General features: G+C 63.4%; 3 protein-coding genes across 8 annotated transcripts; 2 read left to right on the plus strand and 1 right to left on the minus strand.

The window, feature by feature from the left end:
- The first annotated feature begins 337 nt into the window (after positions 1-337).
- BRD3OS (BRD3 opposite strand) lies at positions 338-3,602 on the plus strand. Of its 4 annotated transcripts, none has more exons than XM_080671179.1 (4): positions 338-464; positions 876-949; positions 1,229-1,336; positions 1,502-3,602. In XM_080671179.1, exon 4 carries the CDS (start codon positions 2,107-2,109, stop codon positions 2,359-2,361), a length of 255 nt encoding a protein of 84 aa, XP_080527305.1. In that variant the 5' UTR covers positions 338-464; positions 876-949; positions 1,229-1,336; positions 1,502-2,106; the 3' UTR covers positions 2,362-3,602. The 4 variants fall into 4 exon arrangements, with proteins under 4 accessions (XP_080527305.1, XP_080527306.1, XP_080527303.1 ...); XM_080671180.1 differs by lacking the exon at positions 1,229-1,336 and having other exon boundaries at positions 1,502-1,781; positions 1,874-3,602; XM_080671177.1 differs by lacking the exon at positions 1,229-1,336.
- Positions 3,603-7,063: 3,461 nt separating this feature from the next.
- On the minus strand, positions 7,064-30,926 carry BRD3 (bromodomain containing 3). Of its 2 annotated transcripts, none has more exons than XM_080669818.1 (12): positions 30,809-30,926; positions 21,733-22,051; positions 20,823-20,960; positions 19,672-19,819; positions 18,765-18,979; positions 16,537-16,908; positions 15,975-16,103; positions 15,324-15,515; positions 14,113-14,342; positions 9,780-10,072; positions 9,455-9,580; positions 7,064-8,026 (listed from the first exon to the last, which is right to left on the minus strand). In XM_080669818.1, the coding sequence occupies exons 2-12, from the start codon at positions 21,943-21,945 to the stop codon at positions 7,911-7,913; spliced, it is 2,172 nt and encodes a 723-aa protein (XP_080525944.1). In that variant the 5' UTR covers positions 21,946-22,051; positions 30,809-30,926; the 3' UTR covers positions 7,064-7,910. The 2 variants fall into 2 exon arrangements, with proteins under 2 accessions (XP_080525944.1, XP_080525945.1); XM_080669819.1 differs by having other exon boundaries at positions 19,672-19,765; positions 30,809-30,903.
- Positions 30,927-41,619: 10,693 nt separating this feature from the next.
- On the plus strand, positions 41,620-57,423 carry WDR5 (WD repeat domain 5). 2 transcript variants are annotated; one of them, XM_080669821.1, is made up of 14 exons: positions 41,620-41,890; positions 45,146-45,339; positions 45,922-46,030; positions 46,360-46,433; positions 47,258-47,347; positions 47,515-47,604; positions 47,739-47,822; positions 49,172-49,227; positions 50,886-50,932; positions 53,140-53,215; positions 53,790-53,823; positions 54,134-54,208; positions 54,729-54,816; positions 55,735-57,423. In XM_080669821.1, the coding sequence occupies exons 2-14, from the start codon at positions 45,259-45,261 to the stop codon at positions 55,833-55,835; spliced, it is 1,005 nt and encodes a 334-aa protein (XP_080525947.1). In that variant the 5' UTR covers positions 41,620-41,890; positions 45,146-45,258; the 3' UTR covers positions 55,836-57,423. The 2 variants fall into 2 exon arrangements, with proteins under 2 accessions (XP_080525947.1, XP_080525946.1); XM_080669820.1 differs by lacking the exon at positions 41,620-41,890 and adding an exon at positions 42,354-42,464.
- Positions 57,424-66,977: the final 9,554 nt, after the last annotated feature.

Raw genomic sequence — 66,977 nt, forward strand, 5'->3', positions numbered from 1 at the left:
GGCCCGACTCCGCGCACCGCTCTCCAACCCCCTCCACTACGGCAGGCCCCGCCCACGAGGCCCGACTCCGCGCACCGCTCTCCAAGCCCCTCCTCCAGCGGCAGGCCCCACCCACGAGGCCCGACTCCGCCCACCGCTCTCCAAACCCCTCCACTACGGCAGGCCCCGCCCACAAGGCCCGACTCCGCCCACCGCTCTCCAAACCCCACCTCCAGCGGCAGGCCCCGCCCTCTCCAATCCACTCCTCCAGCAACAGGCCCCGCCCACAAAGCCCGCGCTCCCCCCCCGCCCCCGCTTCCCGGGGAGATCGATGGCTCCGGCTCATCGCGCGGGCCTACCCGTCCTCGGCGCTCGGCTCGGCATGCCTGCGGCGCTGCTATGGAGACGCGGCCCTGCGGCCAACTGGCGCCGCCTGGGTCTGCGCCTCGCCCCGGCCCGGGCGTCGCGGAGGCCCCACGGCGCGGGTGACAGAGCGAGCGCGGGCGGGCAGCGGGGGAAGGGGACCCAGGATGCGGGGAAGGCGATGGGGACGTGCCATGAGGGGATCCGGGGCGCAGGCAGGGCGAGGGGGACCCAGGATGCTGGGGATGGGGATGTGCCATTGGGATCTGGTGCGCAGGCTGGACGAGGGGGGCCCAGGATGTTGGGGAGAGGATGGGGACGTGCCATGGGGGATCTGCGGCGCAGGCAGGGGAGAGAGAGGGGACGCAGCAGCAGCCCACGTGAGCAGGGCCTAGCGATGGCGGGGAGGGGGCACGAGCCTTCCAGAAGGAGACATGAACTTGCATGGCTGGGAAGGCATCTGAGGGGCTGGGGCGCGGGGAGGGGGGCCGCTTCCCTGTCTGGTTTACCGCTGACATCAGGTTTCTTTCCAGGGCCTCCGATGCCTGGAGCAGAAAGAAGGCGCTGGTGCTGGTGAGGACCAGGCGGCCCTCAGCCTGCAGCCTAGGTAACCGCCCTCCCGGGTCGGGCTGGCCTGGGAGCAGGCCCCGGGGGTTCTGTGCCTTTTGAGGTTCTTAAGACTTGCTTCAGCCCTAACCGGTGTGGCTCAGTGGATAGAGCGTCGGCCTACGGACTGAAGGGTCCCAGGTTCGATTCCGGTCAAGGGCATGTACCTTGGTTGCGGGCACATCCCCAGTAGGGGGTGTGCAGGAGGCAGCTGATGGATGTTTCTCTCTCATCGATGTTTCTGGCTCTCTGTCCCTCTCCCTTCCTCTCTGTGAAAAAGCAATAAAATATATTTTGGAAAAAAAAAAAGAAGGAAAAGACTTGCTTCACTGATCCAGACACTCACGCTCCAGTAAGCCGTTTGCCAGGACACCCCCACCCTTAGCTGGTAAGAGGATGAGGATGAGGCTCCCAGTCTAGGTCTTCCCAGGGCGACGGAAACGGGGAACCATGTGGGCAGCTGCGTTTCACACCGACGACCCCGGGTTCAGATTCTGGGTCACAAACCCTGCCACTGCCCCCCCACACCTAACAGTGTGCTCATTTCCTGCAGGACCACCTGGGGGGAGCGCTGCAGACGAGCCTGACGAGGAGCACCGAGCAGACGCTGGCTCCACACCCGGCGGCGCCCCAGATCACCCCGCTGCGCGGAGCCGCCCCAGGCTCCCGTGGGGGCAGGCGGCCATGGGCGCTGCCACGGACTTCTGTCGAGCCGCACAGTACCCTTGCAGTGGGCACCTCCTTTCAGGTTAAGCGGTCCCAGCCCTGGTGTCAGAATCACAGCAGACACTTGACGAATCCCTTCCCCGCCCCCCCCGCCGCCTGCCCCCCAGGTAGGTGCCTCCTCCCGGTCAACGCCACACCCAACACGGTGCACACAGCTGTCACCGGGAGCCACGGTTACCTGCCTGTCCTCTCACGGAAGGTCTTAGGTGTCTTCAGAATGCTCAGCGGCTCCTCTCCAGTGTCCCCGCAACACCACCCTCGCCAGGGTGCCGCCCCCCAACTGCCCGAACCCTCGTCTCAACCGTCAGATTAAACAAGGAACCCACCCTCAGACCCGGCAGCGGGAAAGGGTGTGCCTCGGAGCGGTCAGGGCAGCCGCGAGGACCGGCCCCAGGCCACAGCTCGGGAGCCGGCCCGGGGCGCTGGCCCGGGATGAGCGGCCGGGTCCCGCTGGCGGAGAGAGCCCTGTCCGAAGGCCACGCCCGGCGGCGGTACAGGGACACCTCCCTGCTCATCTGGCAGCAGCAGCAGCGGAAGTTGGAGTCGGTGCCGCCCGGGACCTACCTGAGCAGGAGCCGCAGCATGTGGTACTCACAGTACGGGAACGAGGCCATCTTGGTCCGAGACCGAAACAAGCTCGAGGTCTCCCGGGACACGGGCCAGTCCAGGTTTTGCTCAGTGATGTGACTGCCCTGTGCGAACCGGGGCCCGGGGGGCCCGCGGGAGCATGGCCACGTTCCCGTCAGCTGCCTGTGGGTCCCCAGGCCTCACGGGGAGACTGAGTAGTGAACGTGAGGACCCAGCTACGGTGCAAGAACCTGTGGCCCCAGGTTCCGAGCCGCTGGGCACAGTGTCGGTGCGGCTGGTCGGCTGGCCTCCAGCTGTCGGGGTGCTGTAGGCCCGGGCACCCCGCTGGGTGTGCTTTCCATATTCGAGAAACCACCCAAGAGGGCACCCTGCTTACCAACAACCTTTCCAAAAGCTTGGGAGGTTCTGTTTGCTTCCTTCTCATTTTAATTACGGTGACATTCAGTATTATGTTAGTTTCAGGTAGTAGGTTGCTTTTTTTTTTTTTAAATATATTTTATTGATTTTTTACAGAGAGGAAGGGAGAGGGACAGAGAGCCAGAAACATCGATGAGAGAGAAACATCGATCAGCTGCCTCCTGCACACCTCCCACTGGGGACGTGCCCGCAACCAAGGTACATGCCCTTGACTGGAATCGAACCCGGGACCCTTCAGTCCGCAGGCTGACGCTCTATCCACTGAGCCAAACCGGTTTCGGCAATAGGTTGCTTTTTTAAAAACATGTTTATTGATTTCAGGGAGGAAGGGAGAAGGAGAGAGAGACAGAAACATCAACGATACGAGAGAATCGTGGATCAGCTGCCTCCTGCACGTCCCCTACTGGGGATCGAGCTCACAACCCGGGCCTGTGCCCTGACCAGGAATCGAACCATGACCTCCTGGTTCGTAGGTCGAGGCTCAACCCCTGAGCCACGCCGGGCGGGCGGTCGTAGGTTACTTTTAATGTCCACTTCTGCCTGGTGAAGAATGATCTAGCAAAAGGTGAAGGAGCAGGCATCACCTGGTGGGACGTCAACCCGCAGGACCAGGATGTAACGCACAGGCCGACAGCAGCTGCCTTTTGAATCCAGTCGCCGAAATGGGCAGTACAACGCACCAGCACCGGAACACGTGGGGACTGCGGCCAGCGCGCCCCGTGAACAGTAAGAAGCCCAGAAGCACCTTCCAGTTGCCCCAGTCCGTTGCAGGCGGGGCTGGGGCGGCAGGTTCTGGCCGGACAGTATCAGCGGGGCCCGAGGCTGCCGCCCCGCCATCTGCAGCGCCCGGGTGTTGGTCCCTGGACCTCTGCCGGAGCCGATGGTTCTTTTCTAAATAAACACCCTTGAGGGCTCTCCTCTCACTCCTGTTTTTATGTTGGTTCGTGATGTGCTCCTTGGCTTTCTCTTCTTAGTGTCTAGCAGGCGTCCTCAAACTACGGCCCGCGGGCCACATGCGGCCCGCCGAGGACATGGATCCGGCCCGCCGGGGGCCGCTGCCTGTCCTGCTTAGCAGCCAACGCGTCCCGGGCCCGCAGTGCGCATAGGAATTTGTTCATAGTTTTTTTTTTTAAACTATAGTCCGGCCCTCCAACGGTCTGAGGGACAGTGAACTGGCCCCCTGTTTAAAAAGTTTGAGGACCCCTGGTCTAATGATTGCTAAACCCCCAACACAGAAACCTGGGAGGCGAAGCCACAGTAGCTGCCTCCCCGTCCCCAGAGACGCACAGACGCCATCCACAGCCACACCGTCCCGCAGTCACCTCCAGGCGGCGGCTCCCCGGGCGCCGTTTTGAATTTTCCTCCTTGCTCAGCTGCGCAGACAGTGTTTACATGGCCCGACGGGCAGCGTGGGGGAGCCCCGTGGGCGGGCAGCGTCTTGCTGTCACCGTGCACGCCGCATGCCCTGCGCCTCCCTGGGCAAGCTGGTCGGCATACATGGAAGGAACGCTGTGGGGTCACACCGCTTCCCCAGACGCTCCCGTCCAGCCCAGGCCCGGTCCCTGCGGGCGGTTCTCGGCCACATGCTGCCTGTTGCCGCCCGGCGCTGGAGGGAAGCCTGTACCTCCTGCACAGCAAGGCCCCTGCGGGCAGGGCGCTGCCCTGGCACCCCAGCGGAGGCGCAGTCCTGCTCGGGAAGAGCCCCTTCATGACGCACCGGGAGTGCCTGCGCCCACAGCCCTAAGACTGGGTGGTGCTGGGCCGGCCGCTGGCATGGAGGCAGCACCTGGGGGTCCGCTGGCCACGGCCGGGGTCTACACGGGTGGGTGTGCAGGTGACCGTGCCCTGGGGCACGCGGGCACAGCTGCCTGCCTGAGGGGCCACGCCGCCCGTCCTCGGGGAGGCGCTAAGTCTGGACAGGCGAGTGGGTGGGACCGGCCAGGGTGCCCGCCAGCACCAGCCTGGGAGTGGGATGCATGGGGCCGGGACTTGGGCCAAGAACCATTTCCGGGCTGGCCAGGTTCGGGGAGTGGTGTCAGGACACCTCCTTCATTCCCCACTGAAGGGAGCGGGGAGCCCGGCCCGTAAACCGTCTGCTCTGGCGTGTCGGGGGAGCGTCCGCCGGGCCCGCGGGACGTAGGAACCCCGATGCAGACAGAGGCGCGGGAGGAGAGAGGACCGGAAGTGGGGGAACCCGCACTCTAGGGGGCGGGCGTTCCAGAGGCCCCTGAGCGGGGTGCCTCGCCGCGGGCTGAGGGGCGGAGCTCCGGGCGCACCTTGGGGTGTTCCCACGAGAGCTCCAGGCCAGGGGCGCTCCGGGCAGTGCTCCCGCCCCGACCCCCCGCCCAGAGCGCGGAGCCGCCACACGCACAGGAAAAGGCACACGCGGCACCTCCTTTTTTATTTTTATTTTTTTTGCTTTTATTATGAAAACAAAACCAATGCCCCAGGAGGAGGGTCCATGATTACCAGAAACACCAGCGCACTTCCTACCATTTTATTCCGTGGTGTGGAGGCCAGCATTGCAGTAAACAAGCTAAAACTACTTACAATGGACTCATTTTCAGTAACTGACATTTACAGGAATATACTAGAAACGGCACTAAAAAGTTTAAGAAAAGGTACGGTAAACTCGCATGCACATCATACAGAAAAGTAACGTTTTAAATATAAAAAGGAAAACTTGGGGAAGCGTCAGCGCGAGGAGGGGGCAGCCCCGCTCTGGACGCCACGCGGGGGGCTCTTCCCCAAACGACCGTAAAAGACGTGAATTCGCAAAAGAACCCAAACAGAAAGGCAACGTATCTTACAGCGTGTGCTGAGCAAGGGGCGTCCTGCCCTTCGCCTCGAGGTCACGGTCACGAGGCCGTTTCCAAAGCCATCCCCCCCTTAAAGGCTCATGCCCCTCGCTCGCCGCCCGCAGTGCCCCCGAGCCGCCCTGCCCGGCCAGCTGCAGCCTCCCCAGCACAGAGGGACGTGACCAACACCCACGGGTGAGCGGAGGCTGCAGGAGGGCCCCAGATGCGAGAGAAACCGGCTGTGCCATCTGGACAGAAAGCCGTAGGGGCTGCAGCACCGATGGGCCACACGGCTCAGCAGGGACAGCGGCCGGGGGAGGTCCGAGAACTCGCTGTCGCGCCCAGACGGCTCCCTCCGTGCTCAACTCTGGGGCCAGGCGCTTCTCCCGCCGGCAGCTCCCACGGGTGACCCTTCGCTCCTCACGCGGGGCTGGTGCTCCACGGGAGCCCCCGGGCATCACGCCGGGCCTGTTGGCTCCGTGTGCTCACGGGCTGCGTGCACCCAGGAGACCCTGCTCGCCCAGTGGGCACTGGTTCCGTCGTCGTAGGTTACATGTGCCACCAAAGGCCTCTTTAGAAAACACTTTGAAAAACTAGAGAAACTTTAAAAATGGCAAGTTTTAAAACCCACTTATATATTTCTTATAAACAAAACTTAAAAGTTTAACAAGCTGGCTCAGAACTCACCAAGCGTCGGGGTCCCCAGCAGTAAGGAAAATGGAACTGCACCCCCGCCCCCAGCGGAGCGCGGACCCACCGCCGCGAGCTGATGTGGGCGGGACCAATGGTGCCACCTGTTAGGGCACCGCTGAGCCCCACCCGCCCAGACCAGCACCCCGGCTGCACCTCTGCACCCACACAGGCGGCGCCCCGGGGCCCCGTCTCAGACATTTCTGCTAAATGGACAAGGCTGGAGCAGGGGGCCCTGTGTAGTCTTGGGGGGGCCTCCTGGAGCCAGAGGCTCTTTGACCCCCAAGAGCGGCTGGAAGACGGCATGGGGCAGCGGGGTGCAGTGCCTCCCCAGGCGGCCTGGAGGTGAGGGGCCGCACCCGGGGCCGGGGGCCGGGGGCCGGGGCGGGAAGGCTGAGCGCGCGTTCCCGGCCGGAGCCAGGCTGCAGGGGACCCAGGCGGGCGCTGCGGGCATCCCTGCGCTCCAAGGCCGTACAGGAACCTCCGGGCAACACAAAACCAGGACATACCTTCTGTTAAACTCTGTATATTATTCTTCTCTTCTTTACAATAGAAAGTTAAAAATCAAGACTTAGATTTACTATACATTTTTCCCCTCTCAGATTACAAAGTTTATATTATATAGCTGGGGTTCCCTACACCGGTTTCTTTTAAAACAGTCCGAGAGAGACCAGAGTACAAAACAACGACACCAACGAGGGACAGGCGTGCGCAGCGGGAGCGCCTGGCGCGTCTCCGGGGCCCCACAGAGCCCCCCCCCGCCCCCCCCCCCCACCCCGGGCGGGCGCGGAGCACCGCAGGGACATAGCACCTGGAGCGCCTGGGCTCCGCAGACCAGGAGGCCTGCGTCTCTGCTGTTTTTTAATGCGTTTTTCTGTTTTTCTTTTCTATTTTTTAAAAAAATGACCAATGGTGTTAATAAATAAAGTATTCATATATACACGAGAGTGGGGCGACGGTTCTGGAGTGTGCGGCCGCGGCAGCGCTGACGAGGCGGGGACACACGCAGGGGGGACTTTCGTAGAAAATTGCTGAACCTTACAAAAAAGTCTCCTTTTTTTATCTTTTTTTTTTTTTTAAGTTGAGGTAAAAGTTTCAGTGTATGAAATCTGCACACGCAGCCACTGTGGACGCCCCCCCCCCCGGGAGTTCCTGGCATCACAAAGGTCAGAAAACCTCACGGCCCCTTCCACGCCGCCCCTGGCTGCCCCCTCCCCCCCAAAGCTCAGTCGGAGCCACAAGGACCCCCGCCTGGCCCAGCGCCACTTCCCATGCGGGCCAACCGCCCTCGGCCCCTGCAGGAGGCGGCCGCCCTCGGCCACCAGGGGCTGAAGGGACGAAGCCAACAGCTTCCGAACACAGAACCGCCCTGGAGACCGTGCTCTGGGGAGCTTCCCCGGAACAGGCGCGGGCCTGGGGAAGGGGCTCTGCAGGGCCGTTCCGGCGCCATCGTCCTCGTCCTCCTCAGGCCGCCAGGCGAGCGTCTGAAGTTGTCACCTCTGAGCGATCGGACTCGGCGGCAGAGAAAAGGCTCGCTGCGGACGTGCACCGTCTCGCAGTCCGGCACGCGCACAGGGCGACCTCTGACCTAGGAAAGCAACAGCGGAGGAGGCCGGGACACGGGATGAAAGAGAACCCTGCGCGGCGTGAACAGAATAGTATATTGACTGTGGGAGGGGGCACCGCGGAGGGCGGCGTGGGCGCGGGCGGTGGCCGCGGGCTGAGTGGCCAGGCCCGACCGCCTCACTCCGAGTCGCTGCTGTCCGAGCTGGATCCGCTAGAGCTGCTGCTGGCCGACTCCGAGGAGCTGCTGCTGCTGAGCCGGGAGGGCCCGCCGGGGGGCGCCGTGCCCGATTTCTCTGGGGGAGACGCGGCAGGTGAGAGGCTGTTCCCGAGCCCTAGGATCGCCCCGCTCCCCGCCACGCGCCCCACCACGCCTCGACCCGGTCACTTGGTAAACGTGCACACGTGTTTGTGGAAGAGGAGGGAGCATTAATGAGGCTGTGGTCTCAGGAGACGTCTCTGGGGCTCTGTCCCGGCTCCTGGCACCGAGCTCCTGAGACCCTTGAAACGCCCGGAGGGTCTGCACTAACTCTGAATGTCTTGTTATTTGTAAGATCCTTTGGGTCACCCCCGAGTTTATGCTAACGAGTGACTGGCTGGGGCCCCCCCAGATGGCCGCAGGATGGAGCTGGTCACCAGGAGGACCAAGCCATTTAGGGGGCGGGAACTTGGAGCCCCATCCCATGGGGGGTGGGGGAAGCACACGGAGCTGGGAGGGTGGCCCCCACCCCTGGCTGCCGTTCCTGAGGCACCCCATATCACAGCCCTGAGAGCCGTGCAGCACGTGACCGAACGGACGGGGCGTCTCGGGAACCCCCGGGGTGCAGCCAGCAGGTGGGAGCGCTGCGGGAGGCCAGGACCCGCACCTGGAGTGTGAGGGGGGCGGGCCTGCGGGCCGAGGCTCGCCCTACGGGTCTGCACTAACTGAGGACAGTGTCAGCCTGGACTGAACGCCTGGACGTCCAGGGGGCGGAGACTGGCCCACTGGCTGAGAAAACGCCGCCCGCCGGGCGCAGGAAGGGTGGTGAGTGAACAGAGTGTGGATGGGGGACATGTGTGCTGCTGTCACTCAGAAGTTACTCGGGAAAAATATGTAAATAAATAAATAATAAAGCAAACACCTACAGCTCAGAGGCACTAAGACCATCTCATACTCCAGAAGCGGGAAAAGGCACCCAATCTGCCCGAGGAGCTGATGGGGTGTGGGTGGGCTGGGCACCCCCACCTGTCGACACAGGAGATGCCGCCTGTCAGCCAGGGGGCCTCCACAGAGTGGGCGGGCGCTGGGCAGCGGCTCACCGCTAGGAAATCGGGGCTCACAGCTAGGAAATCGGGGCTCACAGCTAGGAAATCGGGGCTCACAGCTAGGAAACCGGGGCTCACAGCTAGGAAACCGGGGCTCACAGCTAGGAGAGCGGGGCTCACAGCTAGGAGAGCGGGGCTCACAGCTAGGAGAGCGGGGCTCACAGCTAGGAGACCGGGGCTCACAGCTAGGAAACCGGGGCTCACAGCCAGGAGATCGGGGCTCACAGCTAGGAAACCGGGGCTCACAGCTAGGAAACCGGGGCTCACAGCTAGGAAACCGGGGCTCACAGCCAGGAGATCGGGGCTCACAGCTAGGAAACCAGGCCTCGCGCCGAGGTGGAGCCACCAACTCAAGCCTGGTCTGCGGCCATACCCGCCCCCCCCCCCCCCCGCCCCGCCCCGGCCGGCAGTGCCGGTACCTTTCTTGGCGGGCTTCCTGCTGCTCAGCTGCCCGCTGACGTCCTGCAGCCGCTTCTCCAGCTCCTTCTTCTTTTCCTGCGCCAACTCCTCCTTCGACTTGGCCGCCTGCTTCTTCCCGCTGGCGGCTGTGGGAGAAGCCGAAGCTGAGCCGGTCGGCGGGGGAGGGACAGGCAGCCAAGGCACCCGCCCGCCCGCCCGCCTCTGTCCCCAGCCCAGCACAGACGGGCCAGGGGCTGAGGGCGAGGGGCTGCCGGGCGCTCCACCCCGGACTGCAGAAGGATGGGGTGGCAGGGGGGTGCCGTGAGGCCAGACCCCCCGACTTACAGAACGGCTTCCTCTGCTTCTTCTGTAAACAGGACTTGACGTAGCGCTCCAGCTCCCGCAGCGTGGTGGGCTTCAGGGTCTCGAAGTCGATCTCGATCTCGTCGGGGTTGGAGTCCCGGAGCGAGGGCTCCCGCGACTGGATGATGTGCACCACGCGGCCCAGCTTCTCCCCGGGCAGCCGGTTGATGTCCAGGCTCAGCTGGCGCTTCTCGTCGTAGCTCATGGGCAGGCCCTCCTCCTCCTCCTCCGAGTCATAGGAGGCCGACGCCTGCTTGCCGCCCTTCTTCGGCTGCCTGAGGCAGGAGGCAAAGAGCGCGTGGCGTGGAGCCCTGTCCCCGCCTCCATGGAGCCCTGTCCCCTCCCCCCTCACCTCCATGAAGCCCTATCCCCTTAGCCCCCCCATACACCTCATGGAGCCCCTGTCCCCTCCCCCCCCCGCCTCCATGGAGCCCTGTCCCCTTCTCCCCCACCATACATCTCTATGGAGCCCCTGTCCCTTTATCCCTCCCATACACCTCCATGGAGCCCCTGTCCCCTCCCCCCCACCCCGCCTCCATGGAGCCCTGTCCCCTTCTCCCCCACCACACATCTCTATGGAGCCCCTGTCCCTTTATCCCTCCCATACACCTCCATGGAGCCCCTGTCCCCTCCCCCCCGCCTCCACGGAACCCCTGTCCCTTCCCCCCTCGCCTCCATGGAACCCCTGTCCCCTTCTCCCCCACCATACACCTCTATGGAGCCCCTGTCCCTTTATCCCTCCCATACACCTCCATGGAGCCCTGTCCCCTCCCCCCTCACCTCCATGGAGCCCCTGTCCCCTTACCCCCCCCCATACACCTCCATGGAGTCCCTGTCCCCTCCCTCCTCACCTCCATGGAGCCCCTGTCCCCTTACTCCCCCCCATACACCTCATGGAGCCCCTGTCCCCTGCCCCCTCGCCTCCATGGAGCCCTGACCCCTTATACCCCCCATACACCTCCATGGAGTCCCTGTCCTCTCCCCCCTCGCCTCCATGGAGCCCTGTCCCCTTATCCCCCCCATACACCTCCATGGAGCCCCTGTCCCCTTATTCCCCACCCCCATACACCTCTATGGAGCCCCTGTCCCTTTATCCCCGCCATACACCTCCATGGAGCCCCTGTCCCCTTATCCCCCCCATACACCTCCATGAAGCCCCTGTCCCCTTATCCCCCCCATACACCTCCATGGAGCCCCTATCCCCTTATCTCCCCCATACACCTCCATGGAGCCGTCCTCTCCAGCCCAGGCTCTTACGGATGGGCATGCCCCAAGTGGTGCCCCACGCAGAGGAGCCAGGCTGGCTGCCCGAGGGCTGCAGGTGTGCCTCCAGGGACACGGGAGACCCTGCTCCTGAGGCCGGAGCAGAGGCTGGGTCCCAGGCCTCACCCAGGAAACAACTGGCCACAGCGCCCCACAGGCACCTCCAACCCAGCAGGTCAAACACTGGCCTCTGCCTGCGTCCAAATCAGCCACAGGAAGGCGGCTAAGGGGCCAAGGGCTAAGACAGAGGGGACCGACAGGGCAGGATGCACGGGGAGCCGAGACCCAGGGCACCCACAATTACATTAAACATAAGCAGTCCAAACACACCAACTGAAAGGAAAAGGCGAGCAGGTTGTATAAGAAACAAGACCTGCCCTGGCTGGTGTGGCTCAGTGGACAGAGCGTCGGCCTGCGGACGGAAGGGTCCCAGGTTCGATCGTGGTCAAGGGCACACGCCTGGGTTGCTCGATCCCCAGTGTGGGGCGTGCAGGAGGCAGCCGATCAATGATTCTCTCTCATCATGGATGTTTCTATCTCTCTCCCTCCCTCCCTTTCTCTCTAAAATCAATAAAATATATTAAAAAACAACAAGACCTGCCTACATGCCGTCTACACAAACCCCACTCTAAACGTAAAGACAGAAGTAGGTTAGAAGTAAAGAGGAGGGGGGGGGAACCGACATGCGAACAGCGATCAGAGAAAAGCTACAGCCAGTAGCCGAGTTATTCAGACAAAGGAGACTTCACCCAGAGGCACGTCCGCCGAGAAAGAGCGACGCTGCGTGATGATCACAGGGCCACCTGACCACGGGGACGCCGCCGCCCTGCAGGCGTGGGCGCCTGGCAGCCAAGCTCCCAACACGGAAGCGGAGTCCAACAGAAATGAGGGGACGTGGGAAAGCCACAGCTGGAGCTGGAGCACTCAGCTACTTCCTCTGGGCAATTAACGACACGAGTCCGTCAGCAGGAGCAGAGACAGCCCGACAACGACCCCCGAGGTCAGCCCCGCTGTGGGGGCTGCTCCGTGTTTCTTCCCGACTGCCAGCCGCCGGCAGCGGAGAATACACTTCCTCCTCCAGCGCACACGGACCTTCACCAACTCCGAGCCAGACAAGTCTTTTTTTTAAAAAAAATACATTTCATTGATTTTTTACAGAGAGGAAGGGAGAGCGAGAGAGAGCCAGAAACATCGATGAGAGAGAAACATCGATCAGCTGCCTCCTGCACACCTCCCACTGGGGATGTGCCCGCCACCAAGGTACATGCCCTTGACCGGAATCGAACCTGGGACCCCTGAGTCCGCAGGCCGACGCTCTATCCACTGAGCCAAACCGGCCAGGGCCAGACAACAAGTCTGAACAACTTCAAAAGTGTTCATCACTGACCTTAATGGAATTAAAGCAGAAAAATTCCCAAACATTTGGAAAATAAACACATTTTCTAAGAACCCATGGTCAAAGAGGAAGTCTGAAGGGAAATGAGAAAATATTTTGAACTAAATGAAATCACAACCTATCAAATTTGTGGGGTATGATTAGGGCAGCATTTAGATGAAAATGTACAGCATTAAATGCTCTGTAAGAAAAGGTCTCGCCCTGGCTGGTGTGGCTCAGTGGATAGAGCATCGGCCTGCGGACTGAAGGGTCCCAGGTTGGATTCCAGTCAAGGGCACATGACCGGGTTGCAGGCTCGATCCTCAGTGGGGGGTGTGAAGGAGGCAGCCGGTCAACAATTCCCTCTCATCATTGATGTCTCTATATCTCTCTCCTTCTCCCTTCCTCTCTGAAGTCAGTAAAATATATAATTAAAAAAAAAAAAAAAAAAGAAAGAAAAAGTCTCACCCGGCTGACGTGGTTCAGGGTTGAGTGTTGACCTATGAACCAGGAGGTCACAGTTCAATTCCTGGTCAGGGCACATGCCCAGGTTGTGGGCTCAATCCCGAGTGTGGGGCATGCAGGAGGCAGCCAATCAACGATTCTTTCTCATCACTGATATTTCTATCTCTTCCTCTCCCTTCCTCTCCAAAGCAATAAAAAAAATACACACACGTAGACATATATATACACACACACACAGACATATATACACACTAGAGGCCTGGTGCACGAAATTCGTGCATGGGGCAGGGGGTCCCTCAGCCCAGCCTGCACCCTCCCCAATCCAGGACCCCTAGGGGGATGTCTGACTGCCGGTTTAGGCCCGATCCCAAGGATCGGGCCTAAACCGGCAGTCGGACATCCTTCTCACAATCTGGGACCACTGGTTCCTAACTGCTTGCCTGCCTGCCTGCTCGCCCCTAGCCACCTCTGCCTACTGGCCTGATGCCCCTAACTGCTCCCCTGCCAGCCTGATCACCCCCTAACTGCTCCCCCCTGCCAGCCTGATCACCCCTAACCACCCCTGCCTTGGTCCCTGCCACCATGGCTTTGTTCGGAAGGACATCCGGAAGATGTCTGGTCTAATTAGCATATTACCCTTTTATTAGTATACGTGCGCACACACACACTAGAGGCCAGGTGCACTAAATTCGTGCACAGGTAGGGTTCCTAGGCTTGGCTGGTGATCAGGGCCAATCTGTGGGGTGAGTGGCAGGGTGATTGGGGGCCCACTCACCAGTCCTGTCCCCCACCACTGCCACCGGTCGCCTCCCTCTGTGGGGCGACTGGCGGGGCAATCGGGGCCCCCACTGGCACCTGCCTTGGCTGGTTTAGGGCCTGCAGGCTGGGGGCAGCTCCTGTGTTGAGCGTCTGCCCCCTGGTGGTCAGTGCGCATCATAGCGACCAGTCGTCCCGCCTATCGGCCCATTTGCATATGACACTTTTATTATACAGGATATACATACAAACGGTCATCGTGGTGCTGGTGGCGGGCGGATACGAGACAAAAACACCAATCCCCCACCCTGCGACCCGTGTAACAGCCTCGGCTCTGAGCCACCAGGACTTGCGGCCACGGGGCCACGCCGAGCCCCACACCCAACACTCCTCCCGCCACACAGCCCCCCGGGCGCGAGGCCTGGGCTCCCAGGGCCAGGGCGACGGTGGGCCCACCTGCTGGCCACGGTCGTGCTGCTGGCCTTCTTAGTGGGAAGCTTCTTCTGCTGGGCCTGCTTGGAGGGCGGGGCGGCCTTGGCCTTCTTCTCGTCCTCGGACCTGGCCTTGTGCCGCTCCTTGTCCTTGTCCTTCTTCCTCTTCTCCTTCTCCTTCTTCTCCTTCTTCCTCTTTGGCTTGTTCACGGGGGCCTGAGACAGGGCGGCCAGCTGCTCGTGCACGGCCTTCAGCTGCAAAAGAGCAGGCGCTGAGCGGGCCCCCGGGGGCACGCCTGGCCACCTCGCACGGGGGCCACGCAGGCCCAGGAGCCACGGCGTCAGAGCCACGGCTCTGCCCCCACTGCCCGTGACGGCCGGCCCATCGCCGGGCCTGCTTCCTCGGGTAACCTGCGGACAAGGCATCTGGTCACGGGTGGCGCAGAGGGCAGCAAGCCCAGCCTGGTGACGTGATCACCCAGCCTGGGGCGGGGCACAGTAAGGACTCGGTAAATGGTGGCTGACGGTTTTCTTATTCGTTTTTATTTTTAGATGAGGCAGACAAAGGCTGAAACGGCTGCATAAAGGCGGGGTTCACAGCAGGTCCGGGGGTGGAAGGATCCGGTGCCGACGCGTGCTGGCGGCGCGCTAAGTGTCCTGTGCTTCTCGCCCCGGCAGCCCCCGGGCACGAGGGGCGGCCGCGCGGCACCGGGCGGGGACCGGCAGCTCTCAGCCGTCTTCCGGGCAGTGGCATCTCTGAGGAGGCTCAGGTCAAAGTCAAAGGCCCACCCCACTCTGCTCTTCTCCCTGCCAGAACCCCAGGTATCAGGCACCTGCCGGATGCCCGACGCGGGAAAACAATTCACGTTTTTCTCAATCCATCGTCAGAACAGCTCAAGCAGTGGGGAGCAGTGGCCCCCATTTGTAAATGAGGAGAGTGAGGCAGGGGGCCCCGGGTCAGAGGCCGGGGCAGGACAGCCTCGTTCCCGAGAGCGCCTGCACCCCACGTGGCTGCTGGGCCACACCGCGTGGCTGCTGCCAGAGCCTTCCCGCCAGGCCTTTTTCGGGCAGCGCGAGGCACCTGGGCCCCCCAAGGCTCCGGAGCACTGCGGGGGGGCCCAGGCCTGCAGGCACGGCCACGGGGGCCCTCAGAGCAACGCCCCCGGTCCCCGCCCCCAGGCACGGCACTGCGGGGAAGGACGGCTGCGGCCTGCGGGGGGGCATGGGCGGGCTCACCTGCTCCTGCAGCTCCGCCAGCCGGGTGGCCCGCTCCTCCTCCGAGTCCGAGCTGGCCGAGTCCGAGGAGCTCTCCTCGCTGCTGCGGCTGCTCTCCGTGCCCTTGCTCACCACCGGGGCCGCGGGGGCCGGCAGTGCGGGCGCCTCTGCCGGCTCGTCCGGCATCTTGGCAAACCGCATCTCGAACACGTCCTGCGAGAGAGCAGGGGCTGCCTGAGTCCGGGACGCCCTGGGCCCCCACACGGTTCCCTCCCACGGGCTGTCCGCCCGTCGGCGGCTATTATCACGAGAGCACGGGCTGCACCGGCCGCCGTCACCTCAGTGACGTCACCTCCTTCGCCGCAGCCCCCACCTCGCCCCCGGCGCAGGGACCAGCCAGACCTCCGGTCGGCGAGCCTGCAGGAGCCGACACCAGCCCTCTCCCTGCCCCTCGGCCGCAACGTCCCGCGTGCTGCCCCCACCGGAGTCTGTAGCTCCCGGGAGGCCGAGGGGCCTGTTGGCACCGAGTGCCAGGAAGCAGGGGGCGGCCGGGTCAATGGACATGGCTCTGGGGCCTCCCACTGAGACACCTGGGTCTTCCCTGCGGCCCGGCCCGGAGCCGCTGCCCCCTCGCCCAGTGGACCGGCCCGACCCCCGGGAGCGCCGGGTCACCTGCAGCCTCCTGGCCATGGCCACCACCTCGTGGTCCGGCGGGTTGTACTTGTAGCAGTTGGAGAACATCAACCGGATGTCGGCCGCGAAGCCCTGTGCGTCCGGGTACTCGCGGCTGTCCATCTTCTTCTGCAACACACGACGACAATGACGGGGCGTGAGGGGGGCCGCCCGGCGTCCCAGGCTCAGCCAGACGCCCCTGCTCCCGTCTACCCCCCGCCCGAGCCCAGAGAAGCCCCCGGGCAGGAAGCCCCGCACGGGAGCTGCGGGCCAGGCTTGGGTTTCCGCTCGGACCCACTTCTGCCGGGTGAGGGCGTGGCCACTTGGGAGGGCCTCCTCGCCTAAACCGCGCCCCCCGCCCCCCAACACCCATCACAGAAACCTGCGGCGCTCCGGGACGGGGGACAGAGGAAAGGGAAGGACACAGGAAGTGGGGATCAAGGGGCTGGAGGACAGGAAGCTGCAAGCTCAGCGTTGCCAGGCAGAGCCCCTTCCCTGTGGGGGCTGCGGGCAGGCCCGGGGAGCCGCGTGCCAGCGAGGCCCGCCCCCCCCCCCCCCGCACCTTCACGGTGCTGAGGTCCATCGGGTGCTTGATGATGTCGTGGTAGTCATGCAGCTCCAGTGCCTCGGCATCCACGGGCTTGTAGAAGGGCCAGGCGTAGGCCGCGTGCTTCTTGGACAGCAGCTCCTTGAGGATGCTGTCGCAGTGCCGCAGGTGCTCCGACAGCCGCCCCTTCTTGCCCGCGTGCTGGGGCACCTCGCCGTCCTCCAGGTCCTTCCGGGGCGGCTTGATGGGCCGGCCACCACTCTCCCGCCGGGCCACCACCTTGGCCTGCTTGGGGTCCGACAGCGGCGGGGGCGACTCGCTCCGGCTGGCGGTGATGGCGGACGTCGTGGGCGTGGTGGTGTCCGCTTTCCGCTTCACGCCCTTTTTCTGTGACAGCGAAACCACCAGTGAGCGCCAGGGCGAAGCCGGCCGAGACAGCGAGTCGTGGCAGCTGCTCTGGAGCACCGACTCCCGGCCAGGCACCGAGCAAAGCCATGCCGGCTCGGCCGCGTCCGTCCTCCCAGCTGCCCCCGCAATGGGGACGGAGGCTCAGAGGGCAGCGCCACCGGCCCAAGGTCACACAGCCGGCCCAAGGTCACACAGCTGGCAGTGGTAAGGCTGGACTCGGAACCTTCCCTGAGCTGCCCTCTCCCTTTGCGCCCCAGGCCCCAGGGTCACAGCGGCTCGGCACACCCGAGCCGTGAGGGGCAGCATGCAATCCAACCGCTCCTGACCAGCACCCGGGCTGGCTGAGCCAGGGGCTCCGGGTCATGCGTGACCGAGAGGCCACCATCGGAATCCTCGCCAAGCAGGACTCAGGCTCAGGGGTGGCAGAGACAGAGGGAACGTTCCAACAAGGACCTCAAAACCGACGCCCTCTGGGGAGGGGGAGGTCTGGAGCAGGAGGGGGCAAGGCATGCGGGTGGGGGTGGGAACAGCAGGGGCTGAGGGACAGGTCTGGATGCCACCCTGAAGGCAGCGGGAGCCAGCGAGGGCCTCTCTCCCGTGGGGGGCGGGATGCTAAAACACCCCCAGAGCCGGAGTGGGTGTGTCCAGTGAGAGCCAGGGCAACGGGGCCCGCAGGTCTCTCTGGCCACAGCAGCAGCCCTGGGGCCATGCGGCCACGTGCCCAAGCTAGGGCTCGGGGTCCCCGACCCACTCAGCCGGCTCCCGCGTCTCCGCCCAGGCAGGGAGCAGCCACGAGCCACACGCCTGGGCGATGGCCTCACACAGGTCTGCTGCCTACAGCCACCAGGGTCGCTGCCCCGGACGAGCCACTGACCCCAGGCTGCCAGGGGCCCGAGCCGGCTATCCACTAACTCCTGATGGGCACCCGGGGATGCCAAGCACGTGCCGCAGGGGCCCGGGGGGCTTGTCTGGCCATGGCAAACAGGACATGCTCCAAAACCAGCCGGGCGGGCAGTGGTGGCCAGGCCGGGAGCCGTCCAGAAGTGCAGGCAGTGAAGGCCGGGGGGGACGGGGGGCCACGGAGGAGCGTGTTACCTTTGGGGAGCCATTAACCCTCTGAGCGCCTGCTTCCTCATCTGTAAGATGGGGGAACACTGCCTGCCCCCGAGGGGTGCTGCGAGGGTCAAACCGGAGAAGACGACGCGTGTCAGTGCCTGCGTGGCTGCTGGGAGCGAGCGGGGACGGCCGGCCGCCAGCCCCGACCTGGCGGAGCGCCTGCGCCGAGCCCAGAGCAGCCGGGGCCGGCCCACGTGAAAGGTCCCCAGGCGAGGGGAAAGGCGAGGCAGGAGACGAGCGAGCGGGGAGACAAAGGTGCAGGTGCTCACACTGAGGGGCACACGATGCGGGGGGAGGTGATCGACAGGGCCCGCGCCTCAGGACCCAGCGGGCCACTGCCCGCCCTCCCCACGCCGATGGCTGAAAATCCGAGTGTGCGCAGGGCGGGGCAAGATGGGCCGGGACCCTCCCACCCGGGACCCTCCCACCCTCCTCTTGCACACCTTCCCCACCTGGACCGGTGCACTGCCCAGGCCCGCGTTTCAGGGCAGAGAAGCTGGGGTTCGAGTGCAGCCTGCCCTCACCAGCCATGTGACCCGCAGCCCCTGAGCCTCGGTCGCCTCGTCTGCATCACAGGCCCGGCGAGAACCATCCAGAAGTCACATGCACCAGACGCCCAACACGCACACGGCCGGTGGCCAGGGACGGCGGCAGAGTCCCCGCCTGCCCCCACCGCCTCCCCCCAAATCCGGGAACCCTGACGAGCCCTGGACGCTCACCTTGATGACGGGAGGCGTGGGAGGGACCACGGGGATGATGGGTGTCGCCGGAGGCGGGGGGGCGGCAGCCGGGGGGACAGGGACCGACGTGACGTTTGCGGTGATAGTTGGCACAGGGGTGGCAGCAATGACGGGCGTCTGGGAGACAGTGGGGGGGACGCTCTGAAAGGGGGTCGCCGGGGAGACAGAGGACACGGCCGCCACTTGCTGTGTACCTGGGGACAGGACAGGAGGTTGGACAGGCCCGGCTCCCGGGCGGACGGGGCAAACGCAGCCCTTCCAGAAGCTTCCTGGACCATCCCCGCAGCCGGCCCGACGTCGGAGGAGCCCTGCCACCCCAGACACTGGCCCTGCATCTCGGCCGCCTCTGTGGGTGCTCCCCCAACAAGTACCAGGCCTCCTCCTCCAGCTGGGACAAGCCATGCAGCCTGGTAGGTCAGAGCCAGGCCTGCGCTTGAGAAGTGGCGTCAAGCCAGACTCGGTCAGGAGCCATCGGAGTGACCCGCCTGGAGCCACTAAACCACCCGCAGTCCCCACTGTTGGCGACCCGCCCGGCCTCTCTCGAGGGCTCGGCCACCCCGGGCAGCCTGTCCATGGGGACGCACCTCCCTGCCGGGTTCCGGGACCAGGTGAGACCCTAGGGCTCCCCAACAGGTGACTCAGCCCCTCCCGCCCCAGAGAATACAAGTGCTAAAAGGGGCAACGTCCTCGGAGGGACACAGGGACAGCTGGGGCTCCAGAAGAGGGGGCCTCGAAGCCAGGCCCGGGAGGAGCTCGGGGACAGGGCCAACGACCACTCCTCCCAGCGTGCTCGAGGGCAGACGGACGCCACCAAGGCCCGTGTCCCGGACGGGCTGCGCCTCGGCCGAGAGCCGGCCCTGGGACAGGGGCCCCCCCGCACCGTTACCTGCACTCTGGGCTCCTGCAGCCGGTTTCCGGCCTTTGCCCTTCGGAGCGGGGGGTAATAATTCAACCTCCTCCTGGGGCATCTGGGCCACCTTCTGCAGAAAAATTTTCTCTAAGGCCTGGGCCATTAGCACTATGTCATCTGTGGGCTGAAGACACGGGAGAGCCGAGGTTACACGCCGCGGAAGAAGCCGCGCGCCTGCAGGACACGCCGGCTGACTCAGAAACACCCACTTCAGAGACGTAAGACCGCGGTCGCCAACTGGGGGTCCGCGGGCCACTGGCCGGGCGGCTCAGCGGGTTAGAGCTTCGCTCCCAGGCGCCACGGTTGCGGGTTCCGCCCCAGGTCACGGCACATACAAGAACCAACCAACGGGAGCGTCTTAAATACATGGAACGACAAACCCATGTCTCTCCCTCCCTCTCTCTGAAGCCAGGAAGTAAAACGTGTAAAGAAATGTGGGGGGGGGGGGGCAGGAGAGAGGTAAAAAGAGTACACTTTAATGTAGAAACTGTTTTAAAATTTTCAGAAAACCACCCAGCCGGTGTGGCTTAGTGGTTGAGCACCGACCTATGAACCAGGAGGTCGCAGTTCAGTCCCCAGTAAGGGGGTGTGCAGGAGGCAGCCGACCAATGATTCTCTCTCATCGTTGATTTTTTTTTCCTCTCTCTCCCTCTCCCTTCCTCTCTGAAATCAATAAAAACATATTTTAAAATAAATAAAGCCCTGACCGGTGTGGCTCAGTGGATAGAGCGTCGGCCTGCGGACTGAAGGGTCCCGGGTTCGATCCCGGTCAAGGGCATGTACCTTGGTTGCGGGCACATCCCCAGTAGGAGGTGTGCAGGAGGCAGCTGATCGATGTTTCTCTCTCATCGATGTTTCTAACTCTCTATCCCTCTCCCTTCCTCTCTGTAAAAAAAAAAATAATAATAATTTAAAAAAGTAAAATAAAATAAATAAAGAGCTTGGTCTGTGTCACTTCCTTCTGGAAGGCCTCACATCCTCCCGCGGGGACGTGGCCCACAGTGCGTGGGGGTCACGTGTGGGAATCGGGGCCCGAGTGTGCAAAGCGCCCAGGCCAGCCCAGGGGTCCCCCGGCTGGTGGGCGGCTCACGGGGCATTCGGGGCTCACGCCACACGCGCCTTCTCACCTTGTTATAAATATAACAGTTTGTAAACATGGTGTTGAAGTCCTGCATACATTCGCTTGCACTCCAATAATAATTGTTCTCTAGTCTCTTCTTGATAGTCCCCATGTCCATGGGGTTTTTTATTATTTTATGGTAATCCTAGGGAAGAGAGTTCAGAGGGTCACTGACTCCACATCATTCTCCCGCAATTCCAAGTCTTTGCCACGGGGACAGGGCTGGCCAGTGCGTGGGCCCCGAGGGCAGGTGGGCGTGCGGTCCGGGCTGAGCGCTCGGCCGGCTCGGGACCTCTCGCTGACCAGGGTTCTACGTGGAGGGAGGGTCTCAGGGAGGCACGGGGCTGTCTCACTGGGGGTGGGGGCCTAGCCCCCGCCCGCATTCCAAACCTCGCTCAAGGGCCGCAGGTGGGCAGGGCTGGGCTGGGCCCGGAAACGAGCTACCAAGTGCTGATCCAGGGCGCCCCCTGAAACACAGGGTCCTCTATTTGGGTACAAGGAGAAAAGCCACCGGACGCCAGGTCAGTATTCAGCGCCAACGGGATCAGCACCTGGGCCACTCTGAGCAACGGACCTTGGTGGATCAGCGGAGAGCACGGGGGAGGGGGGGGGCGGGGGAGGTCAGAGTGCACACAGGGGGGCCCTCGCTCCTGGACCCTCCTGTCACCACGAAGCACGGTTCTCCCTGCACCGGGGGCAGTGCCCTCCCTTCCCCTGTACCCCAAGTAGCCCCTCTTCTCCTTGGCCACTATGGGCTCTGAGCTGTCCCCCCGCTGGAGGCACGGGCCATGCCTGGCTCACCAGCACCACCACCAGCACCAGCCACGTCTCGGGCACCACCTGTGCCAAGGCCGGGAGAGCAGCAGGTCCACGAGCCGGGGCAACGCGGGGGCGGGCGGGCGGCGGGGCGGACTCACGGGCAGGTTCAGCTTGATGGCGTCCACGGGCTGGTAGAAGGGCCAGGCGAACTGGTGCTTCCACAGCGTCTTGACCACCACGTTCTGCATGTACTGCAGCTGGTTGGTCTTGCGGCCAGGCTTGGCAGGGTTGGCCACCTCGGGCGGGGGCGGGTTCACGGGGCCCGGGGCCACCGGCATCCCCGCGGGGGCGGCCGTCGCCGTGGTGGACATCGTCCGGCGGCGTGCTCACTGGCCGTCGCAGCAGCGGCTCAGGGCGGCCCTCGCTTCCTCCCCGCGGAGGCGCGACATCCCATTTCCAGGCCCGACCAGGCAGCACCTAGGGGGGGAGGAGGGACAGCAGAGCGAGGCGGTCACCCGAGGCCCTGCCGCCTCGCCCGGCCGCCACCGGCTCCCCGTGCACCGCACCGTCATGGCGAAGCCGCCTGCCCCGGTCGAGCCAACCTCACCTGCCACAGGACCACTCGCACTGGTCTCAGGCAGGGCACGGAGACACGGGTGGCAAAAGGCCACCTGAGCACGCGCCACCCGGGCGGGGGGCGCAGGGGTGGGGAGGCGGCTGCCGTCCGGGTGGGGGCCGAGCACCCGGCTCAGCTCACTGCCCACCGCCGGGGCTGGCTCCACAGGGCAGCGGGCCGGCCGATCCCTCAGGCCCTACAGGATCAGGGAGCGAGCCACAGGGGGAGAGCTCCGACCCCGCTGAGCCGAGCCTGGCAGGCAGACCCTCGAGCGAGGCCACCCACCGAGCGAGCGAGGTTCTACCGTAACCGCGAGAACGGCTGTGGGTTTGTGATGGCGGCCAGGCTGTGACACTCGGTGGAACCCGGAGCTGGTTGGCACCCTGTCGGTAGCCCGCAACGGGCCACGTGGCGCCAGGACTGCTGGCACGCCAGCTGAGACTGTCCCCGCGCTGGCCGCGAACACTGGCCGGCACCCTACGCTCTGCCCCCGCCCCCCCCCCGAGAGGAAAGGGCTCAAAACCCACGAGGCACTTCTCACCCAGCTCGCCGCCCGCCTACCACGCGGGGAGCCCGGCTCCTCTCCTCCACGCCCGCCCGGAGCGAGTGGCGCCTCGCGGCCCTCGACCTCGCAGCCCCGGGGTCTGCAGGGCGGCTCAGTGGGCAGGTCAGCCACGTCGGCTGATGCCAACGGTGATGAGGCTGCGCCTTCACCACGGACAGAAAGCCGGAGCCTGGCACGTGCCCGGGTCGTCGACACCCCGCTGCCCCGCCAGAGCGCAACCGCTTCCGGTCTAAGCGCCCCCGCCTCATGTGGGGATCCCATGAGCCTCCGGGGGTCGGCCCTCCTCGCTCGGACCCTCAGCATGAAAGCACCGCCCCACGCTGGCCTGCAGGGCGCACTGGGCCCCGTGGCTCCTCTCCCCGTCCTGGCTGCAGGGACGCAACGGCCACGCTCTCCCACGCCCGGGCCTCCCTCAGGCCCTCTGCTCCAGCGCCACCACCATCTGCCCGGGCCTCCCCGAACCTCCCCGAGCCCCAGGTATCCGGGTCCAACCCCAGCTCTGGGTTCCCAGCGCAGTCAGCCCCAGGGGTCAGATGGGTACCTAGTCCTGCCACACGGCCCTGGGAGCCGGGAAACGGGCAGGGTGAAGCCAGGGGCCGAAAGTGACCTTGGGGGCACGGGGCCCGCAGGAGGGTCCGAGGCTGCTGGCCCAGGCGCAGACCAGCCTCCTCCGAGCTCGAGGACAGACGGGCACGTAAGCTTTGCAAAGAGAGGAAAGTGTGAAGGCCCGGCCGGCGGGGCTCGGCGGCTGAGCGTTGACCTAGGAACCAGGAGGTCAGGGTTCGATTCCCCGTCGGGGCACGTGCGGGTTGAGGGCTCGACCCCCAGTGTGGGGCGTGCAGGAGGCAGCCAATCCATTTCTCTCTCTCATGATGGATGTTTCTCTCTCTCTCTCTCTCTCCCTTCCTCTCTGACATCAATAAAGATACTTAAAAAAAAAAACAAAAAAAAAACGTGGGAAGGAATTTCTATTTTGAAAAAAAAATACTCAAAAACACAAACCAACCGTGGTCTGGCCAGGCCGGGGCTCCCCTGGCGCCTCGGTCAGTGGGCCAGTGTCTCAGGGTGCGGTCTCCTCTCCAAGGGCGTGGGGACAGGCCCAGCAGCCCCAAGCGCCCCTAAAGGGGAACCGAGGGCGTGCTCCCCATGAGGGAGCGCTCGGCACGCCGCCGCGTCTGGGCTCTGCCTCGGCAGGGCTGCCGCCCCGGGGTCCGGCCGGCCACATCCGCACCACGGGGCCTGCCCGACAAATCCCCACAGAGCCCACTTAGGGCGCGCCACCCCCACGCTGAGCAGCTGTCCCCTCGGCCGCCCTCGGCTGGGTGGGGGCTCAGGGCCACGTTCCAGGCCCAGGGAGGCGAGTGCGGCTTCCAGAAAGAAACGAGATCAGTAGCCACCCCCCCACCGCCAAGGGTTCACCCCGAACTGCAAGTCAGTGGTGGACAGAGACACAGCCATGGGGAGGCCTGAAACCACGGAGGCGCCCTGGCCGGTGTGGCCCGGTGGTTATCAGAGCGCTGGCCCTCACACGCAAGGCTCTCGGGTTCGATTCCCAGTCAAGGGCACGTCCCCAGGTTGCAGGTTCAATCCCTGGTGGGTGGGCGTGGTGCGGGAGGCAGCCAACTGATGTTTCCCTCTCATCTGTGTTTCTCTCCTTCTCCCTCTCTACCTTCCCCCCTCTTTCTAAAGTCAATCTTTTAAAAAAAAATCTAGAAAATTCGACAGCAGCCGCACTGGCCCTCCTGTCAGGATGCCAAGCCTGGGTGGGGGGTGGGGGTGGGGGGTGGAGGGTGGAGGGGATGAAGCCTGGAAGGGGGGCAGGGGCTGGCCCAGCCCAGAGCCAGGAGCCCTTCCTTGGGCTGGGGTTCGGGGAGGGACCGAAGCGGCTTCGGACCTCCACAGGAGCCTGGTCCTCAGGGGGCTCTCAGCGTGGGGACACCGCAGGGCCTGCGGGGAGGGAGTCCTGGGGACAGTGCCCGCGAGGGGGAGGCGGAGGTGGGAGGGAAGCCAGGGAGTGAGCACCCGCCTCATGAGAGGGTCCAGGGAGGGGTCCAGGGGCGGGCTGTGCTCGCCTGGGCCTCCCCGCCCGCCCGCCCTGCTCACATGCACCAACCCCACCTCGGGGCAAGAGTGGCCTTCAAACACAGGCTCCTGGGGGCGGGGCTCACTCTCTGCACCCGAGGGGGGCTCCTCACTGCTTCACTCCAGCCCTGTCCCCTGGTGCCCCCGCCTGGCCTGGCCCCCGCTGCCTCCTCACAGGGCTCCAAGAGGAATGTCTGGCCCTGACCGGTGTGGCTCAGTGGATAGAGCGTCGGCCTGCGGACTGAAGGGTCACGGGAGCTCCATCTTCCAGGTGGAGGCCCAGAGGTGAAGGGGCACAAGGTCACCCGGTGAGAAAGAGGCAGAGCCAGGCCCGGAACGCCGCAACCACCCCTCAGCGGCCCCCACTGCCGCCTCCCGGGAGCCTGACACCCTGCTGGGGCAGGAGCTGAGGCCGGAGGGCCACGCTGAGGGTGGCCTGGGCTCCCGGACCCCAGGCGGCCAGGCCAGCCTCCCAGGCACTCGGACCAGCGGCCAGTGGCCAGCCTGGAGCCTCAGCCTCAGACTCAGCCTCGGAAACAGGATCCGTGAGGCAGGGCGGCGCCAGTGACAGATGGAGCCAACTGCCTCCTCTGTGGGGCCCGGGAGGTGGCCCGGGGAGGGCAGCCGGGCAGGTGAGGACCCCCTCCCGCTGGGCCCTGCTGGCCGCCGCCTCCCGCCCAGGGAGCACGCCACGCCCAGAAGGAAACAGTGCCCGCACGTGTTCCCGAGGGGTCTCTGCCCACAGCAAGGTGCCCCGACCAGGCCCCCCCCGACTCCCCATAGGGTTTGATCACACCTGCCTAGTGGCCCGACGTGCACCCCTGCAGGCCCCTCCCAAGGCCAGGCCCCCGCTGCCTCCTCACAGGGCTCAAAGAGGAATGTCTGGCCCTGACCGGTGTGGTTCAGTGGATAGAGCGTCGGCCTGCGGACTGAAGGGTCCCAGGTTTGATTCCGGTCAAGGGCATGTACCTGGGTTGCGGGCACATCCCCAGTAGGAGGTGTGCAGGAGGCAGCTGATCGATGTCTCTCTCATCGATGTTTCTAACTCTCTATCCCTCTCCCTTCCTCTCTGTAAAAAAATCAATAAAATATATTTTAAAAAAAAGAAAAAAAAGAGGAATGTCTGCAGGTGAGTGGGGACGGCGTGGCCAGTGCCCACTGTCCAGAGGGAAGAGAGGACCGTCCTCTGGCCCGGGCCGCCACAGAGCACCCCAGAGGTCAGGCGTCGCGGCCCTGTGGGCACCAAGGCTCAGCGCGCCTAAGGCTCCACCGGCCCCGGCGCTTTCTAGAACAGAGGTACGGCCAGGCGCGCCTGTGCCCGGTGCTGCCCACGGCGCTGGTCCCGTCAGTCCCAGGGAGGGAGCCGGGAGCAAACCCACGTCGCCAGCGTGTGCTACGTGGAACCACCAGCACCCGGGCTCCAGCGCCTGACCTGCACCAACCGGGGCCTCTCCCCCCTCCCCCCACCCTGCCAAGCCTAGACGTCCCCACACAGCCCGCCCTCCTCTCCAAACCCGTCCCCCAGGATCGCAGAGGGAGAAGGGCGGACACCTCCTGAGCGTCCAACCCTCATCGCGAAGACCTGGGGCCCGAGGCATCGGGCCACCGGCCACCTGCTCGGGTGGCATGCACACTCGTGCCCGGGCCCAGCCCTCGCCCGTGACTGCCCACCCGGACACCTTCCCGCTCGCCGCCCCGTGCAGGTGTCAGCGACCCCGAGCTGGAGAGAGCCCCCGGGCGTTTCAAACCTGCCAGATGCCAGAGGAAAGGGCTGTCCCCACGGGGGTTCAGTCCTCCGCCAGGCATCATCCTCAGCCCCGGGCGGCGGCCCCGCCCCGACGGACGCCTCTGACCCTCTCATTCCACTGGAGGTGGGAAATGTGGTGAGAGCAGGGTCCCGGGGCTGGGAGGCCTCAGAGCCAAGATGCTCGGCGGCGGGAGAGGGCCAGGGGCCCAGGGCCCCCCTGCCTACCCCTCACTCCGGCTGCCTCGCAGGATCAACAGCGCGACAGGCAGAGTGGGACCTAGGCTGGCGCAGCCCTCGGTAAAGCAGGGTCTCTGGTAGGCACTCAGCCCCCCTCCCCAGGTGTCCACACCCTTCCACAACAGGTACACGTCCCTCCTGCCCACAGGGAGGCCGTCAGAGCCTGGAGCCCTGGGGATGGAACAGCACGGCCCCGCCCCACCTCCACTGACAATGCCACCCAAGGGCTCCCAGAGGCCAGCACCCACCTCCCACCGCCGAAACCGCAGCCACCAGGGCTGGGATGCTCACCACAGCCCACGCGCCTGAGGGCCAGCCACGCCGTTGCTGCAGGCTTTACTCCATTGCCCCTTCTGCCCTCGGCCGCCTGCACAGGGGTGGGGGGTGGGGGGGCTCCCACATCCCGGACAACAGTGACAGTCAGCGAGTCTCCCCACCTGAGAACTACACGTGGCCAGGGGCACAGCCTGGAGGCAGCTGAGAGGACAGGGCACAGAGGGGTGCCTGCCTTATCTGGAGTCTGCAGCCAGCAGAGGCCGGCTCGCCACCCCGCTCCCCGCACTGGGCTGGCACCGGGAGTGCCCGCCATCGTCCTCAGGATAAGACACTCCCGACCCCAGCTCCTCACGACTGAGTCAGGACCTGTGACACGGGCGCCCCCGTTCTGGCCCCGCCATCACCTCCTAAACATCACTCTGGACATGCTGCCACAGCGGCCAAGCCCAGCTCCCCGTGACGTGGGGGAAAGCGGACCAGGGAGACATAGCCCAGGAGCTGGACAAGTCCTTACCCGAACACCTCACTGACCCAGCCTGACGACTTGTCCCAACACTTCAGGGGGCCGTGGCAGGACGGGGGGGGGCTCCCCCCAAAACATCTTCTGGCTGGCTCTAACTTGAGGCTAGAAAGACCCTAAGAAGGAGGTAGATTGGGCCCTGGCTCGTGTTGCTCAGTGGTTAGAGGGTTTGATTCCCGGTCGAGGACATGTACCGAGGCCGCAGGTTCGACCCTGGGTCAGGGCGGGTGCAGGAGGCAACCATCCGATGTGTCTCTCACATTGATGTCTGTCCGTCTCCCTCTCCCCCTCCTCCCTCTCCCCCGTCCACTCTCTCCAAAAACCAATAAAAATACCCTTGGATGAGGATTAACAAAAAAGGGGGGGAGAGGGGGTAGATTGAGACCTGGTTCTCTCATAGACCAGCTGAAAGCTGGCAGAACGGACACGCGGCCCAGGGCACTGAGCCGAGAGCCCCAGGCCTGTTTGGGCGTCCCTGCTCTGAACCACCTGCTTGCAAAGGGTCCTGACCCGGGACTCCCCCTTTCCGAGCCCGAGCTTCCCTGCTGGCAGGAGGGCAGAAGCGCAGGCACCCGGGCAGGGCGCAGGCATCCGAGGGCTTTGTGACCACGGGGACACTGAGGAAGCTCCAGGCGCCAGTCCCCACCTGGGCCGCGACCAGTACCCCTGACCCAGACACCTGCTCATCTCCTGAAATAGGGGGCAGATGGGGCGGAGGGCACCCAAGCAGACCCCAGTCGCCAACCCCACCCCCCAAGTTCCCAGAAGGCACAGGTGCGGCACGCAGGCCCTGCTCTCCGCCACGCTTCACCAAGTGTCCCTTCCCGGAAGGATGCTGCGAGGACACCACCCGCAGACCGGTGTACGGGCCTGCCCGCGGGCGGAGCGCGGGCTCCCGCCAGGCCACGCACCGCCCACACCACCGAACCAAGCGCTGGAACGGCCCCCAAGCCAAGTCACCTGCAGAGCAGCCTCAGGCGAGCTCCCAGCCAAAGCTGTCCTGGGGCGAGGGGGGCACATTATGAAACTCCGGGCAGAAAGCTTTTGGCCAAAAGTAAGGGTCACAGGACACCAAGGGCCACCAGCAGCGGACAGAAAGCCAGCCAGGCCGGGCGCTGGGGACCTGTTCGTCAACTCCATTCTGAATTCCCCCCCCTCCCCCTCCCCTTCCCCAGGGCTCTCCCCCAAGAACCAGGAAGTGGCCATGCAGCTCACCACAGTCGGCTGGCAACTCGCCAACCTGAAGGAAGAGGGCGCAGGAAGGAGGTGAGCGGGTGGTTCCCCCCTGCCCCCCCCCCACACACACACTTTCACTTTCTGCCCGGCTGCAGGGCTGGCTGAGTGCAAGGCGGGAGCTGTGTTTACAAACCCCTTTATGCAAAGCTCCCTTCCCAGGCGCACGTGAGCTGAGGTAGAAGAAAAGCAATGACTCCAGTTCCCGGAACACAAAGTGGTCACCACCACCAGGTGCCTACGGTCCACCCCAGCAGCCCCTCCTCCCTGGACCCCGTGGGGGGCTGCATCAAAGCCCCGAGGAGCTGGGAGGCGTTTCCAGACGCCCAGGGCCCAGGCATGGGGCCCCCAAGTTACCAGAAAGGTCAGAGAGAAATGCCCCCCCCACCTCACGTCCAGGCATAGTACGTGCCCGATCTTTGCCGATCTGTAACTACCAGCACACATCAAGGCCTCAAGACAGAAAAGGGCAAACTCAGACCTTTATTTGCAAATGAAAGGCCCGCATTCAGAGCTGCGGGGGTAGGGCAGGGAAGGAGTCCCTAACTCCCCAGGGCTCACCACCCCCCCCAAGGGCTCAGGCCTTTTCTGGATTCTCCTTAAAAGCCAAAAAAATTCCCCCCAGAAGAATGCCACACCTCACACGGCCTCCAGGCTCCCCTCGGGCCCAGGAACAGAGCCCACTTTACAGCAGAGTAAGGGATAAAGAACCTTCCGGCGTGGGGAGGGGGAAAAGGGAGCGGGGGAGGGGCAGGGCCTGGAGAGGAGGGGCCTGTCCAGCCGGGAGTTAGCCCACTGACACACACACCCCAACTCTGCAGTCAATAGCCCGGTTAACACGGAGACGGAGTGGGGGCACGTTATTCTGGACAGAAAGCTTTTGGCCAAAAATAAGGGTCGCAGGACAATCAGGGATTGGGCCCCAAGGAGAGAACTCACAAGACAGACCAGGGGACCACCGAGGGGGGCCCCGTGCAGTGCCCCCACTTTTTATCTTTGCAAAACTACCCCTGGCTGCGAGGGAAAGGTTTCCCAAGGCTTCCACCCGGCCCTGCCCCCACAGGAGCAACCTGTGGAGAGAGGCTCGCCTTCCCCGAGCCCCCAGCTTTATTCACGAAGAACCCACCAGAACATGTGGACATCGGAGGTCTGGGGTTGAGCACTGCTCCCCGATGGGCTTGTAACATGCCCACCCCGCGTAGGGAACAGAAGCAGCACCCGCTCCTCCCGCTCCAACTCGCCCTCGCGCGGACTTAGCGCTTTTCAGGCTGTTTTCAAAACGAGAGCTGCGTCTCCTCCTGGCCTGGCTGCAGCGACCCTGCAAAGGGACTCAAACTCAGCGCTGGGCACCTAACTCTGGGAGGGCACTGCCCTCGAGCCACGCCACCCGCTGGCCCCTAACTCTGGGCGGCCGCGCTGAGCCGGGCTCGGGCCTGGCCTCGCCCCTCGCCCTGGCCGCGTCGACGGCGGGGAACCGTGGCGGGCGGGGCGCGCAAAGAAAAGTGGCGCCGGAGCGCACGGCGCGGCCCGGGACGCGCCGCGCACCTTCCCCGCCGCGTCCTCCCCTCCAAAAGATGGCGGGCAGAGGAAAGGGGGGAAAAATCCCTTCCGTGAGGCTGGACGCACGGGAGGCCGGCTGGCGCGGGCCGTGCCAACTCCAGGCTACGCGCCCCGGCCGCAGCGACGCCCCCGCGCCCGGGATGCGGCGACGCCCCCGAGCCCGGGACGCCGCCAGCCGGGAGGGAGCCGGCGGAGGGCAAGGAGAGGGGGCCCGGGCGGCCGCCGCGCTTTGTTGCATCGTGGCCGCGCACAAAGGCGGCGGCGGCAGAGGCTGGGGCGCCCGGCTCCCCGGACGCGCCGGCGGCCTGCGCCGGGGACTCGGGGCCGCGCTGCCCGGCCCGCCCGGCCCGCTGCCGCCCGCCGCCCCGCGCGCGCAAGGAAGCAAGAGAAAGGCGTACTTGGCCTCGGCGGCTCCGGCGGCCGTCCCCTCCCGGCCCGCGCGGCCGGCTCCTCTTTGGCTCGCCGGCCCCGGCAGCATAATAGACGCGCCAGAGCCGAGCTGGGCTCATGCGCTGCGCCGCGGAGCCTGGCGGGAGTCGTAGTCCGCGGCCGGGACCGCGCCCGGGCTGCCCAGGGGAGGCGGCGGCGCGCGGACTACATGTCCCAGCCCCCCCGGCGCCGCGCCCCACCCCGCGCGCCCCCGCCCGCCACCCGCCCCGCGGACGCGGTCCGGGGGGCGCGCTGGGGCGGGGCGCCCATCCACCCCTCCGACCCCGGCGACGAGGCGGGGACCCCGGGAGGCCCTCCCTTCGGTGCAGGGGACGTGCTCCTGGGGCGAATTTCCTGGTGCCCCCGGGTGGCGTGGAAAAGGCGGGAGCGCGGCCATCGCCCGCCTACCCGCCGCCAAACGCACCCGGGGTCTCCGAGCCCGGGGTTTGGGGTCGCCCTGGAACCCGGCCGCGCACAGCGGGAGCGGCGCGCACCTGCAGAGCGCCCTTGTTTGTAAACAAACCGCTCTGCTAATTAGCCTGGCGGGGGCGCGCACGGGAGGCGAGGGCGGGGCGGCGGGCGCGCGCGGGGGGAGGAGCTGCGCTCGGTCCCGCCCCCATCCACCCACCTCCTCTACCTACCCACCCCACCCGTCTTTCGTACACACAACGCCTGGAGGGTGGGGAGCCCCAGTACCTGAACTGGCGAGGCGCTGGAGCTGTTCCCGCCTCTGCCGGGAGACCTCTCCCTCAGCCTCAGTTTCCCCACCTGCCCAGCGAGGGCAGGCATGGAATCTGAGGTCCCTAGCCTGAGATTCCAGACTCCAGAGATAAAAACAAGGACCCGGGCCCTTTTCCCGTAATTTGTAAAGATCCGCTCGTGAACACGTTTTCAGATCTTGTTTGAGGTGGCAATTACTCGGCTGTATACGTAAGTACATGTTCCCCAGCTACAAATTAAGGTAGCTGCACGTTGTGTATGTTAGACACCCCCTCCCCCCATAAAAACGTCAGAAACCACCCATTTTCCTCAGTGCTCGCCCAACCTGCCAACTGCGAGGTGGTGTTTCGGAGCGTGGCCTGGACCCATCCCAAGCCCCCGGGGTCGCTGGGTGGACCCGAGGTTGCGCAAGAGCTCCATTGCCCCAAAAGCACGCGTCTTTACACGGAGTGCGGCCCAGCCAGCCGGCACCCACCCCCTCTCACAGGCGGGCTGCCCCAGGCTTGCAGGGCGGAAGCTGGGCTCTGGAAGGTGAACTGACTTGCTTTGGGACAAACGGAACCAGTATGTGGGGAACAGGGTGCAAGGAGAGGCCCAACCCAAAGTGTCCCCAGCCTCCCAGCGGCCCTGCTGCGCGTGCAGACTTCTTGCAGCCCGTGCGGCTGCGGAGAAAGGCCTGGCTGGGGACGACCTTTCCTGTTTAGGTTTGGGGGAGAGGGGGGAGCGACAGGTCCAGGAAGGTGAGGGGGTCTGCAGGCTGGTTCCTTAGAACCACCGTCCGTCCCGGTTGCGTCCCTCTCCAAGCCCTGGTCTGGTGCCCCCACTTCTGTTTCACCCCCAAGGCCGCGTCCCCATCCTGCCATCTGGGTCTCATTCTCGGGGACGCCTGGGCCTGGCCATCAGGATGGTCCACTTCATCACTTAAAAAGACCCCGCCCCCTCCCCCCGGAGGCCAAAACAAAGAGCCTCTCCCCTGGTCTTGACCTTGCAGAGCCACCCCTGACCAGCCAGGCTGTGGAGGCTGCTGACCCAATGCCCTGGATGCTGCTGACCCTCCTTGGGCCTCCGCGGACCCGAGGAGTCCCCCCGGGAGCATAGCAGGAACCTGGGCGTCCCCGGGGACCTGGCTCTGGAGGGAGGACCCGGGTCCCACCTCTCCCTTCCCCGTGCCCACCAGTCCGGCTTGCCCACTCAGGTGTGGCCCCGGTGGCTGAGGGCAGTGACCCTCCCTGCGGCTGGAGAAGTCTGGGGAGCAGTCTGTCAGAGCGACGTGACAGACACTTACCTTGGGCCCCTAGGCCCAGGGCTCACCCCTCCTGGGTCCCAGTGTCGGGCGCCTCCCCGAGACCTCTTGAGAAGCAGAGCTGCCTTAGGAAGGGACTTGGGTGACCCTGACTGTCCCCACCAACCACTATTCTCTCCCTTCCCAAGTTCTTGGGAGTCTCAACACCATGAGATTGGGCCACGTAATCTCCCCAACCCAGTTTCCTCATCTGTCAAGGGGGACAAAAATAGGGCCCGATCCCCCGCTGGGGGCGGGGGAGGGAGAAGCTGGTGGGAACAAGGCCTGTGTACCGGCCTCTCCCCTCCACGGGGGCAGCTCCGTGAGGGCCCGGCTCTGTTGCGCAGGGCCCACAACAGGTCTGGCTCAAGAAATGTTTTCCCGGTTTTCCTGCCACCAAAGTAGATCATTTGCACAAAAGTAACAGTTGAAGTCCTTTGCCCGAACCGGTTTGGCTCAGTGGATAGAGCGTCGGCCTGCGGGCTCAAGGGTCCCAGGTTCGATTCCGGTCAGGGGCATGTACCTGGGTTGCGGGCACATACCCGGGAGGGAATGTACAGGAGGCAGCTGATAGATGTTTCTCTCTCATCGATGTTTCTAACTCTCTATCCATCTCCCTTCCTCTCTGTAAAAAAATCAATAAAATATGTTTTTAAAAAGAAAAAAAAAAAATAGCCCTAGCCAGTTTGGCTCAGTGGATAGAGCGTCGGCCTGCGGACTGAAGGGTCCCGGGTTCGATTCCGGTCAAGGGCATGTACCTGGGTTGCGGGCACATCCCCAGTGGGAGGTGTGCAGGAGGCAGCTGATCGATGTTTCTCTCTCATCGATGTTTCTCTCTCTATCCTTCTTCCTTCCTCTCTGTAAAAAAAATCAATAAAATATATTAAAAAAAATAAATAAAGTCCTTAAAAGCACAGAGTGGAAGCGTGGGCTGCGCTGCATTGATGTGGCCGCAGGGGCAAGAAGACAGGGGACGGCCCGCCAGAATCTCAACCTGCTCATCTGTAAAATGGGGATAATAACTACCCGCCTCCTAGGATGGTCAGGGGATGAGGTGTAAGTTCTCATTCCTAAGACAGTGCGCGCATTCCTTCCTTCATTCACTCCAGAGGTAGCGATGGGGGTGGGGTGGGGTGGGGGGGTGTCCTGCACCTCTGCCTCGTGGCACGGCAGGTGACAACAGGGGAAGATCAAGCACCAGCTGCCGTGGGGCTGCCACGCCGGGGCGCACCGACCACCACAAATAAAGCAGGCAGCGCTCAGAACCCTGGAGCAAAATCAAGCCAGGGAGGGGGCCGGGGTGCTCGGCTTTGTGGTCACGGCAGGTACGTATAGGCACTAGGCGTGTGGGTGATTTCGTGTAGTTTTTCATCTGGAGCCTTTGGGTTTTTTTTTCCATGGCAAACAGGGAAATATTATTATGCAATACAGTTGAGTTTTATTTGAAGAAGCAATCCTTGTGATACAGCGGCGAGGGGGCTGGCCGGGGGAGGGACCGTCCCAGAGAGAAGCAAAGATTTGGGGACACAATGAAAACTAAACCCACAGCCCTGACCGGTGTGGCTCAGTGGATAGAACCTCGGCCTGCGGACTGAAAGGTCCCAGGTTCCATTCCGGTCAAGGGCATGTACCTTGGTTGCGGGCACATCCCCAGTAGGAGGTGTGCAGGAGGCAGCTGATTGATGTTTCTAATTCTCTTTCCCTCTCCCTTCCTCTCTGTAAAATATCAATAAAATATATTTTTTAAAAAAACCACTAAACCTCAGTTGGTTAGAGCTAGGGCGTCGTCGGCGTTAGAGCAAAGGTGTGGGTCTGATCCCCGGGCAGGTCACGCAGGAGAATCAAGCACGTACCTGCTTGCAGGCTCCGCCCTGGGCCCCGGGTTGGGCTCCTGCAGGAGGCAGCCAATGGATGTGTTTCTCTCACATCGACATTTCCCTCTGTCTTTCCTTCTCTCTGCCACTCTCCCTGAAAACCAGTGGGAGCCCTGGCCGGTCTGGCTCAGTGGATAGAGCGTCTGCCTGCGGACTCAAGGGTCCCGGGTTCGATTCCGGTCAGGGGCATGTGCCTTGGTTGTGGGCACATCCCCAGTGGGGGATGTGCAGGAGGCAGCTGGTTGGTGTTTCTCTCTCATCGACGTTTCTGACTCTCTCTCCCTCTCCCTTCCTCTCTGTAAAAAGTCAATAAAAGATATTTAAAAAAAAATAAAAACTTAAATAAATAAATAAATAAAACCCAATGGGAAAATATCCTCAGGTGACTATTGAGAAAAATAAATAAAACTATGTCAACATATAAAATTTAAAAAGTGAATAAAAATTGTTAAAAATCCAAGCAAACCCAAACTTACTAGGCGCCGTGAAGGCAGCGCTCAGGGGGAACGTTATCGACATGAGTGACTGTATTAAAAGAGAGGAACTACCTCCAGCCCTGACCTCCCACCCAGCGGAACCAGAAAAGGAAGAAACTGAACGAAGCCAGCAAATGGGAGGACATCATAAAGCTCAGAGCGGAGGAGGTACATAAAATTAACAAATAGAAAAGAGTCTCAGAGAGAGACTCGGCCAACCTAAAGGTTGCTTTCGGGGGGTGGGGTAGTAGAATCACGGAAACCGACAAGCCTTTAGCTAGATTGTCCTAGGGGGAAAAAAAAAAAAAGAGGGAGAAGACGAATGTTACTGGAACCGGGGCTGGAAAGGATGGGAAGAGACGGGCAGGGCAGCTGTAAGCCGGCAAACGCCATAACCTAGATAAGGGGTCCTCAAACTTTTTTTTTTTTTTTAAATATATTTTATTGATATTTTACAGAGAGGAAGGGAGAGGGATAGAGAGCTAGAAACATCGATGAGAGAGAAACATCGACCAGCTGCCTCCTGCACACCTCCCACTGGGGATGTGCCCGCAACCAAGGTACATGCCCTTGACCGGAATCGAACCCGGGACCCTTCAGTCCGCAGGCCGACGCTCTATCCACTGAGCCAAACCGGTTTCGGCTCCTCAAACTTTTTAAACAGGGGGCCAGCTCACTGTCCCTCCGACCGTGGGAGGGCCGGACTATAGTTTAAAAAAAAACTATGAACACATTCCTATGCGCACTGCGGGCCCGGGACGAGTCGGCTGCTAAGCAGGACAGGCAGCGGCACCCGGCGGGCCGGATCCATGTCCTCGGCGGGCCGCATGTGGCCCGTGGGCTGTAGTTTGAGGACCCCTGAAAGGGACACGTTCCCAGGAGCCCGCACACTCCCCCCCAACTTGACTTGGGAAGTAACACAGAATCTCAGCAAGCCGATGAGAGACCGAGCCGGTACTTAGGAACCCGCAGGGCCAGCCGGTCTCGGGGTTTGCCCGATGGAGCGTTCAAAAAAAAAAAATGAGCGCCAGCCCTTCTCCCTCTCTCCCGAAAGCGGAGGGGGAGCAAGTCCTTACAGGCCATGCATGCGGCCCCTGCTCCTCAAAGCACCGCCAGCGAAGGGCATCGCGAGGGAGACGCCCCGAGAACCTTGCTAGTTCCCTTCCCGGGCGCCCTGGGCCCGTCTCTCCCCGCACGGAGCGGCACCATGGCATCGCGGTGCGCACCCCCTCCACGCTGGCTCTCCTCCGGGGCCACGGCCCAGCACCTCACTCATCAGGTGGCGCGGAACGTCCCAGGATCCCCAGTGCTCCGCGGGTTCACTCCCCTCGAGGGATGGGCAGCTCTGCCCTGTCCAGTGATGCCATCCTTGTACCTGACGCTGTGGGAGCATTGCGGGCAGCGTTATGAGGGCAGGGCTATGGGAGGGATCGGTGGCTGGGGCAGCGGGGGGCGGGGGGGCGGGTCTGTGTGCTACCCGGGCACTGAGGCCAGGCTCTCATTCGGGTTTAGGAACCACTGTTTCTGTTGTTATTATTATTTTTATTTATTTATTTATTTTTTTAAAATATATTTTATTGATATTTCACAGAGAGTAAGGTAGAAGGATAGAGAGCTAGAAACATCGATGAGAGAGAAACATCCATCAGCTGCCTCCTGCACACCTCCAACTGGGGATGTGCCCGCAACCAAGGTCCATGCCCTTGACCGGAATCGAACCCGGGACCCTTCAGTCCTCAGGCCGACGCTCTATCCACTGAGCCAAACCGGTTTCGGCTATTATTATTATTTTTAAAAATCCTCACCCGAGGATGTTTTTCCATTGATTTTTAGAGAGAATGGGAGAGAGAAAGGGGGAAGAGAGAGAGAAGCATCGATGTGAGAGACACACGCCCTCGAACCCTGACCTCCTGGTGCACAGGTCAGGGCTGGGCTGTTTCTATTATTTACACGACCCCCTGCTTTCCTAGTCCCTCCCCCTTTGGTCCCCGACCGCTTGAACAGGAGACCCTGAGATGGATGGGGAATCCATGTCTGGGATTAGAACTATCCAGAGCCCTGACCGGTGTGGCTCAGTGGATAGAGCGTCGGCCTGCGGACTGAAAGGTCCCAGGTTCAATTCCGGTCAAGGGCATGTACCTTGGTTGCGGGCACATCCCCAGTGGGGGGTGTGCAGGAGGCAGCTGATCAATGTTTCTCTCTCATCGATGTTTCTAACGCTCTATCCCTCTCCCTTCCTCTCTGTAAAAAATCAATAAAATATATTAAAAAAAGAAAACTATCCAGAGCCATCTGCGCTTCACCCCTTCTGCCCCTCTGCCCAAAGCAGGCCCGCGGTGGACAGCACCTGCCCCTGCCTGCGGGAGCCCGTGCCGGCCTGCGGGCTGGGGCTGGACGTGGCGGGCGGCCGCTCAGCCTCCGGTTCTGCCACCCAAGGTCGGGCTCCCAGGAGGTGGCAGCTGCCTGCCAGCCTCGGAGAAGCCTGGACCACATTCCCTGCAGACACTTGGCCCTCAGCAGCTTCCAGGGGGGTCACAGAGCTGGGAGGATGGAGGCGGGAAGGCAGGGGAGGGGAGCGGGGATGGGGGGAGCCGGCCTGCAGCTGGCCTCTCCGGCGCCGGGCACACGCCGGGGACTTTGGCCCCTGGTTCGCTGCGTCAGCTGTTCTATTTTCGGCCAGTTGCTCCTCTGTTAGGGAATTCTCCCGCCGTGGGAACCCCGAAAGGCGAGGGCCGGCCTCTGGGCGCCCTTCCTCAGCCCCACGGACTCCCCTCCAGTGCCCGGGGAGGGGTGCCCCCCAGGCTGGCACGCTGGCCTGTTTCCCCGGTACCACGCTCCCGCCTCCTGAGCCAGTCCGGGCACTCCTGGATCTTATCCCACAGAAACAACCCGCTATCCATGGCCGGGAAAGACCCAGACGCCCAGGTCCGCAGGCCGCAGTGGGAGGGGAGGGGAGGGGAGGAGCGGGCTGCGTGGTGGGGGGCGTGGGGGCCCCTGAGAGCCGCGAGCAGGAGGCAGGCTGCAGGGCCGCTGGGATCACATCGCTGTGAAATGTGCACGTGGCGTCTGCTCACCTGCGTGGAGGTCCAAAGAGCAGGGTCAAGCCCAGCCCTGTCCGGTCCTCGCTGTGTGGCCTGGGGCAAGTCACCCAGGCTCTCTGAGCCTCCAGGTCCCGCCCCTGTAAAAATCGGAATAGCTGCCCAGGGCGTCTGGGATTTAGGGAGACGGTATGTACAGCCCTGGGCGAGGGAAAGGCTCCCGGGGGCTCAGGAAGAGCAGCTGCGGAGTTGCTCGCCAGGACAACTGGCAGTGGTTTGACGTGACAGGGAAACAGGTGGAACACTAGCAGCGGAATTCATATTCCTTAAAGATGCCCCGGGAGCCCCTGCTGCACCTCCCCCTGCCCACCCCCCCCCCAAAAAAAAAAAAAAGCCTAAAGGCTTTGAACAAAATCCCCCGGCTTTTGGGGCCTCTGCTTTCCACCTGCCAGCCCGGGGCTGTGTCTTTCTCACTAGCTTGTCGGGACGGCTCTCTAACCCAGGGATTAAGCCCAGGCCTCTGCAGACAGGAACAGTGGGGCCTGGCTGGGAAGCTGGGAGCTGCATTCCAGGGATTCCTGCTCTGAGACCCGCCCGCTGGCCGCAGCCCAACACCCTGCACAGCCTGGAGGGCCCGCCCTGGGACCCCCCCCCAGGCCTGGAGTTGGGGCGGGGCTAAGGGCAGACAGATTTAGTTGTGGGGCCTTTGAAGCAAATTAGGATAGGGTTAGATCCAACAGGAAGTGACAGCTAACGTCCCAGGATTCCTTCGTTGGGGGGGGGTCTTTATTAGGCACCGACTGTGTGCCCCTCCCATCAGGCTCTGTGGCCTGGGCTGGCTGTCCCCGCTCCCATGAACCCACAGGAGTGAGGGGGGTGGACAAGTGAGGGCCAGCATGCTCACAGGGGATGGGAAGGGGACAGAGAAGCAGGGGGTGGGGGGCCAGCCTAGGGCTGAGCCTGGGGACCTTGAGGAAGGGACGGTTCGGTCTCCACTTCCCTGGGGCTGCGGGACGGTCGGGGACAGGGTCTTTCAGTTTTCTTCCTTTTTAAAAAAATATATTTTCATTGATTTCAGAGAGGGAGAGATAGAAACATCAATGATGAGAATCACTGATTGGCTGCCTCCTGCACGCACCCCACTAGGGATCGAGCCTGCAACCCTGTATGTGCTCTGACCAGGAACCAAAGTGTGACCTCCTGGTTCACAGGTCAATGTTCAACCCCTGAGCCATGGCGGCCGGACTCAGTTTCCACATGAGACATTGCTAAGCCAACGGAGCTGTCGGTCACCCTAGGGGGGGCAGCCTAAGGCGTCTTCTTAGGGTGGCATCAGAGGTGGAGGTGATGCAGGGGAAACGGGGAACGGGGCTAGGGTGCTCACGAGGGGCGAGAGGAAGGAGGGGGGAAGGGATGGGTCCATGAGGGAGGGCACACCCTGGGCAGAGGCCCTGGAAGGAGAGAATGCGGAGAAACCTAGGAGGCCAGGAGTCACACTTCCTCCTGTCACCTGCTCTTTCTGTCCCTGGGAAACCAGGGCCCCGGCGAAGGCTGGGGGCAGTTAGGGCTGGAAATGGCTGTCTGGCTACCAGGCTTAGAGTGGCCAACGGCCTCGGGCTAGCTGAAGGCCCACTGGGCCCAGGGATGGTGGGCAACACGCCTGTCGCACGGACCATGAGGAGGCATGGAGGAAAGCGGGGTCATAAGTTCTCCCAAACCAGTCACCGGGGACAAGGAACGTCACCCAGACCCCACTGACCTGGGCTGGCGGGAGCCTTGGGCTCGCCGGGCAGCGTCAGCAGCTCCCGGGAATGGAGGCGGAGCGGGGGGCGGCTGTCCCGCAGGGAAACCTGGCCAGCAGCCCCTGCAAGGCCTGGGCCTGCACATCCCCCGTGGCGTCCCCGGGACCCACGGTGCTCCCTCATCAACTGCCATCGGAATCCAACCTGGGGGCTTGGCCATTAAAGGGCCAGTGCCCCCGCCCACCTTGCTGCCTGCTTTGGGTGTGGGTGTGTGGGTGTGTGTGGGGGGCATCAGTTTCTGTCACGTGGTCTGTTCCTCCACCACCTGGTAGAAAGCCCTCCACTGTCCCTGTAACTAGATATGGCTCCTCAAAAGCTTCGAGTCCTATGAGAAGGTGATGTTCTTTTTCTTTTTTTTTTTAAAAAAATATATTTTATTGATTTTTTACAGAGAGGAAGAGAGAGGGATAGAAAGTTAGAAACATCGATGAGAGAGAGACATCGATCAGCTGCCTCCTGCACGCCCCCTACTGGGGATGTGCCCGCAACCCAGGTACATGCCCTTGACCGGAATCGAACCTGGGACCCTTCAGTCCACAGGCCGACGCTCTATCCACTGAGCCAAACCGGTTAGGGCCTTTTTCTTTTTCTTTTTTTTTTTTTTTTGGGAGAGAAACATCTGTTTGTTGTTCCACTTATTCATGTATTCATTGGCTGATTCTTAAAAAAAAAAATATATATATATATCTATATATTTTATTGATTTCAGAGAGGAAGGGAGAGAAAGAGAGAAACATCAATGATGAGAGAGAATCATTGATCGGCTGCCTCCTGCACGCCCCCGACCGGGGATCGAGCCAGCAACCCGGGCCTGTGCCCTGACCTGGAGCCGAACTGTGACCTCCTGGTTCCTAGGGTGATGCTCAACCACTGAGCCACAGCCGTGGGGCTCCCTGCAAGTTTCTATCTTCTGGAGGAGGGAGGGGAAACCAAGTTACCTGGGAACCTGGCTTGAGTTCTGAGCTCAGGGATCAGGGCCCTTGTCTTGCTCCACCTGCCGCCGTGGCGAGTTGGAGGCCTGGGAGTTGGCGCTGGGACCCGGGGTGCACAGTTTGGGGGTGGCACTAGGTGAGAGGAGGAGGTAGGTCTGGTCAACTCCCTCGGCTGAGTTTGATTTGGACCCAGGGCCGGGGGAAGCCAGCTGAGTCTTCACCTAGGCTGTGACGGGTTAGGGCTGGGGTTTCAGACCGCCGCCAGCGTGGAGGCAGAGCCAGGGCAGGCAGTGGTCGGAGGTGCCCTCCTGACCCGGTCAGGTTACCTTCTGTAGCCGCGGCCTCACCTCCCCGAGTACCAGAGGGAGTAGAGGCCTCCAGGGCACGGAGATCGTTGGGAGGGGCGCCCCATGTCAGCTGCCGGTCTTCCCGGCCCGGTGTCTATGGCAACCGCGCAGCTCACTTCCCCGGGCCTGTCCAGCTCAAATGTTCCGTCCTTTCGTTTGCACCTGAGTCGTGTCCCGTGTTCCCCGTTTCAGTCGGTAAATAACAGACCGCCTGTTGTTATTCTGAGATGGGCTGGGGTGGGGCGCGGAGCCGGGAGACTATGACCCCCTCCAAGACGCTAAGACCCACGTGGGTAGCGGAGGGGCGCCGCCGTGCGGGGGAGAATGCACCGGGTTTGGGGCCAGAACCGCGCTCCTGTCCTCCCGAGGCCTCTGAGCCCCTCCCCTTCCCGCGTGTAACTGCAGGTGATGGTACCTGAGACGTCACCCTGCAGACAGCAGAGCAGCCCGCTAGCTCCCATCGGCTCTCCTTGGTGGGGGCTCAGGAGAGAAGCAGGGGCGCCCCGCGGGAGCGCTGGTGGGCGCGGAGCCGGCGGTCGGAAGCCTTGGGAGCTCGCCGTCTTCGCTGCAAAGCGGGAAGGTAAGGGTCCCTGTCTCCTGTGGTGTCCCGAGCATTCCTGGAGACCCTGCGCGGATGCCCTGGACGCGTCAGCTGCCTCCCTGAGCGCGCGACCGAGGAGGGACAGGAGCTCAGAAGAGACGTTGGGGCCCGCCAGCCTCGCTTCCCGGCGGAGAGCTCTGCTGCTCCCGGGAGCGCCGCTGCAGGGGAAGCTCAGGACGTGAGCATTCGAGGGGGACCCTGGCACTCTGCGGCAGTGTCTTTATACTTCAGTTTTTAGAAAGCGCGGGAGAAGAACGGCCTGCAACCGGTTACCTACGGGGCTAAGGCTTTTAGGCAGGAAGCATGCACTATGTACTGTTCCTTTAAGGCGTAGGGCCTGCCCGAAGCATTCTGGCCCTCGTCGCTCCCCGTAGCGCCCCTCGGAGAGGCCGGCTTTGTGCGTTCGCCCCGCCCCGACGCCGCTGCGGCCCTTTGCGCACGCGCACTGCCGGCTCCGCGCCGCCTCATCGATCTCGGCCCGGCTCCCGCCCAGGCGGCGGCCGACGCGACTCCCGGGGCGCTCTGCCCGCTCCCGCCCGCCGCGGTCCCGCAGGTAAGCGGGGGGCGCCTGGGCCGCGGGCACGCGCGGGGTCCCGACGCCGTTGCACCCCCAAACCGCCGCCGCCGCACGTGTTCCGGCGGGCCCGGCCTCAGCCCCGGTCCCGCCCGCCGGGCCCCTCGATGCAGACGCCCCGCGCGCCCATGCCGCCTCGCCTTCCGGGTACCCGCCTGCGCCCCTCTTCCGGCCGAGCGCGCAGCTCCTCTCCTCACCGGAGCCTCGCCCGCGGAGGTCCTGTCCCCCTCCCCCCACGGGCCCCCAGCGGCTCCCGGGGACCTCCGGCGCTCACCGGGGCGGCCGCTCTCCGTGGGCCTAGTGACAAGCCCGCAGCCCGGGGGCTGCGACGTCTCCCTGCAGCCAGCCTGCAGGTCCCCTCGTCTGCACGGCGCCTCCAAAAAACACCCCACGAGCGTCCCGGGCCTGGACGGGCCGCGCACCCCGTCTGCCCTCCGCTGGGGGAGCGCCCGCACTCGACTTGCTGCTCGGCCTCAGCCCGAGGCGGCCAGGCCCCGTCTCCCCGAGAGCCCCAGGCCTAGGATGGGGTTCGCTGTCGGGAAGGGGAGGCCCCCGCGGCGGGCTCTGAGCCTGCGACCCCTTCCAGTCTGGTCCCCTGGAGCCATTCCGGGTGATGTGAAAAGATGCGCCCTCCTGGTCACTTTTCTTCCCACCCAGGTCCGTTTACCGACCCTTTGGCCGGCTCGGCGCCGGACACTGCCTCCCGGGTGGGCCGGGCCGTGGGAGGGTAGGCGAGGAGCCCAGAGCGCGGGCACCGGTGCGGGGAGCGCTGCTCCCGCGGGGCTGGCCACTGTGGGGTCGCCAGGTTGCCTCCTGTGTCCCCTCGCCCGCGGGCCTGGCCTCGGCCCTGGAGCTCGGGAACCTGCATGTTACCAGCAGCCGGAAGCACCCAGGTTCGGGGGCTTGGCCGCAGGAGGTTGGGCGAACCCCCGTGGGCAGGTAGGGTGCCCGGGGGGCCAACTCCAGTGGCCGTTGGTGGTCCCTTTCCCCGACCGCCTTTCTAAGGAGCCCAGCTGCCTCTGAACAATTGTCCCAGGGAACCACCGAGTGTTTATGAAAAAGGCCGCGCTCCCCACCCCCCCCTTCCCCGCCCAAGAAACGTGGGGATCCTGTTAGAAGCCCAGCTGGTTTTTTGCGTGGATGCTTTGCTCGCCCCCAGGTGGGAGCGGATTGGGCTGGAGGGGGAGGGGTCGGGCATCCTTTCTCCTCACCTGAGGGCAGCCAGTTTGCCTAGCCAGTGGTCGGCAAACTGCGGCTCTTTGGCCCCTTGAGTGTGGCTCTTCCACAAAATACCACGGCTTGGGCGAGTCTATTTTGAAGAAGTGGCGTTAGAAGAAGTTTAAGTTTAAAAAATTGAGCTCTCAGAAGAAATTTCAATCGTTGTGCTGTTGCTATTTGGCTCTGTTGCCTAATGAGTTTGCCGACCACTAGTAGCCAAGCCGCACCTCCTGGCGGGCCTCAGTTTTTATGCTAAAACGCGCTGTTCTGGCCCCCTGAAGCGCTCCTTTCTCCTCTCCACCGGTGCTTTGGCTCGGGAGCCGCAGGGCCACCCTGGCCTCAGCCCCGGTGGCCGGGCATCCTCGGAGGCTGGGTTCTGGGAAATGGACTTTCTAGCCCTGGTCCTTGGCTCCTCCCTCCCCGAACTGGTCCAGCCCCCCGAGGGGAAGGCTGCAGAAGATGACCGCAGAGGAGCCTTTGCCGCCGGCAGCTGGGTGCCAGCCCGTTTTCCCTGGCAGGGTTGCCCGCACACCCCTCCCCTCCCCTCCCCCACGCGGTGCGGTGGGCTCCATCCGTCCTCCCCGCAGGTAGCCAGCGCTGGCCGCCCTGCTCTGCACAGCTGTGCTGCGTTGTAATTCCTTTCCCTTCTCGGATGAAGACTTGGAGACTTGCTCTTTTTTGTGATGGCTTCCGTTTCACTGCACTGTGCACACTTCAGTTTTAAGCTCCCAGCAAGAACGTCCAGTGTGCAAACTCCTGCATGGCGGGCCCAGCTTCCGGGAGTGGGAGGGCCAGTGATGCTTGCAAGAACACCCTGGTGGCTCCCCTCCGAGTCCCCTGGTGTGCTTCTGTGAGGGCCGTTCCCATGGTCAGGGTGAGACCTCATGGAGCGGAGGCTCTCCCTCCCGCAGCGCGCTCCTCACCTGCAGACGGCGGCGCAGGCTCAGGCTGCCCCAGCAGGCAGGGCGGGGGGCCCTCGTGTTTGCAGACTCGGCTCTTACACTGTTGCCTCAGCCGGATGCATGTGAGGATTTGGATGAGTTCCTGAACCTGTGCACCCGAAGCGCAGCCTCCAAACACAGCCTCCTGTGATCTGCCTTGTTCTTCCCTGCCCAGAACCTCCGGTGGTTCAGAAGGCGGAAGGCCCTTTGAAGAAGGGAGCCTTGTGCTGGCGGGCGGGCGGGCGGGGCTGCATTCCTGCATTCCCGCATTCCCGCAGGTAACAATAGGAAGCGGCCTTGAAGGAGGGGCCTTTGGTCACAGCTACTGCAGGAGCCTGAGGGTGCCGCCGCCCTGGGCAGCCTCAGGAAGCGTTAGGGATTAGGTGACAGTCGGGTGCCTCCGCTTGGGGCAGCGGATCCAGGCTCAGTAAGGTGGTCCAATGGTTTTTATCCTTTTTCCTGGAAATTGCCTTATAAAATACGGTTTGCTTGTTGGCCTAGGTCCCCCACTGTAGGCTGCAATTAGCCCAGAGCTCTTCCTGCTCTGCGTGTTGTGTGTGGAGCTGCGAACCCATCCGCCTGCGTCTCCCTGCTGCTCGGTGGGCCTCAGAGCCATGGCAACGGAGGAGAAGAAGCCAGAGACGGAGGCCGCCCGAGCGCAGCCCACCCCCTCGTCGTCGGCCACGCAGAGCAAGGCGAGTCCCTGGGGCTCCTGGGGAATGAACTGCAGGGGGCTCGGGGCTGCGAGATGCTTGGGAATGGCACTCCGCTTCAGCAGTGTATCCTCCGTCAGAGAAATGCTCCGGGTTTTGTCCAGTGACGGGCGGTTTTCCAGACCGTCCCCTGGGGAGGGGCCTTAGCGACAGCTCAGCTCCTCCGTCCTCTGTGAGAGTGTAGGGCCCAGGCAGCGGCTGTTCTGCAGCACCCCTCCGGCCGCAGTTCTGATGCCTGGGCAGGTGTGCAGACCCCGCAGACCTCACCGGGAGCAGCCTTCCCGTGTGCTTGGGGCTGCATGAGGGGCGGGCGCCACCCTGGTTGGCACAGGTGGGTGCCGGTGGTCTGGGTGGGGTGGCATCAGGGTGGTGGAGCCCAGGCACTGAGGCGAGGGCCGCAGAAGTAAGAGCTCAGGCTGGCTCTTCAGGTTGAGGGGCATGCAGACAGCTCTGGTAGTCGCGGGGTACAGGTTTGGCGCTCAAGCCGGAGGGCTCAGATTCAGGCTGACGGTTGACTTGATGGCGGTGGGCGCTTGTGGCTGATGAGCTCTGTTTCCTCGCCAGCCTACACCGGTGAAGCCGAACTATGCTCTCAAGTTCACCCTGGCCGGCCACACGAAAGCCGTGTCCTCCGTGAAATTCAGCCCGAACGGGGAGTGGCTGGCGAGTTCGTGTAGGTATCAGCGGGGCTTCGGTGGCTGGCTGAAATCGGGGTGTGTGTGTGTGTGTGGAGGGGGGCTTGCTTTCCGACACCCCTCTGTCGGCGCAGCATGGGTGTGCCTGTTAGCTTCCATGTTTAACGGGAAGAAGCCACGCCCTGTTGAAATTGTGCCCATTGCCACTCCGTGGCAGGGGTTGGGCAGTGGTCGGGGAGTGGAGGGTACTGCCCGTTCTGTGTGGGTGGCATTCTTCGGGGTCCCTCACGCTGTTCCGGGGGCTCACATGGGAAAACCCAGATATTGGACTCTGGGTGACGGGGCTCTTGTTACTCCTTTCTTCCAGCTGCAGATAAACTCATTAAAATCTGGGGTGCCTATGATGGAAAATTTGAGAAAACAATATCTGGTCACAAGCTGGTAGGTATCCGCCCTGCGCACTGCGGTGGCTGCTGGACAGTGTAGCTCCAGCGATCACGTGGGTGGGGCCCCTCTCCCAGGTCTGTGGAGTTATGTTGAGTTCTCCCCCAAATTCTTTTTATTTTTTTTATATGTTTTTTATTGATTTTGGAGACGGAGGAAGGGAGAAGGATAGAGAGAGAAAGATCGGCTGCCTCCCGCTCCCCCCCACTTGGGCATTGAGCTGAAACCCAGGAATGTGTCCTGACCGGGAATCACTTGGTTCATGGATCCGCGCTCAACCACTGAGCCACATGGGCAGGCCCCCTCCAAACTCTTTTTGGTAGCTATTTGTATCTTCTCGTTTTTTCCAATACAAGTGGAAGTTTATTTAGAAAAGTCACAGAGGTAGAAAGAGTGAGCTCAGGGAGCAAGTTACAGAGGCAAAAGGAGGCCCATGGGGCTTAGGAGAGAAAGACCTCCCACAACCCAGGGGCCTGCCCTCGACCGGGAATCGAACCCGAAACCCTTTGGTGCGTGAGCTGACACTAACCACTGATCACACTGGCCCGAGCTGCCACCTCTTGTTCTTTAAGCGAATGAATACTCCTGAGTCCCGGACGAGTTTCTGCCCACGGTGAGGCCTGCAGAGCCACCGAGAGCGCGCTTGTCCGGGGGCCGGGCGGCGTCTCCGTGCTCAGCGCTGGCTGAGGACCTGCTTGCAGAGTGGGACGAGTGCTGTGTGTCCACTTGGATGGGGGGTGGGGGGTGGGAGGTGGGATTTGGCTTCTGGTTAATTGTGTTTTGTCCCTCAAGGTGGTGACCCGCTTGTCTTTTCTCCCCAGGGAATCTCAGATGTGGCCTGGTCCTCGGATTCTAACCTCCTGGTTTCTGCCTCAGATGATAAAACCCTGAAGATATGGGATGTGAGCTCGGTAAGCTGAACTCAGGTCCCCGCCTGGGGAAGCGTGTGTAGTGGAGAGGGGCGGGTGGGGCAGCGGGTCCCTGGCGGCCTGGCTCTCCCAGGTCCGCCTCCCGGTGCGCCTCGGTCAGCCTGGCCCGCCCAGGCACCGGATGACAGCCTGTCAATACCTCACTTTAGGGCAAGTGTCTGAAGACCCTGAAGGGACACAGTAATTACGTCTTCTGCTGTAACTTCAACCCGCAGTCTAACCTCATCGTCTCGGGCTCCGTAAGTGTGCTGGCCTCTCCGGGTGGGGATGGGCACAGAGGTGCCCTGCTGGGGGTGGTGACGGTTTTGGGTTCTGAGGGTCTGTCAGCTCCTGTCCTCCCTGTGGCGTGGCCTTGACCTCTCCTTGTCTGCAGTTCGACGAGAGCGTGAGGATATGGGACGTGAAGACGGGGAAGTGCCTCAAGACCCTGCCTGCGCACTCGGACCCCGTCTCCGCCGTGAGTCCCTCTGACCCGGGAACCCAGTCTCCATCGACACCTGCGGTGGGGATGGTGACCCAGTAGGGTCTTAGTCCGTGGAAGGGCAGGTGGCTGTAGCGTGGGGGGATGGTGTTCCCAAGTGGAACCTTCCGGTCCGGGCATTCAGTCCTGGGAAGTGTGACCAGGGTGCAGTGTGAGTTTAGAGTGGAGTCAATGGCTCTGATTGGTGGGTGGTGACTGGAGGCGGGTGGGATGGCCCAGTTGTGGTGAGAATCCCCGGTTGTGGTGAGAACGGGTGGTGGGTGGGCCCGAGAGCGCCCGTCCTGCTCTGTGGGGTCCGAGCCCGCCATTCTGCAGGGGCAGCGCGTGCACAGCGGGGTAGTCAGGCTGCACACAGGGTTGATCGCTCCATGAAGGCATGGCTCCGGGCTCCCTCGCACCTCCATCTCACCTCGGAGCATATCACGTAGCAGGAAGCAGGACAGTTTTAAAAAGGTGTTACTTGTTGTAAGAAGGCTTATCCTGGGTACAGTCGGCTCAGGACTCAACAGGAAGAATAGGAATGTGTGTGAACTCTACCTCCTGGCATTGCGACCCTTTACTGGCACTGAGAGTCAGTTGGGGCGAGAAGAAAACCCCAAAGGTGAATCAGTTACAGGAGGGGGAAGTGTCAGAGTGGAACGTGTTTATAGGAAGGTGTGTGGCCCCCTGCCCCCCCAGCAGAGCTGGCCGTTAACATCAGGTACATGGGGGCCGAGCCGCAGTCGGCCCGGGGCCAGCAGCAGGTCCCCGCAGCGGGGTTGGAGTCGCCTGCATCTCCTCCTGTGCCCGGTGCGAAGCCAGACAGCTCAGGCGGGCCCGTGGGTGGTGTCCCTGTGCAGGGCTTGGAGCAGTGGTGGGTGTCAGGCTGGTGCTTGGATGGCTGTGGGCGGGCACCTGGGCGAGAAGCCACCAGAGTCCATTCTTAGGAGGCTACTGAATGGGGGGGGGTTCCCCCCAAAGCAATGTCAGGGGAAGTCATTTTTGGCTACGTTGGGTCAGGCTGCCTTCACTGGGGGGTGGGGCGATGGCGACGACGGGGGGCCGATCCCCGTACAGGCCGGGCCCTCAGGAGTGGCCTCTGCGGCCATGGTGTATTTTCAGTCCGCTTCATAGTAAGCGATTGACTCCTCCCGACGGACTGCGGGCTGGTTTCTTTCTGTGGGTCCTTCTCCTCCGGGTGAAGGCCGTCCTCTCGCCACCTGCTCGGGCGGCGGCTCAGGAAGCCAGTGCGGTGGCAGCACGGGAGGGTCGTCCGCACTCGGGTGGGGCCGCGGGGAAGAAGCCCCTGTCGCGGGCGTCAAGTCTCCCTCCCTCCTCCCCCTCAGGTCCACTTCAACCGCGACGGGTCCCTGATCGTGTCCAGCAGCTACGACGGGCTCTGGTGAGTGGAGGCGCTCCCTCCCCGGGTGCCGCATGCTTGTGGGCCGTGGGCCTCGGGCGGCAGCAGCGAGGGCTGCGGATGGGTGGACACCCAGTGCAGCCTCGGTGGTGGGGTGCTGCGAGGCCCATCGCCCGTGTGTGTGGCGGGAGGGTGCCTCCCTGCAGACGCCCCGCAAGGCCCGGACCAGACTGAGCGCCTGTAGGCACTGACATGTCCCTGCCAGGCACCCGGGCCTTGGGTGGGGGAGTCGGAGCCGGCCTGCCTCACGTCCACGAGGCCGTCAGTCCCGAATGGGGAACCCAGACACCTCAACGCAGGCAGTCAGGCGGCAGACGGTGGCGGCAGGGGGACAGACAGGGTGGGGGCAGGGGGTCAGGGTGGCGGCAGGGGGTCAGGGTGGCGGCAGGGGGTCGGGGCGGCGGCAGGGGGACAGGGCGGCGGCAGGGGGACAGACAGGGCGGCGGCAGGGGGACAGGGTGGCGGCAGACCGTCAGTGCAGTTTTGGGGATCGTGGTCGTGGAGCTTGGGGGTGTGCTGCGTGTGTGCAGGGGTGAAGGCGCAGGAGAAAGATGCGCATGTGATGGTGTAGGTCAGCGGTCGCCGACCTCACGGACCACCGTTGGTGACCGCTGGTTTAGATGAACTCAGCCGAGCATGGGGCGGGTGTGGGGAGCCGCGGCGGAGCGCACCTGGGTGTTGGGAGGAGCTGGCCTGGGGCAGCCTCTGCTGAGTTGATGACCCGAGTAGGACTTGCCACGGACAAGGGAGAAAGAAAGTGAGTCTAGAAACTTGTTCGCGTTTAGCGAAAATGAGACGGGAAGACAGCAGGCCACGTCAGAGATAGGGGCACCGGGAGGAGGGCGCCCAGTGTGTTGGGGGGCAGCAGCGGCTGGCGGCTGAGACCCTGTCAGAGGCTGTCAGGTCTGGGTTAGACCCTTCTGACCCTTCGTCCTCTTCCGGAAACACCTAACAGAGTGGCCACTGCAGGTCTGACGGGCAGTGGGGGGGGGCGGGGGAGGAGGGTGATGGTGTTGAGCCGGTGGGAAGCCAAGGGGACATTGACGCCCGTGGATTTAAGATGGAGCACCCACTGGGGAGGGAGACAGTGATGCCCCCGGTGCTGGCAGGAGAGGCCGAGCGGATGGTGCCGGAGCGCGGGAGGGCGTGGTGGGCCAGCCCGGGGTGCCCGTGCGCGGAGACCCCGCTGTGGAAGAGGAACTAGAGCCCACGGGTCCGTGGAGCGTGCAGCGCCCATTCTAGTTGCTGGAACGTGCGAGAGGAACTGTTGAGTGGACGAGTGACGCGGGACAGGGAGAGCGCGGGAGGAGCGTGTTCCCTCTAAAGCTGTTTGATTAAGAACCGGCGCGTTGCCCTAACCGGTTTGGCTCAGGGGATAGAGCGTGGGCCTGCGGACTGAAGGGTCCCGGGTTCGATTCCGGTCAAGGGCATGTACCTTGGTTGCGGGCACATCCCCAGTGGGAGGTGTGCAGGAGGCAGCTGATCAATGTTTCTCTCCCATCGATGTTTCTAACTCTCTATCCCTCTCCCTTCCTCTCTGTAAAATATCAATAAAATATATTTAAAAAGAAAACAAAAAAGAACCGGCACGCATGCCACTCGCTGTGACTTGCTTCTTCACAACTTGTTTTGCTTTGCAGCCGGATCTGGGACACCGCCTCTGGCCAGTGCCTGAAGACGCTGATCGGTGAGCGCTGTGCGGGCCCTGGGGGCTCTCCTCCATTGCGCCCGCCCTCACCCTCGCCCTCTGAGGTTCTGGGAGCCCCCTTCCCTGTCCTGGGTCTGCCCCTCAGGGAGGATTTCCCTCCTCGGCCGCCCTCCCATCGGCCGCCCCTCCTTCCCGACTAAAGGGCCGGCCCCGCCCTGTGCTCTGAAGGACCTGAGCACTGCCTGTGCCTGGCCGGCCCTGGCATCCGCGGCCTCGGGGCCTCTTCCTAGTCATTCCCGGGGCAGCTCGGAGGAGGGGCATGGAGGAGCCGGGAGCAGAGGCCCGAGGTCACTGCGGGCGGCATTGGAGGAGGGAGGGCGGCTCTGGGCCGGGTGTCCTGGTGGGAAGACTTGGCCTGGGCTGGTGGTGGGGGGGGGGAGGGGTGGGGGGGCGGGGGGGGGGATGCCGTGGGCAGGGCTGCAGGCCTGCTGTGCCGGTGAGCAGGGTGCCATGGGCCCACGGGCCGGGCCTGGGAAGGCTGTGGGGAGGACTCCGCCCTGGAGGCTTTCAGTCGGGGCGTGTTGCTGTTCAGGAGCCTGATCACCTGAGTCAGCCTGGACGCGTTCGCAGTTTTAGGTGGAAGGGGAGCCGGTGCAGCGGCAGCCATTGGAGGGGCTGGCCGGGGGGTTGTGCGCCCCTAAGCTCCCTCCCCAGGCTGCCATGGAAGTACGTAAGGCGGGGGCGCAGGCCCTGCTCGCCTCCCCCTGCAGGGCTGGTCCCTGAGGCTCCCGGCTCTTCAGTCCTGCAGGGGCTGTTCTGTGCGCTGGTGGCGGAGACTCCTAAGACCCAGTCAGGCTGGGTCCTGGCCCCTGCGAGGGCCTCACTTTTTGTTTTGTTAATCCTCACCCGAGAATATTTTCCCGTTGACTTAAAAGATACATACTTTTATTGGTTTTAGAGGAAGGGAGAGGGCGAGAGAGAGAAACATTGGTGATGAGAGAATCATCGATTGGCTGCCTCCTGCATGGCCCCTACGGGCTTGAGCCCACAACCTGGGCATGTGCCCTGACCCAGAATCGAACCAGTGACCCTTCGGTCCTTGGGCTGACGCTCTAACTCTGAGCAAAATGGGCCAGGACGGGCCTCCTTACTTCCCGCAGCCCGCAGCCCGCAGCCCCACGGCGTCTTTCCCGGGCGGCCTGGGGAAGCTGCTCTGCTCTCTGTTAAGCAGTTAGGTGGACCTTTGACTGCTCGGCCACCCCGCGGCGGGCGGAGACCGAGGCCCGGAGGCTGACCAGCCCAAGGCCAGCAGCACCGGAGCCGGGGAGGCAGGCAGCGGGTAGTGGGCCGTGGTTCCCGGTCCCGTTCTCAGTCCAGGTCTAGGAGGTAGAACCTTCTGGACTTGAGCACATGGTCCCGCTGATGCTGTGCTCGGGCTGGGTGGGGCTGTCAGCGCCCCTCATCTCACCTGCATTACCCGCCGGCCTCCTGTGCGGCCCCGGGACCGAGGGGCTGCGGCCTCACGCCTTCCCGTGCCTTTCCAGTGTCTTGGACCAGCCCGCGGCACAGGCCCCAGGTGCCCGGCAGCCAGGCTCGGGTCCTCCAAAGTGGTAATGCCACTCCCCTGGCGCTCGGGACGCCAGCCGCCCCTGCTCCCGCACCAGGTGCAAGCTCCCGGTCCCCTCGCCTGGCCGGGGAGGACGGCACTGTCACGAGGCGGAGAGGCCCTCCTGTGGGCTCTGGAGTGCTGACCCCGCCGGCGGTGAGGGTGATGCTCAGCCCGTGGTGGCTCCCACCCAGTCCCAAGGCCGCCGGGGCTCAGACACGGCGGTGTGGGTGTAACGTGAGGGCATTTTCCTAGAGGAACTCACAAATCTTTTGCTGAAACTCACGGAAGACACCTGAGAGCACTCACCCACATGGTTTGTGTGGTCCTGACACCCCGCCCGCCTGGCGTGTGCGGATGTGCACGTGAGGGAGCTGGTCCTGGATCACCCGCTGTGCCCGGGGGGCTGGCAACCGAGTCTGCGCTGCGGCAGGCCCTGAGCTCCCCCAGCCCTGCGTCCGAGGGTGCTGGCCCCACGGGCCCGTGGGCTGCACAGGCACGAGCAGGCTCTCACGGGGCCACGAGGGGCGGCGGTGTGGGCACCGGTGGCAGCGGCCTCCCTGAGGGTCCTGAGCAGCGATGGGTGTTTCCTCTCCTGCCCGCTGGGCCCGGGCCCCGCCTCAGCCCCCGTTTCCCGCAGATGACGACAACCCGCCGGTGTCCTTCGTCAAGTTCTCCCCGAACGGCAAGTACATCCTGGCGGCAACCTTGGACAAGTGAGTGCTTCCGCCCGCCCCGCAGCATTCCTTCCGCGGGGGGCGGCCCCCCTCCCCCTTCCCCACCCCACCCCTTCCCCACCCCCTCCCCCACCCCAGCTGCAGGATTGGGGGCAGGCTGAGCTGCGGTCTGGTTCTGTGCCGTTTCCCCCACACGCCGGGGTCGCCTCCATGGCTGAGTACGCGTTGGGGCCCTCGGGGGGGTTTCCTGGCTGGGCCCCGGCTTGCTGCCCAGTGCCATCCTGAGAGGCCGCAGCCCCCCTGTGGGGCCTTGCTGCTCCAGGAGGCGGGTTCTGTGCTGAAGTCTGGCTGGGGTTTCTGGAACCAGGTCCCCCACGTCCCTCTAGCAGGCATGAGATGACCACGCAGTGATGTGGGAGCAGCCGGCAGCTTTCTTTCAAAATGTCTTTGAGCTAAATATTTGGGGTTCTCACGCTGTGCTCTGGGGTGTCGTCAAATCCCACTGCTGGCACTGGCACTGCTGGCACTGGCACCTGCACCTGGGGGGTTCCAGCCTGCAGAGGGCGCAGTGACAGCAGCCGGGGAGCGTGTGTGACCCCCTCTCTCCTTCCAGCACCCTGAAACTCTGGGACTACAGCAAAGGGAAGGTGAGCAGCGGATTCGACACACCGGGCCGGGGGTGCGGAGGCCGGGCGGGGTTTTGGGGGCTGGAGCTGAGCAGGACCTGCGGCTGGGGGGCTCAGAGCCATGTTCATGGAGTCGGTTTGGTGCACATTTCTCCAAGACGTGGTGTTTGCTGCCGGCACGTCAGCTCTGACCACGTGGGTGTGTGCTGCAGGCATTTGAATGCCTGTCGGGATGACGTTCGGTTAGCCTTAAAGGGCCCGCACTCAGAGAAGTCGGGGAATTGTCCAGGGGGCGGGGCAGCGGGCTCTGACCGTGCGCGTGTCCTTGCAGTGCCTGAAGACGTACACCGGGCACAAGAACGAGAAATACTGCATATTTGCCAACTTCTCCGTGACGGGGGGGAAGGTGAGTTCCTCGCCGTCCGTCCCAGTGCCCTCCGAGAGGCCCTGCCTCAAAAAATACACAAAAACCCGAAAACGAAGCCACGTGCTGCAAGTGGTGGTGGCTGTCGCTCAGAAAGGGGATGTCGTGACACGGGTGCTCCTGGACCTGCCGGCTCTGTAAGTCGGACCCGGCACAGCTCCCGGGAGCGGCGGGCACGGGCGGGCGTCTAAGTGGTTGCCTAGCAGGCCATGCTGCCCGCCTCCGCCCAGGGGAGTGGGACTGAGGAGATGGGACATTCAGCTGAAATGTAAGCGACACAAAACTATAAAGTGGTAATGAAAGAAAACGTTTTACATCCTCGATGCCCGCTGTGTGCGGCTGTTTCTGAGCGGCGAGCGGGAGGGGGCGAGGACAGGGCTCAGTGCGGGAGGGGGCAGGGACAGGGCTCAGTGCGGGAGGGGGTGGGGACAGGGCTCAGTGTGGGAAGGAGGGCGAGTTCGGAGGCTGTGGGAACGCCCCTCACCTCTCCATGTCTGCCCAGTGGATCGTGTCCGGCTCGGAAGACAACCTGGTGTACATCTGGAACCTGCAGACCAAGGAGATCGTGCAGAAGCTGCAGGGCCACACAGGTGAGCTGCGCTCGGCCCGTGCCCGCAGCGGGGCGGGTGGTAGTGTTTGGCCTGAGGCCGCCTCTGTCCTCGGCGCTCCGGTGGCCTGGGGGATGTGCCCATGGGGGAGCGGCCGCCAAGCGCCAGGTCCCGGCTTCTGCCCCTTCCCCTCGGCTGCCTGCTGCCTGGCCTCGAGTCCACGCGGCTCTGCAGCTTCTCCATGGGGCGGCCTGTGCGTGGCCCGTGCCCAACCTGGCCCGGGAGTGATCGCCCGCTGCCCATTGCAGGGCCCCAGCTTGTCTCCCAGGCAGGCCGTTCCTCAGCACTCGGGGTGCCCCCTGCCCCAGCTGCCTGTCCCCCCGGCACCCCACCTTCTATAGTCAGTGGAGAGTGGTGTGTCCCCTGAAAAGCAGCAGCACCCCTCACATGGCTTAACCCCAGAGGTGGAGGGGCACGGCGTGGCCTGCGCCCCCCTGGGCTCGGCACTGTTCAGGGACAGCCGGGGCGGACGCTCTGCTCCTCTGAGGGCGTGGGGGGAGGTCAAGTTCAAGTTCGGGGTTCAGCCTTTGTAAATCCAGTGCATCGAGCTGGCCCAGCCCAGGTGCCAGCTGCTGTGGTGGCACAGACTTGCCTCCTGTGTCAGCAGCCCCGGAGGGCTCAGGCCCGGCGGCGGCGGGAGGTGGGCGTGGCTCGGCCCGGTGAAGACTGTTGTCCAGGCAGAGACCACCTGTGACCAGCCTGGTGTGGCCTCTGCCCGCAGCGCCTGGTCCTCCTCGGGCCAGGCCGGCACCCCAGGGGCTGTCGCTGCTGGCAGTGCCCGAGGCCCGTGGCAGGGACAGGCTGTGTGAGTCCGTGGTCAGCGCTGGGCAGGGAGCCGGCCCTGGGCTGTCGCAGGTCCCTGCGCAGGGAGGGAGCGTGTGGACTGTCTCTTGTTTGCAGACGTTGTCATCTCGACGGCGTGCCACCCGACGGAGAACATCATCGCCTCGGCCGCGCTGGAGAACGACAAGACCATCAAGCTCTGGAAGAGCGACTGCTAGGCCCGCGCCCGAGGCCGGGACGCTACCGATTGGCAGGGGCGGAGCCCGGGGTTCCCCTGATCCAGGCTGGGGATGGGGGCGGGGCCTGGACCCCTCTGAGGACCATTAGGCCGAGGGGGAGAGGTCCCACCAGAAAGTTCTAGAAGGTGATGTTCTCACCAGTTCCTCTGGCTGGGAAGAGTTCCCAGTCTCTGTCGTGTTCCGTCAACAAGACTTTTCATTTTTGTTTCAGAAGGTGAGGCGAAGTTCAGTTTATCGCCGTGTTCCCCCAGGAAGTGTTCTGTGCTGTTTTTGATGTTGTATTGCCCATGCCGGCGCTGTGACCGGCCCTCTCGGCCTCGGCCCGGCCTCCGCGGGTCCTGCCTGTAGTCGTTCCCCGTGTGGGTGTCTGGAACCCACACCCTGTGAGGCTGTCTGTGAGCCCTTGTGCTCGGGGCTCGGTGCTGGTGGGTGGTGTCCACGCACACGCCGCGCCTCAGGCGGGACGCAGAGGCGGCCCTGGGCCGGCTGGCAGCGCGCCCCTGGCACCTTGTCGCCCTGCGTGTTGCAGGGGAGCGGACTTGGCCCAGGACGGGGGCCCTGCACTTGAATACTGAGACGGGGCGGGGCGAGCTCTCCGGGAGGGTCCAGCTGAGACGGAGCCCCGGCCCGAAACGTCCTGCTGAACAGTGCAGGTGGCTCTCGGGGGGGCTGGGGTGCAGGAGGCCCCGGTTCCTCAGTTCCCGGCGCAGGCTCTCCTCCGAGGGACCAGCTGGTGGCTGTCCTCTGTTGCTGGCCTGAGGACCAGCAGGCTTCTTGGAGTCCTTGGCGGCGGGGAGCAGGGTGTCTGTCATCCTCCTGCCTGGCCCTCCCGGCCGGCCCAGCCTGGGCAGCGGTGGGCTTGAGGCCAGGACTGCAGAGCAGTTTTGTGGCAGTGGCTGGTTCCTGGGGACCCCTGCATGTAGCAAGGCCCCCCCCCACCCCCCCCCCGCCCTGGGTTCGAACCCAGTCTGCAGCACTGAGACCTTGGGCGGAGGCGTGAGGCGGTGCGGTCCCACCAGGGCTGGGTGAGCAGGCGGCTGACATCCATCCACAGCCTGGGTCTCAGCCCCTGCTCTCCTGAGGCCCGGGCCCTGGTTTTGGGGTTCGGGACGGTGCCAAGTGGTGGATGGATGGGCTGTGAGGAAGTGGGGGCCACCCTCAGACAGGCCTCCTGGGAACCCCCTGGTGGCCACCGTGGCACAGGGCGAGTGTGACAGTTGTGAAGGCACCTGGGTCGGCAGCCACAGACCGTCCTTGAGGTAGACGGTGCTCATGGCCTGTCTGTCTGTCTTTGGGACGAACGGCCGCAGGGAGAGGGTGATGGCTGGGGCAGCCCGGCTCGGGGCGTCCTGATAGGAGAGCCGAGGCTCCGGGGCTTGGCTGGCGGTTCCTGAGGGAGCTCGTTCCTTGTTTTGTTGGTTCTGGGGTCGGTTTGCCCCGGGAGGAGGGGTGTGTGCGGAGCATTGTATCCTGAATATAGTGTATTTTTTCTACATTGGAATTCTCTGTTGTAGATTTATGTAAAAACAAATTCACTTTTTGGAAATAAAGATTTTCATGTCTTGTATTTTTGTCCCCTGAGAATTTTTTACCTTCGTGTGTAGCTGCTACGGGGGTGGAGTTGCTGTGGGCCTATTACAGCTGGGGCCTTGGGCGAGAGTTCACGGTTTTTTAAAAACTGGCCTGTACTGTCACCCTGAAGGTTACCACAGGGAGCTTGACAGCGAGGGAGAGAGGAGGCCCTCACGTCCAGTCCTCCAGCTCCGGAGCCGGCGCCCCTGCTGCCTGCGCCCCTGCCCGTTGGTTAGTGCAGGTCCCGGGGTTTCATTCTCTAGAATCTCTAAAAGAAATTTATTTATAAAAAGTCTATTTTTACTGATTTTAGAGCGGAAGGGAGAGGGAGAGAGAAACATCAGTCGGCTGCCTCCTGTTGCCACCCCCACTGGGGATCGAGCCTGCAACCAAATCGAACCGAGACCTGGTTCACAGGGCAACACTCGGCCACTGAGCCACACTAGCTGGGCTAAGAAACACTTCTTCCAGAGCCTTACCACACCACAGTCACCCCTAAAATAGCCTTCAGTCAGGTATGCGCTATCCAGATTTCCCAGCTGCCTTAATGTCTTTAAGGAAGTATGTATGTCCGCATGCTCCACAAAAACGAAAGATACAAAAAGCCAACCAACAAAGGTGTATACTCATGTCTGTGTGTACATGTCCGTGTGCTCATACACGTTCACAACGGTGTGAACTGCCCCGCGAGGCCTGCCTGTGCGTGGTGGTTGATCTCCAGCTGCTCCGCGTCCCTCCCCTGACCAGGAGGCCAGGGCTCCCCTGCAGGCCCGGGGCTGCACCTGGTCGCCCTGCCCCTGCTCCGTCCAGAAGCTCCGTGGCCGGAATTGTCACCACCCATTCAAAGAATTCAAATACCAACCGACACAGGAAACAGCGCAGCCAGAAGTACATACACACGTGTCCGTGTACACATGCTGAAGGGGATGTGCAAATGGGCTCAAAACTGGCAGGAGTGGTGGAAACCCACAGGGCAGCAGTCCTTGCCCCTGGGCATAGCTTTGGCATCTCCGTAGGTGACACTTGTCCCCCAGGCTCCCTGCCGGGTAAGTTGCACAATGGTGGAGGAGACACCAGAGGCAGAGCGCCTGCACGGAGGGCACCAGCTGGCCCTCTTACTTTTTTGGCCTAAGTCAAGGTGGCAGTTCTTCCTGGAACACTGACTACCCCATCAAAAGGCTGGTGTGCGGGCAGGAGGGAGGCGGGCAGGAGGGAGGCGGGCAGGAGGGAGGCGGGCAGGAGGGAGGCGGGCAGGAGGGAGGCGGGCAGGAGGGAGGCGGGCAGGAGGGAGGCGGGCAGGAGGGAGGCGGGCAGGAGGGAGGCGGGCAGGAGGGAGGCGGGCAGGAGGGAGGCGGGCAGGAGGGAGGCGGGCAGGAGGGAGGCGGGCAGGAGGGAGGCGGGCAGGAGGGAGGCGGGCAGGAGGGAGGCGGGCAGGAGGGAGGCGGGCAGGAGGGAGGCGGGCAGGAGGGAGGCGGGCAGGAGGGAGGCGGGCAGGAGGGAGGCGGGCAGGAGGGAGGCGGGCAGGAGGGAGGCGGGCAGGAGGGAGGCGGGCAGGAGGGAGGCGGGCAGGAGGGAGGCGGGCAGGAGGGAGGCGGGCAGGAGGGAGGCGGGCAGGAGGGAGGCTCGGAATAAGACCACCGCAGGTGGTGAAGGCACCCTGGCCCAGGTGTGCTCCTGTCAGTGAGAAAAGGGAAAAACAGTGGTTAGATGCCACAAAGTAGGTGGCAATGCCTTAACCGTATGCGTGTTGTTAGGCCCGAGAGCCTCTTCCATCCTTGTCAAGGGGAGTGCTAACCTTCTCTCCTTTCATACAACACAATTGGTCACTGGCGCCGTTTGCTATTTAAAGACCTCTATTCCCAGCACTTTTAGGTTATGGTGACTTTATATACGTGTCTCAGAGACACGAGAGAGAGTACTCACATCCTACAGAGACCACACCATCTACATTAAAACCGTCCAAATTCGTTTTAGCGTAAGGAAAAGCCTCTCTTTTTCGTGCTCTAATATATGCATAAATACAGCCAATCAAAGGCTGCGAGGAACACCCGGAAGTCCCGTGTCCCACAGCAAACTAGATTCCCCCGGAAACAAAACAGCAACACGACTCTCCAAAGGTCGGGAACTGGTTCGGAACTTTTTGCGGAAATGGAAGTGGTTCGTAGCGAATCAGAGGACGAGGAAGGAAGCTCGGCTCCACGGACTTCCGGACGCTGCCCTGCGCTTGGAACTGTGGGTGCTCGGGGCGCTGGGACCTGAGGGACGTCGCCCGCCCGCGCTCCGCGCCCGCCCTTCTCGGCTTCTGCGCATGCCCAGCGCCGTCTTGGGGTTGTGGGTTCGAGCCGCAGCCGGATCAGTCTGCGCGGAGCTGGCCCCCGCTTCTCCCGCCCGCTCTTCCCTCGGGGTTTTAAGATTTAAGTCCGATGCCTCGGGCGCTGGCCGTCCCGCAGGGTAGACGATGGGCCGCAGGGCTCCCGCCTGCCTCTTTCGCACGAGCCGCGGCCCATCCCCAGGCGGCGAGGCGGGGCCTCCGGACGGCTGCGGGCGCGCGTCCCCGGGCGGCCCGCGTGTGCTGCGGGCGCGTGCGGCCGCAGGAGACTTGCGAGTGCGCGCAGGACGTGCATGTGTGAGTGCACGTGTGTGCATGTACATGTGCACACGTGCGGGCACGCCCACGTGTGCAGAGTCCTGTGTCCATGCACAACTAGGTGTCCACACACGTGTGCAGAGACAACACAGAAGGGCAGTGGGCCGAAGGGGTGGCGGAGCGGGCTGGGTGGACACTGGGAAGGTTCAGGTAAGCCCTTGAGTGACAGGTAGCGAGCCCCTGGCTGCACCAGGACACCGCCCACCTTTGCAGAGTCTTTGGAGAGAAAGGAGGTGAGAGCGGGACCGGAGGGCGACCTGGAGGGGAACTCGGCAAGGCCTGAGGCCCGGGCGCCACCCTAGGGGAGAGGCTGCGACGGAGATCGCGCCCGGAGGCCTGACAGCACCTACTGTGTGCCCAGTCCAGGGTCGCCCTGCACAAGTGTCTCGCTTCACTCCCACATCCCACGAGGAAGCGGCCCTCGGCACCCCCACTCTACAGCTGAAGACAGAGAGGCCAAAGAGGTTGGTTAATTGTGCAAAATTACACTTCCGCTGGGGCAACAGGTGGGTGTGAGCCCGGCTGTGGGTGAGGCCAGGCGAGTCTTACTTGGGGCCCCTGATCCCACGGCCCCGCCTCGGGCCTCGGCCCCTGGGGTCTGGTCACAGGTGGGGTTCCATGGGGGTGCCGGGTCCAGTCATGTCTCCTGCCCCGTGGCCAGGCCATGTTGGGCCTCCCCTTCCTTGGGGCTGCAGCTCCTGGTCCCCGTGGGTTTGGACAGAAGGGCCGCTGGCTCTTCGGAGCCCCAGACCAGACATTGCGAGCTTTAGGATGAAACCTGAGATCAAAATGCTGATTCCAGGCCCCTCCCCCGAGTCTCGGGTGTGGACCAGGCCTAGGGGTCTGCATTTAGGGACCCTTTTGCCCGCTCCCCACCCGGCAGCCTGTCTTTGCTCTGGGGACTTAGCGATTAGCATCTGTAGACTAAGGCAGAGGGCTGCACGGGGCCAGAGGACCCGAGGCGGTGGCCCCTTCCCGGGTGGGATCCACTGACCTGTGTGACCGCCAGGATGCGGAACCAGCAGACACCTGCCCCTTCGCTGCGGCCTCAGGGCGGAACCCATGCCCGCACGGACCCGGTGCTCCCGAGTGTCTGTTGAATAAACGCGGGGTCGGTGCTGCTGTGATCGCCACGGGCCCTCACCTGCGGCCCTGGTCCTGGCGCGTTCTCACTCCATCCCAGGGAACGCTGGGCCAGTGGGGCTCCGGCCTGGGCAGGAGGCCGATGGGTGAGCAGAGTGACCATCTGCGGGGAGCTCACGGGACCCCAAGTCTCCTTCCCCGGGCGCTGTCCCTAGAGGCCCTGCATGAAGTCAGAGGAAGTTCCAGAAGTAAGAGAAGGCGCAGCCATTTTGCACAGGCAGGAACAGGACGGGAGGACTTTCCCAAGGGCACCCTGCAAGGTGATAGTGTTTGGGGTGACTCGACTCAGAGGGTGGAAATGGGGTGGTGGGGGTTTCCGTTGGGCCCTGGTTGAAGCCCCAGGCCTGTCCCCTCGAGGTTCAGGGTAGAGTTGCTCCATGCAGAACAGGACACCCCGTTAAACTGAAACCTCAGATCCACAGCAAATAGGGTATGTCGCCTGTGGAGAGCGGCCACAGTGTCTGGACAGGTTCCAGCCTCGGGCTGATGGGCGGGCACAGTCCTCCATGGCCACGTGCAAGTCCCAGCGTGGAGGGCAGGGCCTCCCCGCACCATGACAGCCAACAGCTGGAGGTGTGAGCTTGACCCTGTGGTTCGAACACGTGGCCCCAATGCCTGAGAGATGTGGGCCTGATAGAGTTCGGGTGCACGTAGCTGAGGAGGATGGAAACGCAGAGAAAGCTGTCCACATCCTGACCCGCCCTCACTGCCTCGTGGCACCTGCTGTAAAAGAAACGCGGCTTGTGGTCCGTGGCGCTGGCTCTCCGTCAGGACGGCGTCCCACCCAGCCCCAGCTTCATTCTCTCGTCTGTCTTTTCTCACCCGTCTCCGCCCCCTCAGGGTCACCCTTGGCCGTGCTGGCGGCACAGTCCCCAATATTTTATGGGACGTAACTTCTACTAAAACGTATTCATTGTTTATCTGAAATTCAAATTTAAACGGACTGTTCTGTATTAAAAACAATTTTTTTATTGACAGTATTACAGATGTCCCCCAGTGCCTCCCTTCTTTGCCCCCCTCTGCTCAGCTCCCCTCCACAGGCCTTCTCCACACTATCGTCTGTGTCCACGGGCCATGCATACATGCATATATGTTCTATACATGCATATGTGTTCTACACAGGCATATGTGTTCTATACAGGCATATGTCTTCTATACAGGCATATATGTTTTATACATGCATATGTGTTCCATACAGGCATATGTGTTCCATACAGGCATATGTGTTCCATACAGGAATATGTGTTCCATACAGGCATGTGTGTTCTCTAATGCATATGTGTTCCATACAGGCATATGTGTTCCATACAGGCATATGTGTTTCATACAGGCATAGGTGTTCTATACAGGCATATGTCTTCTATACAGGCATATATGTTTTATACAGGCATATGTGTTCCATACATGCATATGTGTTCCATACAGACATATGTGTTCCATACAGGCATGTGTGTTCCATACATGCATATGTGTTCCATACAGACATATGTGTTCCATACAGGCATATGTGTTCCATACATGCATATGCGTTCCATACAGGCATAGGTGTTCTTTGGTTGGTCTCATCCCGTCCCTGCCACGCCTCCCCCTGAGGTCTCAGTCCGCCCCACGCGCCCATGCCTCCGGGCCAGTTCTGTGCGTCAGTTTATCTGGTTCACTGGGTCCCACAGTGACGCCCTGAGTCCTGTTAGTTAGTTGGCAGCCTTGGTGGCAGGAGGGACCCTTGTCAGCCGCCCCTGGGCGGCGTGTCCCGAGTGCCCCCCACTTGACGACTCGGATGCCCTGTGGGAGGGAAGACCGTGTCTGAGAAATCCTGTGTTAAATGAAATTGCAGACTCTGCCCCCCCCCCCCCCCGTTTATTATTTTATCCTCACGGAGGAAATGTTTTTAAACATTTTTTACTGATTTTGAGAGAGAGAGAAACGTTGATTAGTTGCCTCTGGCACGTGCCCTGACCGGGACTCGAACCCACACCCTTTCGGCGCACCGGGTAATGCTCAAGCAACTGAGCCGCCGGCCAGGGCCCCCACCCACCGCCTGGTAAAGGGAGCTGCCAGCGGGTCGTCTGTCTAGGCCAGTGGTCGGCAAACCGCGGCTCGCGAGCCACATGCGGCTCTTTGGCCCCTTGAGTGTGGCTCTTCCACAAAATGCCACGGCCTGGGCGAGTCTATGTTGAAGAAGTGGCGTTAGAAGAAGTTTCAGTTTAAAAAATGTGGCTCTCCAGCCCTAACCGGTTTGGCTCAGTGGATAGAGCATTGGTCTGCGGACTGAAGGGTCCCGGGTTCCATTCCGGTCAAGGGCATGTATCTTGGTTGCAGGCACATCCCCACTGGGGAGTGTGCAGGAGGCAGCTGAATTGATGTTTCTCTCTCATCAATGTTTCTAACTCTATCCCTCTCCTTTCCTTTCTGCAAAAAAAAAAAAATTGGCTCTCCAAAGAAATGTCAATCGTTGTCCTGTTGATATTTGGCTCTGTTGCCTAATGAGTTTGCCGACCACGGGCTGATGGGCGGGAGGGCTGGAGGCCTGTTCTCCAAAGGAAACAAGTGCGCGAGGGGAAAAAGAGGGACGGGAAGGGGAAGGGGAGGGAAGGGAAGGAGAGGAGGAAGGCGGGATGGCAAACCCAGCCCAGCCGGCCTCTCGCTGCTGCCCCCTGGCGCAGCCTCTGGGTGTGCAGGCCCAGCGCCAGTGCCTCCCGCCGCTGCCCGCCTGCCCGCGAGCCACCACCCAGCGTGTGGAGTGGCGACTGCATGGTGATCCAGGCCCACCCCCGGGCACGGCTGGCTTCGGAGGGCTTTCCGGACCCCGACGGCGTCTGTGGGGCCTGGAGAAATGCCGGCGTCGGGGCTCAGCTCCCCGGAAGCCTGCGGCCAGTTTGGGCCCCCCCACGTGGGCATTTCCCTCCCCGCCGCGGGGCTGGCCCGGGGCGGCCTTCCCTCCGCACCTCGGAGTTCTCGGCCGCCGGGAGGAAGGGTTGCGTCGCAGGTGGGGCCGCGGGACCCCGCAAGTTAGGGACTCGGTGGTGGGGTTAGAGCTGATTTTTTAAAAAATATATTATTGATTTTTTACAGAGAGGAAGGGAGAGGGATAGAGAGCTAGAAACATCGATGAGAGAGAAACATCCATCAGCTGCCTCCTGCACACCTCCCACTGGGGATGTGCCCGCAACCAAGGTACATGCCCTTGACCGGAATCGAACCCGGGACCCTTCAGTCCGCAGGCCGACGCTCTATCCACTGAGCCAAACCGGTCAGGGCTAAAGCTGGTCTTGTCAGGAGTTTCTCGACGACACACTTGGCTGGCAGCGTCGTGGCTGTGTGGGTGGGGTGGGTGGTAGTCGGGGAGCCTGCTCCCCCCCCCACCCCCCCGCTCACCTCCAGCTCACAGACCTGCCTGCTGGCCCCCGGCCCCAGGGCCTTCCCAGGTTCTGGGAGGGGCGAGAGGGACATTCCCCGGAACAGTGACAGGCCCCAAGGGCTCATGGCTTCTGGAGCGGAAGCCGGGTGGTCAGGACCCTCCTGGGCCTGTCTCGGCCTCTCAGAGTGACTGCCGGGGCCCGGGGCCCAGAGGGTCAGCCTCAAGGCCACTGCCAAAGGCCACCACGCAGACCAGGGCCCTTTGGGTGCCCCTGCCCGCCACCCCATCCTGCTGCCCTGGGAGTGGTCGGGGGAGTGGGCATCCCCCCAGCCAGTGGCTCCTCTGGGGTGGGGAACACGCCCTATCCCGGGCGCCACGCTGGGCAATTCCAGAAGCGTCCAGCAGGGGGCGGGGTTGCACCTCTCGGGGTCCCTGTGGAGGTAAAGGAGGAACCAGCCTGGGCGCCGGGTGGGGGTTCCGCGGCATCTCCCCTGCTCGAAGCCTCGGGCCCGGAGCACAGCCAACCTTCTCAGCTCCCAGCCTGGCGTCTCTGCGGCCTCTGGCCAGCTGCCTGCCGGCCCGCTGCCTCAGTTCCCTCCCCCATGGCCCTCAGCTCAGCCCGGTTGGCTATTACTGTCCCATTTTCCAGACTGAGAGACTGAGGCTCAGGCCATTGGCAGGATGCCTGGAGGGGGCACCCCAGGCGCAGCAGGCCCTGGGGTCTGGAGCCGGGGCTCGGGTTCCCAGAGGCACGGGAGGTGCCGGGAGGTGCCGGGGCTGGTGGCCACGTGGGGCCGGGCGGTCCTGATGGGTGCGTGGCATGCAGAGTCTCAGGGGTGGCGACACTTCCGCGTCCTTCTTTCCAAGGCCAGCTTTTCTCTATCACACGCGGGGCGCCGGGGCGCGGGGTCCCTGCATCCTGCGATGGGCATCGCGCCTCCTTACCGGGTCCCTGTCCTGGGCGTGACAGGTGCTGGCGCTGCGCGGAGGTGACCCAGGGGCGCGGGGACGCCCAGGAGCCGTGCTGCCTCTCCCAGGGTCTCCCAGGGTCTCCCGGGTGCTCGCTGTGCAGGGAGCCGGGGAGGTCCAGGGGAGGAGGCCTGGCTGGGGACTGACGTTCCAGACGTTTCTCTGTGTCCGCGGGCTCAGGTGGTCTGAAGTAGGCCGTTCCTTGTGACGGCGGCCCAGCCTTTCTGAGGGTGGACGTCGCTCCGGGTACGAAGTGCGGCCTCTTTTTGCCCCAGAGCTGCTATGGAGGGGGAGGGGGAGGGGGAGGGGGGAGGGGGGAGGGGGGAGGGGGGAGGGGGGGAAGGGAGCACTGGGAGTTGGAAGCCCGCTCCCTCTCCCTCCCGCCCCGCGTGTCCTGTGGGCTGGGAGGTGAGGTCCCGTCCCTCCCGGGGGTCCCTCTGGGGGATGTCCCTGGGTCACTTGGCCGAGCCTGCAGGGAGGGCGCTGACCGCAGTGGGAGAGGCCCCCGGTCAAGGGGCTGCTATTAATAAAGTGACCGCTGACCCCGGACGTGCGGAGGGCGGGGGGCCGCCGCGTTCCCAGGCTGGGCGCTTGGCCGGAGGCCTGTCTTGCGTGACCAGGCGGCCTCTGAGCGCGGCCCGGCCCTGGCCCCGTGGCCCGTGGGCAGGAAGCTCTGGGGGCCGCGCACGGGGCCGCCCCTCCTTCAGGATATAAATATCCGGCCGGCGGCCTGCGGGCCTGCGGGAGGAGGGGGTCACCCCTCCAGGAGCCGCCCGTCACTCAGAACTTTCCGGGGCTGCTGCTGCCTTCGGGGCAGAGCGGCCGCCTGTTCTCCGCTCCTGCAGTTTGGGGCCGGGGCAGATGAGGGGCGGCCGTCTGTCCCCCTCCCGGGAGCCTGGCCGTGGCTGCAGGGACGGGGACGTGGCCAGGGCCCAGGCGGCGTGCTCGTGGCGGGTCCTCCACCTCCGGCCTCGCGCCTGGTCCTGGCCCGGCTGCGCCGCCTCCCTCCCGGCCCACACCTGGCGGCGGTCTGTACTGTGGACGGCCACACCTGGCTTTCTGCTCCCGGGGCCTCGGCTCGCTCTCCACGGGCCAGAGGAGAATCCGAGGTTCAGAGAGGACCCCAGCTAGACGCGCTCCGGGAGGGGTGTGAAGGCAGCTCGGGCCCAGGCCGGCCCTACCCTGACGGGGACCCCAGGCGTCCCTCCAGAGCCGCCCCTCCCACCACGGGGTCCGGGGCCACCTGTGGCCAGATGCTTCGGGAACCCCAGGCGGCGCCCCGAGGCCAGCGTTCAGAGCCGAAGGCCTGAGGCACCTGCAGAGTCCGCTCCCTCTGCTCCCAGCGTTCCCCAAACTCCCGCACCTCCTCGGGCAGCACCCGGGGCGCCCAGGAGCTCAGAGAGGGGCGGCCCTGAGGAGGAGGGGGCGGGAC

Source organism: Plecotus auritus, assembly GCF_963455305.1.
Source record: "Plecotus auritus genome assembly, chromosome: 5".
Lineage (NCBI taxonomy): Eukaryota > Metazoa > Chordata > Mammalia > Chiroptera > Vespertilionidae > Plecotus > Plecotus auritus.

What these genes read in the sequence shown, in the direction of transcription:
- BRD3OS (XM_080671179.1), top strand. Translation starts at nt 2,107, where the DNA reads ATGAGCGGCCGGGTCCCGCTGGCGGAGAGAGCCCTGTCCGAAGGCCAC.
- WDR5 (XM_080669821.1), top strand. Translation starts at nt 45,259, where the DNA reads ATGGCAACGGAGGAGAAGAAGCCAGAGACGGAGGCCGCCCGAGCGCAG. An exon ending in GGAGTGGCTGGCGAGTTCGT is followed by an intron (nt 46,031 to 46,359) that starts GTAGGTATCAGC and finishes CCTTTCTTCCAG; the next exon opens with CTGCAGATAAACTCATTAAA. An exon ending in CAATATCTGGTCACAAGCTG is followed by an intron (nt 46,434 to 47,257) that starts GTAGGTATCCGC and finishes TTTTCTCCCCAG; the next exon opens with GGAATCTCAGATGTGGCCTG.
- BRD3 (XM_080669818.1), bottom strand. Translation starts at nt 21,945, where the DNA reads ATGTCCACCACGGCGACGGCCGCCCCCGCGGGGATGCCGGTGGCCCCG. An exon ending in TGCAGGAGCCCAGAGTGCAG is followed by an intron (nt 18,980 to 19,671) that starts GTAACGGTGCGG and finishes TCCTGTCCCCAG; the next exon opens with GTACACAGCAAGTGGCGGCC. An exon ending in GAAGCAGAGGAAGCCGTTCT is followed by an intron (nt 9,581 to 9,779) that starts GTAAGTCGGGGG and finishes CTTCTCCCACAG; the next exon opens with CCGCCAGCGGGAAGAAGCAG.